The 69,956-nt window shown below is 46.3% G+C and overlaps 3 protein-coding genes across 12 annotated transcripts; 2 read left to right on the top strand and 1 right to left on the bottom strand.

Annotated features, from left to right (window-relative positions):
- Window positions 1-2,753: 2,753 nt before the first annotated feature.
- Window positions 2,754-11,319, top strand: ZNF692 (zinc finger protein 692). Of its 5 annotated transcripts, none has more exons than XM_033853732.2 (12): window positions 2,754-2,881; window positions 3,558-3,745; window positions 4,028-4,059; window positions 4,403-4,666; window positions 5,207-5,255; window positions 5,348-5,473; window positions 5,816-6,037; window positions 6,125-6,202; window positions 6,300-6,378; window positions 7,849-7,963; window positions 10,599-10,698; window positions 10,841-11,319. In XM_033853732.2, the coding sequence occupies exons 2-12, from the start codon at window positions 3,570-3,572 to the stop codon at window positions 11,136-11,138; spliced, it is 1,539 nt and encodes a 512-aa protein (XP_033709623.1). In that variant the 5' UTR covers window positions 2,754-2,881; window positions 3,558-3,569; the 3' UTR covers window positions 11,139-11,319. The 5 variants fall into 5 exon arrangements, with proteins under 5 accessions (XP_033709623.1, XP_073659039.1, XP_033709621.1 ...); XM_073802938.1 differs by having other exon boundaries at window positions 2,840-2,974; XM_033853730.2 differs by lacking the exon at window positions 2,754-2,881 and adding an exon at window positions 3,042-3,057.
- Window positions 11,320-11,815: 496 nt separating this feature from the next.
- Window positions 11,816-20,545, bottom strand: ZNF672 (zinc finger protein 672). 3 transcript variants are annotated; one of them, XM_004326275.4, is made up of 4 exons: window positions 20,314-20,545; window positions 16,506-16,661; window positions 15,687-15,790; window positions 11,816-14,384 (listed from the first exon to the last, which is right to left on the bottom strand). In XM_004326275.4, exon 4 carries the CDS (start codon window positions 14,144-14,146, stop codon window positions 12,746-12,748), a length of 1,401 nt encoding a protein of 466 aa, XP_004326323.3. In that variant the 5' UTR covers window positions 14,147-14,384; window positions 15,687-15,790; window positions 16,506-16,661; window positions 20,314-20,545; the 3' UTR covers window positions 11,816-12,745. The 3 variants fall into 3 exon arrangements, with proteins under 3 accessions (XP_004326323.3, XP_033709626.1, XP_073659042.1); XM_033853735.2 differs by having other exon boundaries at window positions 16,351-16,661; XM_073802941.1 differs by having other exon boundaries at window positions 15,687-16,661.
- Window positions 20,546-29,111: 8,566 nt separating this feature from the next.
- On the top strand, window positions 29,112-52,199 carry SH3BP5L (SH3 binding domain protein 5 like). Of its 4 annotated transcripts, none has more exons than XM_019937368.3 (7): window positions 29,112-29,263; window positions 29,970-30,584; window positions 35,607-35,669; window positions 35,839-35,967; window positions 37,457-37,618; window positions 39,089-39,262; window positions 39,829-52,199. In XM_019937368.3, the coding sequence occupies exons 2-7, from the start codon at window positions 30,402-30,404 to the stop codon at window positions 40,273-40,275; spliced, it is 1,158 nt and encodes a 385-aa protein (XP_019792927.2). In that variant the 5' UTR covers window positions 29,112-29,263; window positions 29,970-30,401; the 3' UTR covers window positions 40,276-52,199. The 4 variants fall into 4 exon arrangements, with proteins under 4 accessions (XP_019792927.2, XP_004326318.3, XP_019792928.2 ...); XM_004326270.4 differs by lacking the exon at window positions 29,112-29,263 and adding an exon at window positions 29,409-29,524; XM_019937369.3 differs by lacking the exon at window positions 29,112-29,263 and adding an exon at window positions 29,448-29,514.
- Window positions 52,200-69,956: the final 17,757 nt, after the last annotated feature.

Raw genomic sequence — 69,956 nt, forward strand, 5'->3', positions numbered from 1 at the left:
GAGGATTTCTTTGGAGAGGGTTACTGGAGGATTAAGGAGTTTAGAGCTTTATTATTTTGAACAGTATCAGACTGACAGAACCAAGAGTGTTCTTGGGTCTCAAATCAATAAAGAACTTTTTATTATCTAAGAGTAACCAAGAATTATGGAACCCGCTTGTGATTTCATCCATGGGACAGAGAAATTAGGATTTTGCAGATGTCTAGTAAGGGACCATGAAGGGAAAGAATAAAGTCTTTTTTTCTGTTTGTCCCCTGTGGAGTCCTGTTCTTTTGATTAATGAAAGATCTTCATTAATTAGTAAAGTATCTGGAATAAGGTGGGTGATCTTTCTTCCAAACTTATACTGGGCAGACAAATATCATGTTGAGTCATTGGTACCACAATGCAAGAGTATGATATCGGCAGGACATAGTGGCTTCATCCTAAAGGGTAGCTTATGATCGGACAGCATGTCATTTGGGCTGTTTAGGCCACAGAGGAGAAGCTTGGGATAGCCGACAATCATCATATACGAACAACAAACACACAAGCAAATAAGTTCCTAAACTGATTTCAGAGAACTATGAGTACTATGACGGAGAAGGAAGAAGACACAGTGGGGCAGAGAATGACAAAAAGGATCTGAGTAGGTGATCTTGGAGCTGAGATTTACGTAAGAAGGAAACAACACCATGAAGAGCTGGGGAGTGGATGATCCGGAGAGAAGGAACTCCCTCCAGCATGCTTGGTACATTTGAGAAATAGCAAAAAAGTGGGAATAGTAGGACGGAGTGGACAAAGTGAGGAAAGGTGGGGTGGCCGAGAAGCAGCCAAGGGCCAGACCACACAGGCCTTGAGGCCATAATAAGGGTTTGGGATTGTACTGGTAAACATGAAAGGTTTTAAGCAGGAGATTTGCTCCTTCCTGCTTTGTGAGGGTGAGAGTGGAAAGAAGCAGATCAATCTGGCAAACACTTTGCAGATGTGATTATTTTAGGATATTGAGTTGGAGAGATTATTTGGATTATCTAGGTCAGTCCAAATACCTTCACAAATGTCCCTATAAAAGAGAAGCAGAGGGAGATTTGATACAGACAAAAGAGGAGGTAGCAATGTGACCAGGGAGACAGAGATTGGAGTGATGTGGCCACAGGCCTGATAATGCCAGGTCATCATTAGAAGCTACAAGAGGCAAGGAAAGGATTTTCCCCTAGAACCTTTGCCGGAAATATGGCCCGGATGACAGCTTGATACGAACTTCCGGCCTCCATAACTATGAGTGAAAAAATGTCTGCTGTTTTTAGCCACCAAGTTTGTGGTGATGTTACAGCAACCACAGAAAACTAATACAGGTGACTTGGAGTAAGGTTTTAGCAGTATAGAGGGCCAGAAGTGATTGGATTCAAGATATATTTTTACAGATAGTATCAGCAGGACTAGCTGATGTATCAATATATGGTGTTGGTATTACAGAAGAGTCAAGGATCATTCCCAGGTTTTTGTTCTGAACAAGTGGGTGGATGATGGCAACATTTACTGAGATAGGAGAGGGGCAAGGATTGTTAAGTGTTATGTGTTAGCCACACTCATGTTTGAGAAAATATCAATTAGCTTTTGTCACTGCTCTCTATGTGCCAGGCACTGTTCTAGTTCTTAACTCAATTATCAGTGTAAAGTGGGCAGTTAGATATGAGTCTGGAGCTGAAAGAAGGCTAGGCTGGAAATATAAACTGGGAGTCATCAGTGTACTGTATTTAAAGCCATGGGGCCAAATACATCAAACAAGAAGAAATATAAGAGAGGACTTTGTCCAGGGCCAAAGCCCAAACCAGAGGACACTCAATCTGTTTTGCCTAGACAGTGGATAAAGATCCAGCAAAGGAAAGGAGGAGCCGATGAGGAGGGAGGAAAACCAGGAGTGTGTGAAGTGACAGAAGCCAACCTGTAGTGGAGGTTGGGGCGTTGCATGGAGGGAAATATCTACATTGTCAGATGTTGCTCTAGGGGTAGAGAGGCAGAGAACTGACCGCTGCCTTTAGCAAAGTGGCTATCCCAAGTGGCCTTGACAAGCGCCATTCCAGTGGCTCGGTGGAGAGAAAAGCTCCATGCGAGTCAACTGAAGAGGGAATGAAATGCGGAATAGTCCGCTGCAAATCTAGGCAACTTTTCGGATGACTTTTGACGGGAAACAGAGGGAATGGGCCGTAGGTGGTGGTTGCCTTGGGGGTCTGGAGAGGGCTCTAATTGGTTTTAAAGGTATCTGATTCTGGGGCTTCCCTGGTGATGCAGTGGTTGAGAGTCCGCCTGCCGATGCAAGGGGCGCGGGTTCGTGCCCCGGTCCGGGAGGGTGCCACGTGCAGCTCCGCGGCTGGGCCTGCGCGTCCGGAGCCTGTGCTCCGCAACGGGAGGGGCTGCAACGGTGGGAGGCCCGCGTACCGCAAAAAAAAAAAAAAAAAAAAAAGTGTCTGATTCTGCAGCACGTGTTTGCTTCTTGGTGGCAATTGGGTGGGGTGGGGGGAAACGAAGGTTAAGTACAAAGTAGGAACAACTGCAGAAGCCACGTCCCTGGGCAGGTTGAAGGGGCTGGGGTCGGCGCAAGGGAGGAGGGCTTCGCCCTACTTATTCCATTTCCCCATAACTTTGGTCACCAAGCACAAGCGGTTGCCGCGGAAGCGACCCGTCCACAGCCCCCGCAGGGCTCAGCAACGAAGCTGAACAATTCGTGTGGGAATCAAGGCTCCCAGCAGGCGTTGCGCTGGGCGGTTAGTGCGCAGGCGCGCGCAGCCAGCCTCCGACTCTCCCCTCCCCGGCAAGCCCCGGCCCCAGTTCCAAGCTGGAGCCACCGACGCGAAGGGGGACGGGTTCCTCTTAAAAGAGAAACGGAGGCGGCGCGCGCTAGGTGGGCCCCTGTCCTCCCGCCGCTCTCCGGGCCTGCGCGCGATGCTGGGGAGGCGCAGGCGCAGTCGGGATGAGGGCGGGTGGGGGCGCTCAGGTAAGGCTGGGGTGGGAGTGGGCCGCGGCGGGAGCTCTGGGCGGCCTGGGAGCTGCCTTAGGAATTGGCCCATCCGACGCAGTGTGAGTGTTCAGTGGGGCGGCCCGAGACGGAGTGGGCCCCAGACCCCCCCTTACCCGCCCTCCTGTCCCGGCTCCACCCACAACGACCCAACTATGAGGAGCTCTCCCAATGCACACGACCTCTCCTTCCCTCATCAACCAGTAAAGACCCATGCCCTTTTGAAGATGAAACTGTTACCTTACCCTCTGCCCCTTCCTAGTCGAAATTTCCTTACCCATAGCTCCAGTTCTTCACGTCAGTGGGCCCAGGATCAGGCCATTCTGACTTTGATGCAGTACCCCTGCCTCCCACCCCCAAGATACCCACCCCATAGCGCTAATTTACACGCCCTGTAATGGAAGCAGAGGCGGTTTGGACCCAGTGGCAGCGAATGCTATTGCAGTGGTTTAGTTCTGCTCCAATTCACCGTTGAGGAAACTGAGGCCCCAGCGGTGGGTGGAGCCGGGGCCTCTGGCCTCGGATCAGGTCGGCCCACACGCGTGTCTCCCCGACCCCGCAGGCCCTGGTACTCATGGCTGCCTCCCCTGCGGACGCGTCCCGCAGGCGGCGAGAGAAGCGGCGGCAGCTGGACGCGCGCCGCAGCAAGTGCCGCATCCGCCTGGGCGGCCACATGGAACAGTGGTGCCTCCTCAAGGAGCAGCTGGGCTTCTCCCTGCACTCGCAGCTGGCCAAGTTCCTGTTGGACCGGTTAGGGGCCGGGTCAAGGGTTCTGGCGGAGGGCACCCAGGCTGCAACACCCAGCACCCTACCCGCCCCCTTTCCCCCACATCAAGTGCTGGCCTGCTGCTCCTTCCCACTGGCAGATTTATCACTTCAGCAGTAAGGCCAGTGTGATTTGTGGCCTCCCAGGGTCTCCCCCCACCTCTTGGTCCAGGAGAATAGGGGACCCCGTAAGTGTGTGAATGCCCAGAGCTGAGGGCAGTTGGCCACATGGGCCCCCACCTGACCTGCCTCTTGTCCCCCTGGCAGGTACACTTCTTCAGGCTGCGTGCTTTGTGCAGGTGGGTAGGGAATGGCTAGGGGTAGAGGATTAGAAGCCAGAGAGAGAATAGGGGCAACAAGGAGTTGTGTGACCCAGAAACACCCTCCCTAAGGGGATTGGATAAGAGGGAGCCTTGAGTGAGTTTGGGAAGAGATGGGGGAGTTGGGGAGCCCGAGGAGGCAGCCTGTGGAGAAGGGAGCAATATCTCAGAACCCTGGGGTTTGGGCTCTGAAGAATGGTAAACTGGATTAGGGACCAGGGTTGCCCAGGGGGTGGGGGTACAGGGCTGTCTGAGTGTGGATCTCCAGGATGAGAGGAGAGGACCTCCCAGCTCACCCTGACTGTTGCCTTCACTGCTCTAGGTCCTGAGCCTGTGGCCCCCAAGGGTCTGCAGTATCTGGTGCTCCTGTCTCATGCTCACAGTCGAGAGTGCAGCCTGGTGCCTGGGCTGCGGGGACCTGGGGGCCGAGATGGGGGGCTTGTGTGGGAGTGCTCAGCCGGCCACACCTTCTCCTGGGGCCCCTCTTCAGGCCCCACATCTCCAGAGGAGCCCAATCCGGTCCGCCTTGCAAGTACTGGCCAGAGAAGCTGGTGCCCAGAAGCCAGGAGTGGGCCAGAGCCCGCAGGTAGGCTGGGGGAAAGAAGAATTATGGAGAAAAAGGAGGGAAAAGTGTTCTTGTCCCTGTAGCTCAGAACCCCATTCTTTAAAAATGATCCTTTCTCCATGGAAAAACTCTATGGTGACAAGGAAATACATCCTCAAATATACTTTTAGGTATGAAAAGCAAAATACAGAATTGGATGTATGGTATATTACCGTTGGTGGAAAAATAAGAGGAGAAGGGAAAATATTTGTATGTACTTATGAATGTATAGGATATTTCTGGAAGGGCATGTAGGAAACCAGGTTACCTGTAGGAGGAATGAGGTGGCTGGGGTATAGTATTGGAAAGGAGACTTTTCACATGGTTCAAAAAAAACCCCTTTTTTTTGAACCATGTGAATGTACCATCTCTAAAATAAAACAGCCGCTCCCACTCCAGTAGCCTCTGCCCCCTCTTCCTCCTTCCTAAGAGTCTTCCTACCACTTCAGACCTTAGAACTCCACCTGTCCTCATCCCTCCAATACAGGGTTCCTTCCCCTTTGACCCTACCTATGCCAACAGGTTTGGAATCTAAGCATGATGAGAGGACTGAGGAGGCCAGGTTGCCCAGGTGAGTTTGGGGTTGGGGGGGACAAGATAGACCTGGGTGGACAATGGGAGTGAGGGAGCACGACCTCATGCTTGCCTTCCTTGGACCTGCAGAGAGGTGGGACCCCCGCCAGAGGCCTTCCCATCCCTAGGAGAAGAAGACGGGGAAGAGGAAGATGAGGATGAAGAGGAGATGCTCAGTGATGCCAGCCCATGGACCTACAGCTCCTCCCCAGATGAGCAAGTTGGGGCTGAGGGAGGATGCTGAGCAGAGCAGGAGGAGGGAGGGGGTGACTGGCTGGGGAACCCAGAGCTTTGCAGACTTGAGGGAGGGGCTTGTTGGTGGAGAGGGCAGGGTAGGCTTTGGAAAAGGCAGAAAGAACTAGAGGCTTTGGATTGGGTGGAAAGGAAGTTAGGCTCTGGCGGAAAATGAAAGCTGAAAGTAGGTATGAACAGGGAGCCTGTGGTAGGGGTAGGGTTGTTCTGAGTTTGGGATCTTTGCAATTTAGGGGTTGGGGTTGGGCTGGGGCTGGCTGAGAATCCAGGGAGATAATGCCTTCCTCTTCTTCATTCTCCTTTCAGCAGTGAGCCAGATGCTCCCAGACCACCCCCTTCCCCTGTCACCCATGCACTTAAGGATGGGGAGATACCCCCGGCCCCTGCAGCTGTCCCAACTCCTCTTGCTTCGCCATCCTCATCAGCATCCTCATTGGGTTCTGGAGCTCCTCTGCCTGTGGAGGTCAGGATACAGCCAGAGCTCAGTGGGACCCCTCAAGCAGACCAGCAGACTGAGCCCCTGGCCAGGTAACCTGATGGCTGAGACAGAGGGCAGGGGCATCCTGGGACATGGCCCTCCCTCGAGGCCCTCTGCTCCCTCTTTGCTGCCCGTAGCCCTGGGAGTCAGGCTCAGTCTGCTCTGGCCTCGGCATGGGATGAGGACACTGCTCAGATCGGCCCCAAGAGAATTAGGTAGGACTGGGGGAAGTGGCTCTGGGTGGGGAAGGGAGCGGAGCGAGGTGGAGGAGAGCCTGCACAAGTCCTCATGCTTCCTATTCTCCTCCCCCAGGAAAGCTGCCAAAAGAGAGCTGCTGCCCTGTGACTTCCCTGGCTGCGGAAGGATCTTCTCAAACCGGCAGTATTTGAATGTGAGGATGTGAGGGGTACAGGTTGGGTTCTGTGTAGCCTCATGGGTGGAGGAGAAGGGCTGAAGGAAAAGCTGAGGCAAAGAAGCCTAGGGTGTGGGGGGAGTTCAGAGCCAGGGAGAGAAGAGTTGGGATGGACGTGCAGAGCTTGCCTATAGTTGATAATCACTAATCCAGATGACTAGTAGATAAGGCAGAAAACCAAGCCTCAGGTGCGCAGCTGCTGCCCACTACTGCTTGTTACACAGGCCCTCTGATGACCACATGCAGATGATGGTGGCATTCCTCAGGCTTTTGGGGTGCTAGTGACTATTCTAAGCACTTGATAGGTGTCAAGTCTTTTGATCTTCTCGGCATTCCTATGAAGTGGGTGCTGGTACTACTCCTGCTTTGCAGATGAGGAAACCAAGGAAAACAGAAATGTCAAGCATTGCCCAAGCCTTCTCATCTAGTGTGTCATGGTGCTCGGTTCCTCACTCCATCGGGCTGCCTCGCCCTGCTGTCTCATGTGGGTGGTCCTCATTCCAGGAGGATTAGGGGACAGACCTGTCCCCAGCCTCACTGCAGGAGAGGTTTGAGGCACAGAGAGAGAAGAGTCCCAGTCCCACACTCAGCCAGAGCTCTCACAGGGCTCTGAGGCTGGGAGAGGACCCAGACCCGAGGGATGGTGAAGCCTGGGTGGATGGGATTTGGGAGGGGGGAAGGTCCCCAAGTGGTGGTGAAGCTCTGGGCTTCTGAGAAGAACATTCAGCAGGGCTGGTCAGACATACTTGAGTCTATTAATGGAGGAGACTGAAGTAGCCCCCAGTAGCAGTTTAATTATGGGAAAATAGGATTATGGAGAAAGGGAAAGCGCATGCAACTTAGTGAGCCAGGATGTGAAATTAGACCAGATAAAAAGAGAAATATTTCCCAGAAATACTTGGGGAGTTAAGGTTGAAGAACACACTATCCTTAAAAGTATTCCAGGTTGAGAAGGAGTGTGTGTGTGTGTGTGTGTGTGTGTGTGTGTGTGTGCTTCCAAAGCAGATTTAGGAGAAAATGATATAATCCCATGGTGAGCTATTAATAAAAAGTAGGCCATCTGAGTGATATTGTTGTACATTGATTTTGATATCAAGGAGAATAATCATACCCATCAAAAAATGTGTTCCCATCCCTGGCAGATGGCAAATCCATAGTTAGGGAACCAAGAGTGTCACCAGAAGTGCACTTTTTTCAGGGACCTGGGCATTGCAAGGTGAGGTTGTGACAAAGAGGTGAGATAATGGAAGTTGAGGGCAGGATAGGGTGAGGGCAGAGTTTGGGGTCAGGAAGGGATGGGATTGGGGTGCTCATGTATAGGTGAGGACTGGCCAGGATGATATGAGCTGGCGGTGACAAGGAGAACTGTTGTGGGAGAGGGCAGAAGAGCCTGCCTGCTGGGTCAGCTCTGGTGGTTGCCCTGAGGAAACCATGTGCTTCCTCCCCTAGCACCACAAGAAGTACCAGCACATCCACCAAAAGTCCTTCTCCTGCCCAGAGCCGGCCTGTGGGAAGTCCTTCAACTTTAAGAAACACCTGAAGGAGCATGTGAAGCTGCACAGTGGTGAGTGGTGGAAGTGCCTCCTCACCTCCCCCTGTGGGTCCCTTCCCCTCCCTCTGTGAGTCCCTTCACCTCCCCCATGAGGCCAATCATCTCCTATCTGCAGGTCTTGTCACACTGCTCTGGGATAACTCTCACTCACACACTCATCCTGCACTCTCTGTGTGTTTAGATCCTCCCTGCTTGAAACTGTTCTAGGTGCTGGGCTACAGCAGTGAATAAAGCAGGCAGTACCCACCTAAGATGTCCACTCTAGTGAAGGGCTACAAAGAGCTGTGAAAGGTGCTTTGAGCAAAGACCTAAGTGAAGGGAGGAATGGAGGCTTCGCCACATCCACATGAGAGGCAGCACATGAGAGGACCCTAAACTGGCATCTGCGGGCCTGTTCCAGGAATGGAGAGGAGGCCAGGAGATTAGAAAGGAAGGAAGAGAGGTCAGATAGGTGGTAGGGGCCTTCAAGACCACCATCGGTTGGCAAATGTGATGGGCACCAGTGCGGTGGAGGGAGGGACAGAACTGATTTTAAAAGGAGCATTGTGGCTGCCATGTGGAGAATAGGGGATAGCAGGAATGTGCAGTGCACAGTGATAGTGACCTAGACAGTCAAGTTGATGAGAAGTGGCTGGAGACTGACAAGAGAGTGAAGATGGAGCCAGGGCTACTGTGGGAAGAACAGATTGTCCATGGGTAGGACTGTGGAGTCAGGGGTGACTTGGAGGGTTCCAGCCTGAGCCAACTGGGCAGAAGGTGATGTGGCTTCCTGAAAGTGAGGGAGAAGCAGGCCTCAGGAAAGGCACATGACATTTTATTTGGGACATGCTACTTAGGTATCCCAGAAAACGTGAATCTCGTGTTCAGGGGAGATGTTGGGCAAGAAAAAAGTGTTCATCATGAGCATATGGTGTTTAGAGCCATGGGTGGAGTGTTCCTACAGGGAGAGAGTGAACATAGGTAGAGAAGAGGTCTGATCAGGGCAGGTAGGAAGGGCAGCTACAGAGGTGCTGTTGAAGCAGGTGAAGAGAGCAGTATCTGAGGAGCCAAGTGGAGAAAGTGCTCCAGGGAGGAGGGAGGGGTGAGATGTGCCGGTGCTGCAGAGCTGAGTGAGATGAGGATGCGAACAGGCCACCAGGCAGGGCGATGGGAAGCCATCCTTGACCAGATGACAAAATGGCATGTGACAAGGGAGATGACAGCCAGAATGGACTGGGTTCAGAGCAGAGACGAGCTAAGGAAGTGTAGACAGCAAGTATGGACAACTCTTCGGAGTTCTACTGTGAAGACAAGCAGAGAAATAGGTGTAAGTTGGAGGGCTGTGAGCCTGACCACAGAGATGGGAATGATCCCACAGAGAGGAAAGGCTTGCTGATGCCAGGGTGGGTTGAGCAACCTTAAGTCGTTGAGGAGGGGTGTATCTGAGCACAGCTGGAGGGCAGCCACAGGGAAGCAGGGACTATTCACATATATGGGCACAGAAGCAAGTTGGCTGGTGGATTAGGTGGGGGGAGGATGTGGGCATTCTCTCCTGGCTCCTCTTCTTGGTGACTTATAAAACGAGGTCACTGCTGAGTGAGGTTGGTAGAAAGAGGAGGTCGTGTGGAAAATGCCCTTCTGAACTCTAGAAAGTGGGAGAGTGAACTGACCAAGGAGATGCAGAGGCATTGTGTGTGTGCGGCGGGGGTGAGGCTTGACACTTGTAGTTGTGTGTGGAAGGAGAGCTCAAAGTGGGGTGAGGGTGGGGTGTTGTAGGTTGTGTTTCCGCCCCCCTTGGCGTACGTGTGCCGGCCTGGATCAGGCCAAGGGTTGTGTTTGTCCTGAGTTGGGCTTTAACCGAGCAGGCACAGCTGAGGAAGAGAGGGACAGGTGAGTTGGTAGTGTGAGTGGAGGAAGGCTACAAAGATGCCCTGGAAATGAACTGGGCAAAGAGAGGGGAGGGGGACAGTGGGAAGGCAGTGGGCTGCTGGACCGGCAGCCTGGAACTGTGGGATAACTGTAACAGGACAAGGTAGGGGGCCCTGGCTGGAACTGGGATGTCTGAAATTGTGATTTCAAGGTGGTGCAGTGATGGGGCATGACCTGGGAATGGTGGCTGAGAAGGGCTGTGGGGGGCGGCCAGGTCAGTGAAGGTCAGGGAACAGGGGAGGGGAGTGCTGGACATGTAGAAAACAAACTGACAGCAGTGGTGATGGCTGAGGAGGGGGCCTGGAGCCAGAGCTGTGTGGAGTGCGGGAGCGTGATGGGGATGAAGGCTGTAGGGGTGTGTGCGTGTTCTGATGGCAGGGTATACAGAGCAGCAGTGGTTCAGAGGTCTACAGGATGCCATGAAAAGCAAGGCTACCTCCTCTGCTGCAGGAGGTGTAAGAGAAAAACCACAGCAGGCCTGTGAGAACTGCTGGAGACGGGCGATGGGCAGGTGCTGTTAGAGCTGGCAGGGGGGCAGGTTCAGGGAGAAAGGAGAGGGGATTGGCTCTTGACACCCACAGGGCGTCTGACAGGTCACACGGCACTGTTGGGGGGTGGTGGGAGGAGTGAGATATGCAGGCTGAATAGGGACAGTACTCCTTTGGGGGACAGTGGGGGTGGACCAAGGAAGGGCCTCAGCTTGGGGATGGATGCTGGGCTGTCCCCCATGTGCCCACAGATACCCGAGACTACATTTGTGAGTTCTGCGCCCGGTCTTTCCGCACCAGCAGCAACTTGGTCATCCACCGGCGCATCCACACTGGAGAGAAACCCCTGCAGTGAGTGTGGGGAAGAGAGCCCGGGGTGGGGGGAAATGGGGAGGTGCTGGCAGGACATCTGGGCAGTTGGGACCAGGAGGAACCCCTGGGGAAGTCAAGATGGGCTGAGGCCCGTTTCTTCCCCCTGCTGTCCCTGGCTCAGGTGTGAGATCTGCGGGTTCACCTGCCGCCAGAAGGCGTCCCTGAATTGGCATCGGCGCAAGCATGCAGAGACGGTGGCTGCCTTGCGATTCCCCTGTGAGTTCTGCGGCAAGCGCTTCGAGAAGCCAGACAGTGTCACAGCTCACCGCAGCAAAAGCCACCCCGCCTTGCTCCTGGCCCCACAAGAATTAGCTGGTCCATTGGAGTCCTGTTCCAGCATCCCTGCCCCTGCATCCCTGGGGACCGACGAGGGACCCAGGCCCTCTCTGGCTCCTCAGCCTCCCACACTGCTCCCTTAGCAGTGAGCACTCCCCAGAATTTGGGGAGCCAGGGACTGGAAAGGAGCAAGAAGGGCCAGATGACTGGTCCCTGGGGACTAGGGTGATGGGGAGTGCAGGGCAGGGGCAAGACTGTGCTCTAGGGGAGCCAGGCTACTTTAGTCTTCCTAAAGGACAGAATAAACCCAGTATTTTACATGGACGTGTGTGAGCAGAGCAGCAGAGCGAGTGTTTTGGCACCTGAGGTATAGGAATCTTGATTCCTTTGGAAGCAGGCTCTCCTGGAATGTGCCTGAGTGCACCCTGAGTGCAGGCCTTATTCTTCTCTCTGCAGACCCCCACCTGCACCCACCCTGAAGACCCAGCTTTCTTTCCCAATTCGCTTTGGCACTCCTTCCACTCTTGCATTCAAGCAAGGCACTAGGTAATTCCAGAGGGTTGGGCTGGAGTAGGATTAGAGGTATGTGTTCCTGGGCCACATCTGTACTCTCCACTAACCAAGAGAACCAAATGTATAGGGGCCCCTAAAGAGTCTTGCCTTCCAGTGCAAAAATGAGGGGCCTATATGTGCGAGATTGCTGAGCTAGCTTGGGAAGGGACCAGAGACCTTGGAATTTTGAAAGGGCCTGTCTCTTGCGTGACTCCTGAAGTCTGCAAATACAGCAGCCTCAGGTTTGACAAAGGGAGCTCTTGGCATCTGGAACTCAAATAATTCTTTATTTCACCACCTGCAAGCAAAAAAATCGCTGGCCAATTACAGGGAATTTTCATCCCTGCACTGTGGCCTCTGTGGAGCTCAGTTTCCTCATGGCTGCAAGCTTAATTTGTGTATAGCGTTCTTACTGCACTTGGCAGTGCCCAGCTTTGTGGACCCATGTGGTCTTGACTCAGGTCCCAGGGTTGATGTCCCCCACCTGGAGAACACTGTCCTGAGAGGCACCTTGATCTGAACACCAACAGGTCTGTCCCATGGGACAGGTGGGCAGCCACGCTGAGAGCTCCTGCCCACCTTTACATGGTGTGAAGCACTTCTCCGGGTGCTTCTGGCGTGGAGATATCTTTCAGTGAAGTGAGCTTTCCCACTATCTCTCTGCAAATTTCCCATCTCTCAGAAGCTGAGGGAGAAAGCAGCAGAGAGACTAACAGTCAAGTGAAAGGAAGAGGCAAGAAAACCACAGGGCCTGTGACTCCAGCCACATCTCTGGTCATTAACTGAAGAGGCAGTACACCAAAAGTATCTAGAAAGAAGAGGTAGAGGACACTCAGGCTGGAAAAAGGAGATGGGACAAGAGAAGACAGGATGCTGATGGGAAAACAGGAAACACCTGAGAGCACAGCAGCAGGGATGGGACACACCAATACTTGGGCGCTCTCCCACGTGTGGGGTCTGGGAGGTTCCCCCTGTACCTACACCTCAGAGGGGGAGAAGGACAGACAGAGAACAGGCAAAGAGCTGACAGAGGAAGCAGGTGTAGGGGTGCAGCGAGAGGCCAGGTGAAGTGCTACCAACAGAGATGGAGAAAGGTAATATGCCACGCTGTCTTTCCACAGAACTCCATCTGCGAGTTGTCCCACCCATCCCTATGGCACTAGGAAAGTGCTTATCAAGCCCACTCCGGAGAAGACTCTCAGCAAGTCTTTCTCAACTGAGACACAAAAAGCCCTGGCTTTTCCTGTCCTGCTTGCCCAGCAAAGATGAGGGCAGTGCCCGCCTTGGCCTCAGTGGCAGCGGCAGCTGTAGCTGCGGCGGCGCGAGCACGTGTGTGGGCCCGCTGGTGTTGCGACAGGGAGCGGCTGTGGCTGAAACACTTGCCACACTCCGCACATTCCGCCGGCCGCTCGCCCAGGTGCGTTTTGCGGTGCAGTGCCAGCTTGGAGCCCACGCTGAAGGCTTTGCCACACTCAGGGCACTTGTGGGGCTTGTGGCCGGCATGGTTGCGCCGGTGCACGTTGAGGTTGGACACGCACGTGAAGTGCTTGCCGCACAACTCACAGCGGTAGGGCTTCTCGCCTGTGTGTGTGCGCCTGTGCTTTGTGAGGTCCGAGCGGTCGCTGAAGCAGCGGCCACACTCGGTACAGGGGAAGGGCCTCTCGCCTGTGTGGATGCGCTGGTGCACCACAAGGTCGGAGCGCTGCCCGAAGCCCTTGCCACACGTGGTGCATGCGTGTGGCCGCTCTCCCTGGTGGCTGCGCCGATGGCGCAGCAGCGTGGAGCTCTCACTGAAGCGGCGCCCGCAGTCGCTGCAGGCGTAGGGCTTCTCGCCCGTGTGCGTGCGCTGATGGCGCACCAGGGTGGCGCTCTCCAAGAAGCCCTTGCCACACTCTGGGCATTTGAAAGGTTTCTCACCCGAGTGCGTCTGCAGGTGTCGCGTTAGTGTGGAGCTCTTGCCAAAGCTCTTGCCACACATACTACATTGGTGTGCGTCCGAAGTGCCTGGCTGCCGAAGTGTGGAGTCACCAGGGCTCCTGGCCGTGTGGACACGCAAATGGCTCCGAAGTCCCGCACCGTTGCGGAAGGCCCGCGGGCACTGAGTGCAGCGATGGAGCGTGTCAGCGGGCACGGCCGGTGTCCCCCACGGGTGTGCCCGTGCCTGGTGGAAGCGCAGTGCGCTCTGGCGGAAGGCACGAGGGCACAGCGGACAGCGGCGCGGCAGCTCAGGAGGGTGCCAGTGGCGCCTGTGCAGCAGCAGAGCCGGGAGGTGTGGGAAGCAGCGGCCGCAAGCTCGGCAGCGGCAGGAGCGGCTGCGCCGCCTGTGCGCGCTCTGGTGTAGGTCAAGGCGGCCGCTGTGATGGAAGCTCTGGCCACACTCATTGCAGATGTAGAGCGTCTGGCCCGCATGAGCGCGTCGGTGCGCACGGAGGTCTGCGGCCTGTGCGCAGCGCTCGCCGCACTCTAGACAGCGGAAGCGGCTGTCGCCACCATGGGCGCGCTCATGCCGCAGCAGCACCGAACTGTAGCGAAAGCTCTTTCCACACTCACTGCACCCATAAGGCCTGCCGGCTGCTGCCTCTGAGGCAGCAGCGAGCATGATGAGGGCCAGGCCGGGCGCCCTCAGGGTGCAGCGTGCCACTCACACTCTGGAGTCCACCTCCTCCAGCTGAGAGTTATTTTCAGTTTTCTTAAGGCCTAGAAAGGGAACGGTAGCAGAGGGAAGAGAGGGAGGCCCGGAAAACTGGTCCGCGGATTCCAGGGTTCCTTCTCTCACAGCAGGTGCTGTGGCTGTTTCAGAGGTGGGCTGCAGCTAGGTTTACCATGTGCCGTGAGCCCTGCAGGGAGAAGGTCACTGTGAGCCCCAGCAACATCTATGACAGCTACACCTTGGGGAATGGAGGGGCAAGCACAGGCTCCCTGTTTTCTGTACCTTCCCCAGCTAGACCATCTCTGGAGTTCCATTCTCCAAGAGGAGGCAAAGCCATGGGAGTCCTAGAAATATGGGGGGGGAGGGGTCCTTGTGCCACCAGGAAGGGCAGTAGGGACTCAAGAGGGGAGCCTTCCTCCAGTACACTGTTCGGGAGGGAAGGAAGGGTGTCCAGCTTGTTTTATGACCTTAGCCCAGGGACCTAGGCCTGGAGATGCACTAGGGAACGACCAAGGAGGGATGGGTCATGAGAAGTCCCCTGGGCCTAAACCACATCAACACCTTCCTCTGAAGACCCAGGGTTTCCTGAGTAACCAGTGTGAACCCAGCCAGGCCTGGGTTGGAAGCGGTGAAGCATAAACCTATCCAGCAGCAGCCTGGGCAAAAGGCTCAGGAACGGCTGGGATCTGGGCAAGGGAAGGTATCTGAGAAAACCCAAAGTATTGCTCCTTGGCTTTGGACAGCACCTGATACACAATCATACCACATCAGTACACAGCCTCAAAGTTCTGTGGCCTAGCCTTGAGAAAGCAACTCAGGACCCAGGAAAGGGGTAAAAGGAAGCATGGATAATTCACAAAGAATATTATCAAAAGTTGATGGCATTATCAAAGAAGTGATCTTCCCATTTCTAGGGAAGGCTGGGGAGAAGGAAGGGACATCCTTTCTAATTCTCAGGGCATTCAAGTTGTTTGCAAACATTCTGCAGACTCTCCTCATTGCCCCAGCTCCAGGGATCTGAGAACCTGGAGTAGCAAAGAAGCCCCTTCATGGGGATGGAATCTGCTCTGCTGTTTTCTTTATCTCAAGTGGTATCCCTGAATCCTTCTGACAAGTTGGTCCAGGTGGCTCTCTGTGAGCAGGGTCAGCATTTGTGCACAGAACCTCCTATGCCCTTTATTTAGAGCACAAATTGGGCTGCTCTCCTCACCTGACTGGCCTCACCACTGACTGTTCCCCTCAAGACCCATGGATCTGTCCCCAGTTCAGTTCAGTGGGACACGGGAGACAGGTATAGTCACTATAAGTTATAGGCCATGTCACCCAACAGATCAGTGAGAGTAAGCAAATAAAATAGTCATCAGTCACTTTCTTATTAGCAGATGGAAACTCAAATACCCAGAGCTGTGGTTCAAACACCCCATAGATGGGGTCCTCATCTTTTGGACGCAAATAGGGTCAATTGAAAAAAGCCTTTAAAACTACAGACCTGCAGGGGTGGGCTCTGAAGCTTCTGTTCCCCTCCTTCTTGGGAAGGAGTGGTGGATATAGCATGTTCTCTCCCTGTGCCTCTGGAGCAGGATGTGCTGTGCCCTGCAGGAAGGATAAAATAAGAGGGACAATGTGAATTTAAACTGAGCAAAGGGGACAGATGCAGGTAGAAGAGAAAGAAGGAAACATTTCTTGGAAGAGAGTATTTTTAAAATGGATATTTTCAAATATAAAAAACTAACAAGAATAGTACCACAAATCACTCACTCACCTTCAGCATCTATTTACATTTTGCTATTTCGTTTCATCTATGACACTCCCCCCACCCTACCCCAGCCCATACACTATTTTTTTTGGGGGGGGGGGTGTCTGGAGTATTTTAAATCCTAGACATCTTATTCAAAGAGGATGAGTTTTAAACAAAATCTGCAAGCAGGGGCAAGAGCCCCTCTGCAGACCTGAGAGCAGACTTTAGAGGGAGTTTCTTGGTTCTTCTAGAGACAGTTTTCAGCCCAGGCACTTGCTTGGGCTGCTAATTATAGCTGGTCAAATTCAAAAGAATGTTTGGCCTTGTGTGAATACAACCTTCTCTCAAGGGTCAGTGGTTGATCCCAAATGGCAAAGAGAGCAATGCTTATGTCCTAGTGAGTATTCCCCCTCACCTGAGTGTCTCTGGAGACCCTGGCACCTCTCAGGCCAAGTTTCTGGGATTACACCCTCTGCCAGGCTACTGCCTTCAAGGGCACATGCCCAAGGAAGGAAAGACAAATGCACAAATGAAAACACACACACATAAATGACATATAAACAAAGATACCATTTTGCCCCATCACAGACATGGAATAAGAGACCCTGGTCAAGGGTGCGGGTTTTGTGCTTGAGTGCCAGGGTGTATCCTTCAAGTCTCTCTTCTGTACCTCACCCCATGCTGGAGCTTGCCCTGGAAGGCAAGGGTCTATGCTTGGGAAGAAATCTGAAAGAAAAAAAAAATATTACTGTGCCAAAAGAAGAACAATTTCTAGACTGTCCTAACCATCATTTTCCTGATTGAGTTCTGAAGTTGCTATACCACCAAATTTCTTTGATTTTTGGAAAAAAATAAGTACAAGGGAGGCTTCGAAAGAGGGAAGGGGGTAATTACGTGTGAATTGATGAAAAGTCCTAATTGTTCAATACTTTAAAGTATTTTAGTACCTTTCAAGTATTTAATACTTACAAACTTATTATACATAATTAATAAAAGACAATTACTAAGAAGATAAGCTAATGGCAAAAATTAATATTCACAATAAATGTTTCGTATACCATGAAACTTTTTTCTTAATAGATATTGCAGGCATTTCATGCCATATCTAACTGTTCACAGGAGTGTTGGACTTAATCAGGATTTAGTACATTTACTAACAATCTACTGTGAGAGAAATGTAGTTCTTTTTCTTCTGAGTTGTGTTGTTCAGTCAGTATAAAGATTTTCCTCCCTGGTTATCTCTTCTGCCAGGCCAACATTTCTGGGGCAAGTGATCATCTCACAATTCCTCCATCTTGAAGCCAGAGTTGGATAAAACTGGTCTGGGCTGCAGGAGTGGGTCTGAGGGCTGTCTCAGCTGTGCTGTCTGCTACAGTGGCCACAAGCCACATGTGGCAACTGAAACTTGAAATGTGGCTGGTCCAAAGTGAGACGTGCTATAGGTCAAATACACTCCTAACTTCAAAGACTTAGTATGAAAAAAGAATACAAAATATCTCATTAATAATGTTTAATGTTGACAATATATTGAAATAATATTTTATATATATTGGGTTAAATGAAATATAGTTTTAAAATTTATTTCACCTGTTTTTAAGAAAAGTGATGATTACAAATGTGGCTCACATTTCTGTTCTATTAGATAGTGTTTGCCAAATGGCCTTTCCAAACCCTGGAACAATGTACAAAGGGAGGCTGACCCACCTCACAGTCCCTGAAGGGGACTGCATGGGAAGAGGTCACCAACTGCCCTGACCCTTAGAGCCTCAGTAACCAGAAGACAGCCACTCTCCTCATCTCCTAAGATGTGGGGCTCTGGCCATACCCTCCAGAGGGCCCATCTGCTCTTCAGGAAAGTGAATATCCGTACTGCCATCTAGGAGACCTGGTTGGGACTTGGGGTTATAACTCATGCAAAGCCTATCACTGCTGCTCTCCAGTTATTACTAGCATCAGTACGGAATGGCTCTCATATGTTTCTGTGTATGTACCCCTTTCATCCTCCCAGTAGTCCTTTGAGGTGGGTACTACTGGTTACCCCGTGTGACTTGAGGTTCCCCTGTGGTGCAAGCTCATCCAGAGCCACAAGGACGGCAGGTGGGTCCAGGGACAGGAAGGGGATGGCAGGCTGGGAGGCCCGTCTCGGGCTCTCCCCGATAGTCCCCAACCCTTCCTGGCCCTGGCCAGCTGGCAGCAGTGCAGCAGGAAGCCCCTGGCGGCCCCAGGGACCACCATGGGACCGGGGCTCACTCTGTGTACTCTGCGGTGGATTCCTTTGCGGTCCTGGTAGAGGAAAGGAAACGGTCAGCCTAAGAAGTGGTTTGGGGAGCAGTAGCTGCATTCGGGAGAGAAGATTCTTCTGCTGGCCTCTCCATATATACTTAACCCCCACCCTGGTCCCAGTCCTAAAGTCTGTTGCCCAGCCCTAATGACAATGTAGTCTCCAGGACTCTGAGACACCCCTAGAGGCTGCTGAAATTTACATCCATCTAGAAGCAAATAACCCACTTCTCACTGTTGGGAGGAGGAGGGGGGAGGAACTGGATGGACGGAATCGTTTCCCTGACCCTCTGGAGCCTGCTTTGGGGCCTTTCCACTTGTAGTTCTTTCTACCTGAAAGCCCTTTCTCCTCCTTCATTCAGGGCTCTGCTCCAATAATCCCTCCTCAGAGAAGCCCTATTAGCACCTTCACTCCTCCAAAACAGTGATTCCCAATCTACTCTGGAAAGGTTTCGGTCTCTTTTCTAGGTGAGCATGGGGTATGAAATCCAGAGCACCAGAATGGCCAGTGCTCACTTCCCTTTTTCCCATAACAGAAACAAGGTCCAGTACTTTAAAAGACATTGCCCCTTCCGGCTTCGGATCCAGTCTGACATGTTTAAGGAGTTGGTGGAAACAGGAATGACAGCTCCCTCCCCATTCTAAGTACCCAAGCCCGATCATGATCCAAACAGATTCTTTTGCAAGGTTTTTTCACAAAGATTTTCCTGTGAAATCTGGGAAGTGTGGAGAATGTATGTATGTTAACAGGGAGAGAACATAGTAGGATAGATTATTCTCTATGTTCCTTTCACACATGGGCAAGACTACAGCCCAGAAGAGCCAGGGGAGCCCAGAACTGGGATGAGGAAGGGACTATATGGTACTTTTGCACTCTTCCTATAGGCCTAGCAAGAAGTTGGGCACACATAAGGCATCTAATACTTTTTTTAAATGATGTATTAATCTGGAATACAATTCTTTCAAACGTTAGGTTCCTGGAGGAGAGGGTGTCTCTCTAGTCATCTTATCCTCCACAGCCCTATCTACTGCATATACTGCAAATACTCTGGCTTGGTTTACTAAGTCCTTAACTGCAACCTGTGTAGGAGACCGGAGAGGCAAGTGTCCAAATTCTGGGTCTTCCATTACCAGCTGTGTGACCTTGGACAGGGGACGTGGGGTGTCTAACACTCCTGCCTGAGAAAACTCAGTAAAGGAAGCTGCGATCATGTTTCCTATGAAAAGAGGGAAGGTGTTAAGTCTGAGAACTGCAGTTGCCGAGTTTTTAGGATTTACTCTCCCCAGGTAAATTTTATGGAACCCTGAAAAAGAGGTCTGACTCTTACCACCTAAGCATCCTAAACGTTCTGCAAGACCTTTTTAAAGTCTTTTCCCCCCGACCCACCCCCCCAAAAGAACACTACTTAACAGGATTAGAGCAGTGTGGGGCTTTCGTAGATCCTCCCCACACACCGGCAGCTTCGAGAGTAAGTAGTGACATTGGTTACTCATTTTAAGACTTGGTGCCTAGTACTTAACGGGAGCTGAGCACAACTATTCGAGGAATGAGGAACGCCCCACAGGAGCAGGTCGCCTTCCCTGGCCCTCCCGCAGCGCAGCCAATCCCGGGTTCATCAGTCAGTTTTCGTCACGAGTTACTGGTCAGATTCTCCTTGCACGAAACTTCCCACCCCGGGCCCACCCCAGCTCTTCACACTTGGCGCCAGCCCACGCGAAGGACAAGACAGGGCACCAAAAACGTAGTGGAGAGTAGGGGGCGTTTAACATCGACCGAGCCCAGAGGCTGCCGCTGCCCTTTTAAACTGACTCAGCCTGGCGATGTCCGCATCGTGGGGCCGCCAGCCACGAAGGTCACCAAGGGAGGACTGGCGAGGACATACGGAGGGCAAGGCCTGGGAGGAGCAGGCCGCGAGGCAGCAGCGGGCGTGCGCCGGCCAATCGCTTGCTCCGCTGCGGCACCGCGTCACTCGTTGCCGGGGCGTCGTTCTCGACGGCTGCAAACCCTAGTCGCCCGGAGCGGAGGGAAGAAGCCGGGCGCAAGTTGGGGACCACTGCCCGGCGCTAACCCTCCCTCCCGGCCCTTCGGTCCCCTCACCGGTCGCCGACTGGATCCTCGGACACCGCGCGGCTCGCACTCAGCTGGCTCGCCGACCCCAGCCTGCCGCACTGCGGGACTGGGGCGGGGAAGGGAGGGAAGGAGCTGGCGGAGCGCGGGGCCGCCGAGTGGGGGGAGCTGGGAGGCGCCTCGGGATTGGGGGTCACGCTCCAGCCCCGCTCTCCCGGGTTGGCCAGTGGTGTGCCTCATGAGGGCCGCGTCACCGGTTGCTGGGAGGACTAGGAGACGTAAGAAGGCTCCACTAAAGGTTCAGCCTCGCCTGCCCAAGCCAGAAATCCCAGTAAGGGGGCGGAGCTAAAAGGCGGAGCCTAGGGAGACTCCGGTCCCGCCTCCCTCCCTTGTCGAGGCCCCGCCTTCTTCCCAGGCTTAACCAGTCCCTGCCTCCTCCTTTGTCCACGTCCCCTCCCAGGGTCTCTTCCACCCGAATCAGAGGAAAAGTCGCTGACCCACGTGCACCGCCTCAGCATCCAGTGGCTGGGTCCAGATGCCCTGTATGGTCTTCCTGCGGCTCACAGGCGCCCGCTGGGTCGCCAAAGGGGGTCCCCGCGGGTGCTACAGCCGGGGATACGGGTGCCCGACTCTGTGTGGCCTTGGGGGCCACCCGCCCGAACAGTCCCGGCAGTAAGTTAGTGACTTCTTACATTGAGACCAGACTTCATACCTATTATATTAATCCTCGCCACAGCTCTGCCAAGGAGGCACCCACAAATTAATGACCTATCCAGGGTCGCACTGCCAGGGTTGGGGGTACTCCTGGCCTGCTTGCCAATTGTCTCTACAAGATCTTACTGGCTGAGCTCTCTGTGCAATGTCGTGTTCCACTGAGATGTGCTGTTAGTGTTGGTTTCCGGAAACGCTTTGGGGAATGTGACTATCCCCTCTTCAGGGCTGCCTATCAGACTCTGGATGATGGCTCTCAGGACCATTGTTTACCATTTCTAATCTTCCTTTCAAGGTCACTTAGTACCACACATCCTGCCACTCATCCAGAGCTTCGACCCCTCTTCTCTGCTCAGGGGTTCCCTAAATCAGTGTACACTTAGATCCCTCAGACCTTCCCCTTGCTTTTTTATAAACTAAACAAACCCATGCATAAGCACACATATTAAGAAATGGAATATTTCCAGAACCCCAGAAAACCCTTCGGCGCACTTCTTGTCTCTACTCCCACAGAAAGGGTAACCATAATCCTGACACCATAAATTAGTTTGGGCTAATTTATAGTTTTGACTTTATATACACGGAATCATACTATATGTACTCTTTTTGAGTCTGATACTTTTGCTTAACTTTACATATGTAAGGTTTATTCATATTGTTGAGTGTGGTTGTAGTTAGTTCATTTTTGTTGCTGTATAGTATTCCATTGTGTGACTATACCATACTTTACCTGTTTTACTGAATAAATACAGCTGATGGACATTTGGGTTGTTTCTAGTTTGGGGCTTGTATTAGTTTCCTAGGGCTGTTGTAACAAAGTACTACAAACTGAGTGACTTAAGCAACAGAAGTTTATTTTCTCACAGTTCTGGAGTCTAGAAGTCTGAGCTCAAGTGTCAGCAGAGTTGGTTCTTTTGGAAGGATATGAGGAAGAATCTAATCCATGCCTCTCCTCCTAGCTTGTGGTGGTTTTGGAATGCAATTGAACTCTGCTTTGAAATCCACACATTCTTAACAGTTTAGTCAAATGCCATCTCCATAAACCTGGAGATGCCTATGCTAGAATGTGCTTTTCTCCCCCATAGTTTAAGGGAGGGGCTTTGCCCCACTCATAAACAATGCCCTGAAGCATGAGCACAGTACCTGCTCATCACAGATACTCAATGAATGTCTGCTGATCCATGTATAGCATCACGGTGTAAGGAGTACAAGTCTGGCAGCAGGAGGCAAGTAAGTGGAAAACAGACACAGGATGCAGGCCTAGGGTGATGACAGCCTGAACCAGAAAGGAATGGAGGTGGGAGATGTAGATACATTTTAAGGTAGCATTGTGTAGAGCAGTGGTCCCCAACCTTTTTGGCACCAGGGAACTGTTTCGTGGAAGACAGTTTTTCCACAGACCAGGGTGGGGGGTGGGGGACAGTTTCGGGGTGATTAAAGAGCATTACATTTATCGTGCACATTATTTCTATTATTATTACATTGTAATATATAATGAAATAATTATACAACTCACCATAATGCAGAATCAGTGGGAGCCCTGAGCTTGTTTTCCTGCAACTAGATGGTCCCATCTGGGGGCAATGGGAGACAGTGACACCCGAAGTGTGTTGCTTATGTCCAGCCTACTCCGTAATCTCATTTTGGTCGCTGTCACTGCAGAAAACCCTATCTTCACAAAGATAGGATGTGGCCTATCTTCACAAAGATAGGATGCTGGAAATGGAATCAGGCTTTTCAGTGCTTTTGTGGCAATCTCAGGATATTCGGCCTTGACTTGAATCCAGAATGTATGGAGATTTGAAGTTGTCTCAAACATACTTTTAAGGGCACTGTCATTTGCGATCTCAAGCAGTTTATCCTCTTCTAGCATGAAGTCGATTCACCTGGCTTATTCACAAATGGGTCGAGGATCCATTCCTTCCCAGTTCGGGGATCTTTTGTGGTTGGGAAGTAATGCACAAACTCTTTTGAAAGCTGAGATAGGTGATCATGCACCAGCTGGGAGGAAGAAGGCCCTGGCTCAGTCTCTTTCAAAATCTCTGCTGATGTTTAAATGTCAAAAATCCCAATGTTCACTCATTGCCCCCTTAATTCCAGTTTGGCTTTGAATGCAGCCACTTTATCTGCTGACTTGAACACAGTTGTCGTTCTCCCCTGAAGTGACAGATTGAGTTCACTGAGCAGGTTGAATATGTCACACAAGTAAGCAAGTTTTGCAACCCATTCTGTGTCACTGAAATGTGCTGCCAGTGGTGACCGTTTTTCTGAAAATCTCTGGAGCAGCTCTCGTAACTCAAAAACTCTGGCCAGTGATCTACCTTTAGAAGCCATCTCACTTCTGTGTATAAGAGAAGACGTGTGTGCTCTGCGTCCATCTCCTCACAGAGCTACATGAAGAGACGTGAGTTAAGGGCATGTACTTTAATGTGGTTGATGATTTTAATCACATCCTGAAAAACGTTGTTAAGTCCAGGTGACATTTTTCAGCTAGCCAGCATTTTTCTATGGATGACACAGTGCGTAGACTCACATTCAGAAGCGACCTCTTTGACCCAGGTAGTGAAACCAGAAAGCCATCCAGTCATGGCAGCTGCTCCGTCCATGCATATACCAACACAAAATGACCAATTCAGTTTTCCTGATATGTAATCATTCAAAGACTTGAATAGTTCTGCAGCTGTGGTGTTGGTTAGCAACAGAAGTGCACATAACATATCCTGATGCACATCCTCCTGAAAAATATATTGCACAAAAACAAGCATTATTGCCTTGTTGTCAACGTCAGTAGACCTGTCAACCTGGATTGGGTACCACGGTGACTCATTACCCCTAACAATTGTGCCTCAATATCCCCTGCTATTTCATCAATTCGTCTAGTTATGGTGCTAGCCAAAAGAGGAACACGTGCCACCTTTCGAACTGCAGGGTCTCCTAAAAGTTCACAACAAATGTCCTTAGCAGCAGGCAGGATCAACTCTTCCCCGATAGTAAAAGACTTCTCAGCTTTAGCAATGCAGTTAGCCACTAAGAATGATGCTCTCAGTGTAGACACATTTGATGAAGTGGTGGCCTTCAATAATTGCTTCTGTTCTTCGTGTTCACATTTTTTTCTCTTGAAAAACCCCAAAGGCTTGTCTTTTAATGCAGGGTGCTTGGTCTTCATTTGGCAAAGCAGTTTTGAAGGTTTCATGGCTTCGCTGCATAGCCAGTCGCCACATATTATACAAAGCGGGCTTGGAGAATGTGAATCACCTGTTGCAATGAACTCATAATTTAAGTAGGACTCCTGGTATTTTCTTTTAAATGCAGCTTTCTTTTTGTTGGCGTCTTAGAGTCTTCTGCTGTCCCATCATTGGGTCTTTCCCCCTTTTCAAAGAAGCTCTCCAGCGACATTTGTTTTTTACTCATCTTGGCTAGGGTTAGCTTGTGGGCTTACCAAAACATGACTGAGACAAGTGTACAGTGTGGGAAAGAGGCGCGGATGGAAGTGGTAAATAAAATAATGGGCGGGCCATGCGCGGACTAAAATGTGTCCTATTCTGACTTAAAGTCTGCCAGCAGATGCAGCTGTACAATTGAAGTACATCAACTCACTTGCCACTATAAAGCCTGCCACCAGATGCAGCTTAATTGTCACTTGCCACTCACTGGTAGGGTTTTGATATGAGTCTGCAAGCAATTGACTTTTTATGGTCTCTGTGCAGTCAAACCTCTCTGTTAATGATAATCTGTATTTGCAGCCATCCCCCAGCGCTAGCATCACTCCCTCAGCTCCACCTCAAATCATCAGGCATTAGATTCTCATAAGGAGCACGCAACTTATATCCCTCACATGCGCAGTTCACAGTAGGGTTCGCGGTCCTATAAAAATCTAATGCTACCGCTGATCTGACAGAAGGCGGAGCTCAGGTGGTAATGCAAGCGATGCGGAGCACAGATGAAGCTTTGCTTGCTTGCCTGCCACTCACCTCCTGCCATTTGGCCCAGTTCCTAACAGGCACGGACCAGTACCGGTCCGTGGCCTGGGGTTTGGGGACCCCTGGTGTAGAGGAGACTGGTTGAGGATAATTCCAAAGCTTTTCAAGCCATATAAATGGACTAATTGGGATATTTCTGGACTCACTGTTCGGTATTGATGTCATGCATTTAAGTGACATTGGCCAGTCCCAGAGGAGTGACTAGGATGGTGATAGATACATCACATAACTGAATGGGCTGAGAATATTTAACCTGGAAAAGAGAAATTTGTACATGATGACTGTACACAAGGTTTGACACACATGTGAAAGAGGGCTCGATTACAGAACTTTCTTTTGTGTAGCTATGGAGGGGAGAACTCAAACCATGAAGAGAAAATACAAGAAGGTGTATTTTTGTTTCTTATGGGAGTCATTATAGACGGGAATGATAATTGGAACAGTAATAATGAGTGTAGTGAGAGAAAGTTAGAAGGTCAAGAATAAAGTTATGGGCATATTTGACAACTTGAAAATATTGGATCCCAATGGTTGTCTTTCTCCACAAATCTACATCAATAAATAACTCCCAACATGGTTCCATAAATACTCAAGACATTTATGGAGGGCCTACTATATGCCAGGTAGTGTTCCAGGCATCGGCGAATACAGCTATGAACTGCCATATGAATTTCCCTAAAATAAGCTCTGGCTGTGTCATACTCCTGCTCAAAAACTGTCAAAGGTTTTTATTAACCACTAAATGAAGTTTACTCTCCTGATACGATATTAAGTCCCTTTTTCACCTGTTCCAACCTGCCTTTCCAGTCTGTTCTCTCCAACTCTCCACTAAACTGGATCAAGTTATTTAACCTCTAGTTCCTTAATTGTAAAATGGAGGTGCAATATACCTCAGTTTGTTGTCATGAGGATCAAATGAATAGATATAAACTGCTCAGAACAGTGCCTGTACAAGATAAGCACTGCATAAGTGTTTGCTTTTTTTATTGTCAAATGACATGAGCAAGCCAGGGAAAATAATTTACTTCTGGAAAACCCAGTAGATTTAACAAGGGTAGAAATAATTCTGGCATTTGAGTAAAGGCTGTCCCTTTTATCAACCTTTATTGGTAGACTCTATTTCTGGGAGCAGCAAGTATTCAATCAGATTTTTTTAAAAAACAGCTTTGCTGAGGTATAACTGACATACAAAATTTCAGATATTGAAATGTAAAGTTTGAAAACTTCTGACAAATGTATACACAAATCAAATCTTCCTAACAATCAAGATAGAAAATACATCCCACAAGTTTCTGTGTGCTACTTTGTAATCTCTCCTACCACTCCCCTAGGCAACTACTGATCTGCTTTCTATCACTATACACTAGTCAACTAATATGTTTAATGAGCAACTGATGGTGGTATTTATTAAATATTTGACTGATAGTAGGAAAAAACCCATAAAAGGTAGTTTCTACTGGTAGAAAAAAACAAACTAATAAAGGTAGCTTTTAAACATGAAGATAACAGAGTTTTTGTATGAAGAAATTAAGTTACTAATAAAAGAGATGAGTTGTGATGCTACCTAGTAATTGGTGATGTTACTAACATCTTTATATGGCTTTCATATTTTTATATTTCATTCATTCGTCAACAGGGGTTGGTTGGTTGTTTATTTGTGTCAGGGACTGGAAGGCAGTACACTTGTGGTGGGGAGAACATTGATATTGTGCTGTCCAATATATTAGTCACCAGCCATGTATGGCTATCTTAACTTAAAATTTTAGTTCCTCAGTTGCACTAGCCACATTTTAAGCTCTCAAGCACCCCTCACATGGCTAGTGGCTACCATATTGAACAGTGTGGTTACAGAAATTAGCATCATTGCTCAAAGTTCTATTCTACAGAGCTAATTTAGAAGATTCTTGAGGTATATTATCTACAGGGGAGGTGAGGAAGGTCTAAGCTGAAGCAATGGCAATGAAATGGAGAGGAGGGATCTCTCTGAGATACTTAATGTGATGCAGAGTGAAGACGGGGATTCATTTAGGATGTCTTCTAGGTTTCTCCTTGGAGTAAATAGGTTGATGATTAGAACCATTCACCAACAAAGTAAATATAGAAGCAGCAGCAGGATTTGGGAAAAGGGGATGAAATCCGATTTGTACACAATGAGTGAGAGGCAGCCATGGACTGGCCATTGGTCTGAGAAGCTTTGGGATCTCAGAATGTGATCTGTGGGGATTCTGGGTGGAGACAGAGGTCCAAGGAAGGAGCAGTAGCCATGGGTAGGAGTCAGAGCCATGCACTTGGTTGAGGGCTTTCAGAGAAATTAGGCTGCATGAGGTAAGAGACTAGCATCAGGGCTTGGGAAGCACTGACATTTAGGGCAGGGTTTTCAAACTGTGAGTGGCTCATGAAATCAACAGAATAGGTCTCCACCAGCATTAAAAATAACAGTATAGCAAATATTAATACGGTTTGCATATTGAGTAAAGATATTTTCCTGAAACTTTTGTTATGAATATATTTACATACATATATGTATACTAGGTTGCAAGGTAAAACATATTTCTGAGTTGTGATTAGTTTGAATATTGCCAATTTATAAAATGAGCACCACAGACTATAAGTTACATGCTGCTAGTTCCTGGCATGTAGCAGACACTCAGTAAACACACTGTATGAAGGAATTAACCAACAGGTCAGAGAAGTAAGAGGAAACCCAGGACAAGGGTGACTCAGAAGCTAACCTCTTGCTACCTGAAACATTATCCAAACTCAGCAGAAAAACCGCTGGGGATATTACAGTCTATACATGATGAGATCACTTTTGCTCTTGGTGAGTGAGAGTTAACCCTGGGGGAGGCCAGTGGAGACATCAGGGAGGCTACTGAACCTCAGGATGTGATCTAGGAGCAGTCTGGGCATTACATGTATTTAAGATGTTTTCCCACCAAATGCAACAGATATGTGACAATTTGAAGCTCATGCCTGCTAAGGAATGAATGCACAGGCAAAAGACGCTGTGGGACAAAATATAAGGATAATAGATATTGTAGTAGTGCTGAACAGGAAAGGTTTAGAAAATTCAGGTTAGGGTACACAGAAGATGGTAGGTTAAATAGAACCATTACAGTGAAACTCCAGTTTTGCAAAATTCATGAGACTGGTAGATAACAAATAAGTAGTTTCTGATTTCTGTATGTAATTTTCATGGTTTTTGTACGGCACCTTAATAACAAAAAGGAATGTGATATGTCTGAGGCATCATTATCCATCAGATCTGTCTACTTAGAACTGTTAGGGTCTCGCTGATTCACTGGAGAAAAATCACTTCTGGAATTTAAAAAATAAAATTTCCAATTTTGTTGAAAAACATCTTTTAAATCATAATATATTAAACATCTTTTAAATCATAATATATTAAAAAATATATTTGGCTCTACTTCTTTAAAAAATTTTTTTTGTTTTTTTTCCCTGATGTGGTTATTCATGGGGCAAGGGGATGTAGGGAGGAGTTCCAAAGGGAAGAAGGAAAAATTCAGTCCATTTGACTTGTTCACCTCAGAGGAAGTTAGGTCTTTTGCAAAAATAAAACATCCATCCTGAAGCCTTCCCCTTAGGCCTCTCCTGGCGACACTCAGAAGTGATGACTTTAGGTCAGGTCCTTTCATTGATACACAAAGCCATGTAAACAAACTCCTCCTCCTCGCGGGCTTCTGAGCAGCGTGCACGAGAGCACTGAGTTCAGACTAACGAAACTTCTAAACAGTGTTCATGGGGTAATCAGTGACCCCACTGCAATGACGTTCAGTGGGACAGGGCCTGGCTCGGGAAGGGGCTGGCGAAGTGCAGCGCTGGGGCCATGGGGGGGACGCCGGCAGGAGAAATTTACCTATCAGAGCTGCCGTTTACACCCCGTTACGAACTAAGGGCACCGCTGACTTCACTTGAGTGAGGACAGTCATTCCTGGAAAACTACCCCTCGTCCCAGCAGCAGAGTCCGCTCGCGCCTGCCTTGAACGACGAAGACTGCTACGGCCGGAAACTCACAAGCCCACAAGCCCACTTCCGACTTCCGGGGCAAGGCCGGAAGTGACTTTGGGTGTAACCAGAACCCAGCGCCGTAAAGTAAGATGGCAGCAATCTCTTTGAGACGATTGTCCAATCTCCGTTTTATTTCTAGCACTTCCTTATTCACCAGAGATTCTCGACTTCCATTACCCACCCTAGTTTTTCTCAGCACAACCCTCTCATATTTCAATGTCATTTATCAGTGGTGGAGGATGGGCCGGAGGCAACGTAAGGTGAGCGTCAGCGCCGTGAGGCACCATTTCGTACGGAAACCGAAGGCTGGGCGGGGATGAGTGCTGGGGATATCCAGATGTGGCCTGGTTAGCGGGCGAGCGTGAGGGGGAGGGGCGAGAGGGCAGGAGGGCGTTGCTACAGGATGATGTATTTCCGTTTCCTCGCGGCCTTGTTGTACTTGGTTGGACAGGCTTGTTGCGGGAGGGCGGGGGAAGATTGTTCGCAGTGGAGAAGGTCCGCGCAAGGGAAGGTAAACTGAGGTAATGCCGAGAAGAGGGGCGCCTTTGCGCCCGGCTGCGTAGGAGGTCTGGGGCTAGGGTCCTTGGGATTTAGGAAGAGCGGGGTTGGAGATGGGAGGCTCGGATAGTCCACAGGGTTAGAGAGAGAAGAGGAGGTGGGGTGGGGCTGGGGGTTACAAGGTGATTTGCAAAGCTGGGTGGGGGTGGAATGGGGCGGCCAGAACAGAAGCGGGGAGGGTTGGAGGAGACGGTGGAGAGGATGAGAGTGCGGAGGGAAGTCTGGAAGGCGCTGGTGGGGGAGGGGCTGGGGCCGAGAGCCTGGAACGCGGGAAGGAAGTTGAGGGGGTTGGTCGGAATGTGGGGGTGTGGGAGGAAGGGGGCCGGGTTCTTCGGAGGCTGAGGGGTTGGAAGGGGCTGGTGGCCGACGTTCGAATGCTGACCATGTACTTGGCCTTTGTTTCCCCAGCAACTCCCCAGAGACTCTCATCCAGCAGCCTCTGCTCAGGCCCAGCCTTCTCTCCAGTTGCCACCACAGCCTGGAGGCGCCTGCCTCCACCCTCCCGAATGGTGCTCCTCCTCGCAGGCCTCGGCCCAGGATCCAGGCCCCCTTTGCCTCCTGTCTCGGAGCTGTTGCTCCGGGTCTCTTCTGGTGGACTCCCCGTGACGGGGAGGGAAGGACTTTTGCACATACAAGGCTATAGCTCTTGGGACCCCACCGGCAACTTGAATCTCGGCGTCTAACCGAGTGTGAGGTTCTTCCTGTGCCCTCTTTTTCCACCCTTTGAGAAGAGAAACCCTTCTTCTTGCCACCCAGAGCCCAGGAAGCCCCAAGCTGGGGCTCTGGTCCCAGCATGTCAGTCCTCTTTTTTGTATAGGGCTGTGCCCTCTCCCCATCAGCATGGCTGAACTCAGGCAGGTTCCAGGGGGACGGGAGACCCCACAGGGGGAGCTTCGGCATGAGGTTGTAGAGGATGAAGTCCCACGGAGCCCAGTTGCAGAGGAGCCTGGAGGAGGTGGAAGCAACAGCAGTGAAGCCAAATTGTCCCCAAGAGAAGAAGAAGAACTGGATCCTAGAATACAGGTCAGAAGACTGAGCTGGGGGAGAGATAGGGAGATTAGATTCCAGCTTTTCTGAAGAGCTGTCAGATAAATGAGGGGTTAGACTTACTCTTTTCCCAGTGCACGGGCAGGAAAGGAAAACAAGTTTGTCAACAAATCATTGCAGTATAGTGTGACAAGTGAGAAAAGAGTTGTGTGCGGTGTGACTACAGAGAAAGGCCCGGCCTGGGTGCCTGGGGTGTGTTGCTGAAGGCTTCACTGATGAAGTGAAGTGACAAATTGGCAATAGATGCAGGAAGCACACTTTAGGTCAGTAGAGAGTAGAACTGTTGTTTCTTTTCCAAATAAACAAAGGGGCTGTTGGCTCAGAGATGTAGCATGAGTGGGATGTGAGAGAAGATGGCTTTGAGATCGGGAGGCAGTTTTGAATCTTTTCCTCTCTCCTGCTTTCTCATCAGTGCCTCCCAGGGACATTCATGTTTGTGAGAGGTGAGACCTTTCATGTCTTATAAAGGTGGCATCAGGCTTAGGCCTGTAAGGAAATCTGATGTGTTCAGAACGTTGTATCAATTGTGGTCAGTCCTTAATAATACAGATTTCTGGCTCTGAGGATGCTGGGTCAGTCAAATGAATGGAAGAGCTGATTTGTTGCCTTGGAGCATTTACAGGCTACTTGGTAGAAGGGCAGAACTTTGTGAAGGAGACCTCAGAGCAGTGGGGGAGGAGGATAGGCGCCATGTGTAGTAGATGCATGGCCAAATGAGGCTGGATCTCAGTGTTTCTGGGCAGTGGCAGGGAAGGGCTTCCTGGAGAAGCTGTTTGGACAGGTGAGGGCCAGGGTGCTCCTGTGTGTTTGGGGCCTGAGTCTGCCATTTGGTATGGTAGCATCTCCAGGATTCTGATGTGGAGGTGACTCACACCTCTGTAGGTGAGCAAGAGCATCCCGGGGCTCTCATTCCTGGGCTTCTCTGTCAACAAACCTTTATTAGATTACTTCAGTGAGTCACGGAGATTTCAAAGCTCATCCTAGCATCTTCCTGCTCTCTCTTGGTGGGGTTTCCCAGGATGTGTGTGGAGAAACCGTGTCTGTGCTTATAGTGGAGCAGTAATGAGCCATTTGTTTACTGACATGAGTTAGTAATTTATTTCTGCTGTGTTTCATGGGCACTGTATTGAGAACAGCTCAATTTCTCCTGCTAGTTCTTTATAGATTTGTTGTCCACTGAGGAAACAAGTTGTGAAAAAAGCATTGGGCTGAGATTCAAGCAGCCTCTGGCCGGATGATTTGTGATTTTCATGTAAGTTATGTAACCTTTCCAAGCCTCAGTTTCTTCATCTGTAAAGTAAAGGGTTGGTCTAGCCGATTTGCTTAACTCATTTCTGCTCTGCTCTGACATAGTGCTATGATTCTTTTCTTTCACAAACTCTTTTGCCTGTCTTTGATGAAAGTTCATAGGTTGTGCTTTGAGAAAGAGACCTCTGTCTGTTTGTCAGGGAGGAGGGCCTGGTTGTCGTCCTTCATACACCCCTCTGCAACATTCCTTGCCCCCTTCAAGAGGAGAATCCACTGCAGTTTCTTTGCTCAGTCGCTCCTGTGTATTTTTCCGTTGCTTACACAGGCAAAGGTGGTAGTATGAAAAGGCAGCTTTCATGTTGTGCTGTCCAGTAAAGTAGCCACTAGTTGCTTGTGGATACTTAAATCAACTAGGAATAAATAAAAATGAAAAATGCAGTTCCCCAGGTGCTGTTGGCAGTTGCAGATGTAGAACATTTCCGTCATCACAGACGGTTCTGTTGTATGAGCTCTGTGAGGGTTGGAGACGACTGAGCAGCAGTAAGATTCACCTCGCCTTCAGTGAGCTTGCAGTGTTACTGGAGCAAGAGGGGCAGGCGGACCTTAGTCTCTCTTGCTAAACTGGAGGGCACATTGTGGAATGTTGTGGGCTACGTAGGGAGGCAAGGTCATGTTGTAGAGGCCTCCCTCGCTGATGAAGCTGGGCCAGTGCTCTGACCTCAGCAGGCATTCAGCATCTTCTTGCCACGTGGGAGAGGCAGCTTGGTGTGAGGGGTACCTTTCATGGAGGAGGCCGGTGGCATTCAGACCTTCTGGGCTTGGGCTCTTCTGGACGAGAAAGACATTGGGGTATGTGTCTTTTGAGTTTCTTTTTAGTGTTGACAGTGTACAAGATCATGTTATCCTGATACTGTATTTCAGCACTTTGAATGGATCAGTGCATTCAGTCCATCAGAGCCTACCAGGGAACTTTAAAAGCACCCATTCCTGAGCTGTGCCCAGATATGTGAATTCTCCTTCTGGGTGGGGCGAGAAGTGCTTCTAATTGTGGCCTGTGAGAGTCCACTGATCCAAGGATATCCCAAAGGTGGAGACCCTATTCAGGTATTTTCTCAACTACCAGAAATGGTCCCTTAGGGCAAGGCTCTTTCTGATGTGGGGGGTGGGGAGTCTTGGCAGGCAGGCAGCTTGTGCCTCCTTGTCTGGTGGGATCCTTCTGGAAGTTGGAGGGAAGCCAGGTAGAGGCCAGCTCTAGGCCTGCGTGGAGTGTGCTGCCCCCCAGGGAAGTCCACTGGATGTGTCTCTGTGTCTTGACCTCAGCATACTTCTCTGAGGCCTCCAGGCTGGTCCTCAGCTTTCTGAGAGAGACAGAGTCCCAGTGGCAGGAAGGAATAAAGGAGGGTTGTACTAGGATGGGCCTGGGTCTCCTCTCCTATGACTTTTCTTAGCCCCCTTTATGATGGCACATTCTTTCCTCAGGTAAGTAGATGTGTGCACTCACCTGCTTCTCCTCAGAGTGACTCTGCAATCTCTGCGTCGTCTGATGTGTCGGTTTAGCTTTCTCTGGGCAGTCATTTTTACCTTATTTCTGAGTCTTTGGGTCATGTATCACCCTGGCCCTGCTGATGACTGTGGGCTTGAGTGTTTTTCTTTTTAATTGAGATATAGTTGATTTATCATCTTATGTAAGTTCCAGGTGTACAACATAGTGATTCACAGTTTATGAGATTATACTCCATTTTGGGCTTGAGTGTTTTAATGGCTTGCACAAGTTGGGCAGGAACATCTGTAGCCCAAGCGCCCGTGCCTTTGACTCAGTGGCCTGGCATCGTTGGAATGCGCCCGGTGTGCTCTGAGGAGGCTGCCCTCCCTGCTGGCTGCAGGCTCACTGATGGATGACGTACGCTGACTCAGACTTCATCCTCCTTGAATTCCATTTCAGCCGGGTGCCAGGAGTCCCCTGGTGGAGCAGGCCAAATGGAATGTGTTGCCAACGGCCCAAAACAGAGCCCTGGCTGCTTGTTGGCTTCCTGCTCTGCTTTGCCCTGGGTCTGCCTCAGCCGGGCTGCCCCCATCCCCCACCCCCTTGCCCACCTTGCCCTCCAGCCTGCTCTGCTCCCCAGTCTCTTTGTCCTGCTAGAAAGAGCTTTGTGACTCCGCGGGGCAGACCTCAGAGTCAACAGGAGGCCTTTTTTTAAATTGCTGGAGGTGCTTCGTGGATATGAGTTTCTGTATAGAAAGACATGCCTGCTTCTGTGGGCCAATAGCCAGAGCCTTTCACATGCCTGGATTTGTTATATGTTTCTTTCTTTGTGTTCTACCTTACACTGTAATTAGAGCACACAACTTGGTTTCTTAGATTCTTACTTGCTGACTCAAGTTTTTTAGGGCTGGAGATGGGGTATAGAAATGGACTAAAGGGGGATCACACACTGGGTTGTTGGAAGGGCCAAATGAGGTGTGAGAGCAGTGATGGCAGTGTCACTCACTACCAAGTGCAGGTTGTGTCTGGGCCATGGGCAGTAAGCAGACACCATGCTGGCTACTGCTGGCCTGTCCAGGGGCTGCAGGGCTCCTGGAGGAGGATCCTGTAGCCGAGCATCAGGCATCTCTCTGGGTATTGCTCCTCCTCAGGAGTGTCATTGGCTCACTGGACCCCAGGAACTTGACCAAGGGGAGGGGAGGATACTCAAGGCCAGCACCCTCCCTGCTCTCTGCCACTGAAAGGCCTGGGTGGCTTGCTGCTTTTGCCAGCCCTGGGACCAGTGAGGCGTTCAAGCCAGCGTGTCTGGTGACTTCTTCCTGAGCCTCTCTCTCTCTCCCTCCCTCCCACAGGATCTACCTGGGGTCCTGTCACCACTGCCCAAGCAGGCCTAGAGGCCTCTTGAACCATGCATTCTTCTCTAATCTTGACCTTAATTGTCCACGAAGCCCTAATGATTTTGCATCCTATATTTCCTTGGGGTCTGCCCTCTCCTCTCCCACCTGGAGAACTACAGACAGCCTCCACTTTTGTCTCCCTGGCCCCTCCAAGCTTTCCCTACATTGCCCATCTCTGCCTTCCTAGACCACCAGGTGGCATTAGTCTCTGAGGGGTTCCCCCTGCCATTGGGAGAAGCCCTAGTATCCTGTCCCTGTGCCACAGCCCCTCTGGCTTCTCACCCAATAATCTGCCTTCCCTGGGCACCTGCTCTCCTTTTGATTCCCAGCCCCTACCATGCCCACCCCTCACGTGGCTCCTCATGCCACTGAGGGCCTGTTGCTTACTTATTGGGCCGGAGCTGCCACCTCTTTGTGTTCTGAATCCTCAGGTCTCATGGTGCTGAACTGTGATAAGTGTGTAGTAAAAGTATGCTGAGTGAATGGCCCAGCGGGTGTGTTCTCTCTGGGACAGAGACCGTTAGCCCTGAAGGAGACTCCTTCTGGCTGGAGTACGAGGAGGAGGTGGTGCAGTCTGATGGAGAGAGCACAGGCTTGTTGCCACTTTGCTGTGTGCATAGGAGTTTTCCATACTCTGAACCTCAATTTTCTCATCTTTAAAATGGGGGTTTAGAGGTGGAATTGTGAGGATTACAGGAGGCTATATATTACTCTGTCTCTGACAGGAGGCATTTGACAATGACCTCCTGCTGCATTTCTTCACTTCCCTGGTTGGCTGGGCTTTCCCTCTGTGTACTGTGCTCCTGCCCTGCCTGGTTCATGTGAGGCTGCTTACTTCCACTGCTCTAACTTTCTGCCCCTCTCTGGCAGGAGGAGCTGGAGCATCTGAACCAGGCCAGTGAGGAGATCAACCAGGTGGAGCTGCAGCTGGATGTGAGTGTTGCTCCTTTTCCACACACTCCTGGGCTGGTTCCAAAGGTGTTTTCATCATTTTCCCTCCTCTTTCAGTACAGTGGCAGGGGAAGAGGCATGTATGGAAAACAAGAGGGGCTGGGACCCACACGCATGCCTCCCTCTGCCCATGTCCCTATCCTTTTGCCAGGAAGCCAGGACCACCTACCGGAGGATCCTGCAGGAGTCAGCAAGGAAGCTCAACACGCAGGGCTCCCACTTGGGGAGCTGCATCGAGAAGGCCCGGCCCTACTATGAGGCTCGGCGGCTGGCTAAGGAGGTATGACCCACATTCTGAGGTAGGGGCCGCATGCAGAGCCTGGCCCTGTACTCTTCTGTCTCTGTATGGGGTGTGAGATAGATCACCATTCTTTTCCTCTTCTGTTCCCCTTGGTTCATGTCTCTCTTTTCTTTGTTTGCTCCTCCACCCCATTACCCATTTCCTTCTTTTTAGATTTTTCTTTGCACAAATAATGTGGGCTCACTATTGGAAGGCTGTAATTGTAACCTGTAACTATAAAACAAGGTAGGAGAAGAAAACCGATATTTCCCCAAATCCAACCATGTGCATGTTTCATGATTTTTGTACCTGGGATTTGTTTAGTCAAGTATGGTAAGGTGACAGACACAGAGACAGCTGCCTTCAAAGAAGAATTTATGACTTAACAGTTCCTAAGAGAAAAGGACCTGCCACATCATGCAGGGCTACATGGGGAAGTACCTGAGTGGGTGAGGAGGCAGAAAATGTGAGGGGAAAGCTTGGCTTAGAGCTTTTATTGTAGAGCCTTTATTGTGGTTTTTATGGGAAGGAATGGGTAGGGCAGGGTAGGCAACTTTGAGCCAATTTAAGATTGGCTAGTTTGAATAATTGAGGCAGGTTCTGGGCTATAGGGGTGGTCTCTAGTTTTCTGGTCCTGGCCCTTCAGTGATTTAGGGCAGGGGAAATACTGGCCTGCTGTGTGATAGATGGGCTTTGGATTGGTTGATTTGCATATGAAGAGTGTGCTCACATTCCTAGGAGTGTGTCTGTAGGAATTAGCCAGCCCTAGGAGAGCCAGCAAGGCCTCCAAGATATCAAAGCATCATAAAACATAGAAAATAAAAAATGTGATTAATATAGCACAAATAATTCCTTAAATTTTTTTTGTATATATCCTGCCAATATGGGATCACATATGTACAATTTTTATTCCTTTATTATATTAGGACATGTTTCCATGTCAAGAAATACCCATACTTGCCATTATTTTTAAGGGCTTCTTAATATTTCTTTATATTAGATGTACTGTTATTCGTTTAACCAGTTCTCTGTAACTGAAAACTTAGGTTTGTTTCCAGTTTTTTGTTTGGTAAATATGGTTGTGATGATATCTCCAAGCACTTGTCTGGTTATTTCATTCAGTTTACCTGCTGGACTGGAGTTGATGGTCTCAACCATCAACTAACCACCTTCCAACTAAAGGTAGTGGATTTTTCTTTGTTCTCCCTAGGGCAGAAGGCCAGCAGCCTTCGAGAGCGCTGGATTTACACACTCACCCTCCACTGCAGTATCCTTCTTTTTCTACATATATTTCTTCTCTGAGCTATATCCTTGCAACGTATTCTTCATAGAATTTTACTTCCTCAGCATTTATTCTTAGTGCAGTTTGGGAAGTGAAGCCAACATTGCAGTGGGCCTTCCTCCTTCTCTTGTCCTTGCCCAGGGCGGGTCTCCATGGGCAGCCAGGGGTCCTTTGAGGCTCCCTATCCTGATGGTCCTTTCCCTCCAGGCCCAGCAGGAGACACAGAAGGCAGCACTGCGGTATGAGCGGGCTGTGAGCATGCACAACGCTGCCCGGGAGATGGTGTTTGTGGCTGAGCAGGGCGTCATGGCTGACAAGAACCGGCTGGACCCCACGTGGCAGGAGATGCTCAACCACGCCACCTGCAAGGTGAGCCAGGCAGTGCCAGTAGGTCCCTCCTGCCAGTTCCTGTACTTCCTTTCCTTTCCCTGCATCCTGTCACCTTCCTTAATCCTTTCTCTCCTGCACTCCAGACTTCCCTCCGTTTTGATTCTGTTTCAGGCAAAATCTGGTCCTTGCTCTCTGCCCTGTTTGGCCTCCAGTGTATCCCATATACACTTCCTTCTGACTTAGAATGTCTTTCTGGGTTCTTCTTGAACCTTTGCCTCCAGATGTGGGACTAACCCAAATAGTTCATTCCTGCTGATTGCTCTGGATTCAACACTCTTTTGTTATGTTTAGCTGTGACCCCTTGCTTCTATTTGCTGAATGTTCTCCCTTTCTTGCTTTTGAGCTCTGCCAGTGTACCTTGGTTTTTGAAGTACGATTTGTGTATTATTTCCAAGCTACTCTATGGCTACCAGGGAGTGGGAGGACCCCTGGCATCAGCTCTAGTCTGCCACCTTCACCTTGTAAAGGGCAAGTGTCTTAGTCTATTAGGGCTGTTACAATAAAATAACAGACTGGGTGGTTTAAACAACAGATGTTTATTTTTCACAGTTCTGGAGGCTAGGAAGTTCAAGATCAAGGCATAGGCAGATTTGGTGTCTGCAGTGGGCCTGCTTCCTGGTTCCCAGATGGCCAGCTGTCTTTTCACTGTGTTCTCACATGGCCGAAGGGGCTAGGGAGCTCTCCAAGGCCTCTTTTATAAGGAAACTAATTCCATTTGTGAGAGCTCCCACCTCTTGACCTAATCATCTCTCAGAGGGCCCACCTTCAGGGTTAGGATTTCAACATAAGAATTTTGGGGGGGTAGAAACATTTAGTCTGTAGCAGTACGTGTCAGCTCCTGAGGAGTAGTCATGTCTTGAGGTTCTTTGTGTGCTCCTTAGTCCAGGCCCATGGCCTCACGCAGAGCAGGAGCTCCACTTCCACTCTGGAACTCACACAGAGGAGAGCATGATACCGAGGGAGGGGTTGTTGAAACTGTGTGTAGGCGGGGTCAGCCCCTTGGTCCTGGTAGATGAGGTGGCTGGAGCCCTTGCCTGCTACCTGCTCAGGCACAGAAACCTGGAGAACTCAGTGCAGAGCTGTGGCTCCCCACAGTGAGGCTCCTCCCTTCCCCCAGCCCTAGCCCCCAGCACTGAGGGCTCTCTGAGGACCATGGCTGTGGCAGATGTGCTCACAGGTGGACATTCCCTACACGCTCACAAGTGGTCCAGAGGGCCCCGGCACCTCTTGGTAGCAACGAACCTGAGAGGCGGTTGGTACAGGTAACAATAGGCAGGTACAAGGACTCACTGTTCTCTTTTGTGTCTTGGGAGCTCAGTGCTCTCTCCAGGCTCTGCAGTGGGGGATCTCCCCCAGGGTAACATTTGGAGTGGCAGCCTGAGCAGGCTATAGGGGCAGGAGGGTGGGACCGAGTTCAGTGATGTGTGCCCTCCATCCCACCTGGGCCAGGTGAATGAGGCCGAGGAGGAGCGGCTTCGTGGTGAGCGGGAACACCAGCGGGTGACGCGGCTGTGCCAGCAGGCTGAGGCTCGGGTTCAGGCCCTGCAGAAGACCCTCCGGCGGGCCATTGGCAAGAGCCGCCCCTACTTCGAGCTCAAGGCCCAGTTCAGCCAGATCCTGGAGGTAGCTGAGTGGGAGAGGGGGAGGGTGAGTGGACGGAGGATGGGGGAGGGGGCAGGCATAGAAAGGGAGGGCAGGTAGAGGGGACACCAATCTGCTTTTCTGGGCCATCCACCAGGCCAGTGCAGAGGAACCGGTGTGCTCAGAATGACCCCGCAGGAGTGGGAGGTGGGGTTAGGAAGTGAGTGCTGGCAGAGAAGGGAGGTGAAGGAGAAAAGGTGAGAATTGGGGGAGACCGGGGAGAATGGGGCAAAGGAATCGGCCAGATAGGGAAAGGCAACAATGGGGAGAGGGGGAAGAGCGGGTGGGAATGAAGACCTGGGAGGAAGGCCCCGGAAGGTCAGGCAGGAGCAGGGAAGGTTGCTGGGGAAGGAGGACCCCAGGAGGAGGAGGAGTGGAGAGAGGCTGGGTGGAGCACTGCAGATTAGTGGTTGGTGGTGAGCAGAGCCGAGGGCCTGGGACGGGAGACCCCAGCGCAGAATGCTGAGTGGGCCTGACAGGACTTGGCAGCTCCAGGGACCTCGGATAGTTGCCCAGAGGGTCACCTGACTCTGACCCTCCCTCTGCAGGAGCACAAGGCCAAGGTGACAGAGCTGGAGCAGCAGGTAGCCCAGGCCAAGACCCGCTACTCAGTCGCCCTGCGCAACCTGGAGCAGATCAGCGAGCAGATTCATGCGCGGCGCCGGGGCCAGCTCCCTCACCCCGCGGGCCAGCTGCGCTCTTCCCCAGTGGGGGCCGAGGCCGGGCCTGATGGTGGCGAGGATGGGGACAGCGGGATCATCGAGGGGGCCGAGGGCGGGGGGCTGGAGGAGGGTGTCAGCCTGGGGCCTGGCCCTGCCCCCGACACGGACACGCTGAGCCTGCTGAGCCTGCGCACTGTGGCTTCAGACCTGCAGAAGTGCGACTCCGTGGAGCACCTGCGGGGCCTCTCGGACCACGCCAGTCTGGATGGCCAGGAGCTGGGTCCCCGGAGTGGGGGTCGTAGCGGCCGCCACCAGCGCAGTATCAGCCTGTAGCCCTGTGCTCAGGGTGGCTGGTGCAGTCTTAACCACCACTGGCCCATGGAGGGCCCTGCAGGCTCCTAGCTCCCTCTCCTCGGGCCCTCGCTTCCCCCAGAGAGGTCAGGTTGGCTGTGTCTTGAGTCTGTCCTGTCTTCCTCACCCTGCCCTGCCCCCGACAGGTGGCAGCTCTCTTTGCCTTACCCTTTCAGAAGGCTTGTCTTTGGCTCTCACATCTCCCTTCCGCCTGCTGGCCCCTCACAGTCTGATACTGTTTGCTGCCCTCTTTTTGACTTCTTCCATCTGTCTGGTTTTTCCCCTCAGGGAAATTTGTCTAGAAGGCACAGGGACACCATCAGAGAAGGTGGGTGCTGGACCTGGGTCCTGGCATCTTGGCCCCCCCAAGCTTGAGTGAATGGACGGGTGCCCCTCCCACCTACCCATCTCCCGAGTGGTCCCGAGTGGCAGGGATGCTGCCGAGCCCTCCTAGCAGCCCAGCGCCCCAGTCCTCTGTCCCAGCCTGCCTGTGTGTAACATGTAAGATGCACTGTGGGACTGTGTGACTCTGGAAGACACCACCCATCCCTTTAGTGCTCCCTCCTCATGACCTAAGCCACTTTGCTATGTGTGCCTCAAAGCAGGACTTGAGGGATACTGGTGTCAGGGAAGGTGAAACCCAATCTCATCATTGATAAAGGGGGCACCACCAACTCCAAACAGACTCCCGTGTGTGTGGTGTTTCCCCAGCTTGGCTGGGTCCTTAACATTGCCAAGGTGCTAGTGAGTCCATGTTGGGGGATGGAGATGTAGTGAGGTCCTGATGGCTGAAGGCCTTGCCATTCCTGCTGTGGAGTTAGGTTAATTTACTTTTTCTGGGTAGAGGATGCTGAACCAAATCTCAGCATCCTCCTGCAGGGTAGAGTTGGGGAACTTGGTGCTCAATTGCTCTCCCTCGCTCTTCCCCAAACCAAACAGTACCTAGTCCATGATCCCTTGGGGGGTGCTCAGGTTTGGCTGCAGAGCCTCCACTGATATGGGGAAGGTTTGGCCTGGGGTGAGGGAACCCGCCCTCCATAGGGAGCTGCTTCAGGTGTCTGGTGGTACTCCTGTGCTGCGTGGGGCGGGGGAAAGGTAGGGAAGCCACACTGGATCTAGGTGCCTTGGGAGCACCAATCCTCCTGTCCCACCCCAGGAGGGCTGAGAGCTGGACTCTGGACAGGAGAACTTGTGCCTAGGCCTGTGTGCTGCTGCCGTTGACTGGGGGAGGAGCAGGGCTTCGAATAGAAGGTGTCTCCCTGTCCCAGGGTTGAGGCAGTTTGGTCATGATGAGAACTGCCAGGTTTGAGGTGGCCATGGGGGGAGGGAAGAAGGGGGAGGACGTGGGCGTGCGTGCGTGCATGCATGTGCCTGTGTGTATGGGGGAAAAGGGTCTGCCCCTGATTTTATTTAAATAAAATAGTTTATGTAACAGTAATGTTTATTGTCCCTTTCAGGGAGGGAAGAGGAGAAAGGGGTGAGGATGGAGAGTGGGAAGGAACAGGGTGAAGCGGGATGCTCTTTTGATGGGGTAGTCAGAGGTCTCTTGGGGGGTGAAGGTTGAGATGGATCAAACCCAGGCAATGAGAGGAGGGAAGGCTTATGGCCACAGGGCTGGGGTGAATGCGCACCAAGTCGGTGGTGCCCTGCAACCCCCTACCCTTCCAGCTTACCCGCCAAGGAGGGCTCTGCAGGGTGGAGTGGGTGTTGTCAGCCACTGGTGGTGCAGACAAGATGATGGTGCCAATCCTGGATGTGAGCATGAAGAAAGGGGAGGGACAAGTAGCCTTGTGGGATTTAGCAAATATACAGGATGCCCAGCTAAACTTGAATTTCAGATAAACGATGTTTTTGGCCCCTGCAGTGTTAAGGACATACTTAGATACTAAGTTGTTTGTCATCTATCTGAAATTAAAATTTAACATAGATAAAAGGTGACTCCCAAGTCAGGGCTTGACCTGTTGGTGGGTCAGGAGGGGTTTGAATACATTTGGACCCACTGCCTGTGAAACATCTGGTGGAATCAGGTTGGGGAAGAGATGAGAACTTCAGGAGCTGAGGAAGTGGAGAGTGAAGGCTCTCGACCAAACCTCACCAGGGGTGCACCTATATTTATAGCCAGGTGAGGAGGGAGTCAGCTAAGGGATGGAGAAGGTGCTGCCAGGGAGGAGGAGGGGGAGACCCACTGGAAACCTGGTGGGAAAAGGGTGTCCTGAAGATCTTTAAGGGGCAAGGTGAAGGCCAGGAGTTGAAGGGACAGGAGGGCAGAAGAGTGACCCTGGTGACCTCAGGTGGTAGATGGGCCATTAGGAGCCTTTGTACCCTTTGACCAGACTGTCCAGGTGTGAGACTGCCTTTCCTGACCTGGCTTATTAATTGAGAAATAAGCAAAGTGTGATAAGGCACATGGGTGCCAAAATACTTCCTTTATCACTGGAAAAGCTGCTGTGACTGTATGTGTGGTCTGTGTCCTTGGGCAAGTGGCCTTTCTGAGATGATTCGCCAGGGTCATACTTCCCTACCCAGTCTGTGGCAGTGTGGAACATGTAAGGCTCCTGGTGCAAAGGAACCCTAGAAAAGAAGGGCAGGCTGTGCCCACCCAGTTTCTCCATGCAGAATCACCTACCAGAAAAGGCAATAGTGGAGAGAGAACGTGAGGGTTGGCGCTAATGGCTAACCATGGCAAATGTGCCCCCTAGCCCTATCGTAACAATAGTGGATTGCACTCACCCAGTGTATCTCACATGCCAGGCATATGCATCGATCCATTTAGTACCCATAACAATATTATGGGGTAGGTAGCACCACAGTTGCTTTTTTCCAGGTAAGAATACAGGCATAGTAGGGGTGCCCATTCTGCCCTTAGCCTTGTAGGAGGTAATGGAGGCAGTTGGACTCTAGAGTCTAAACACTTCAGCCCTTGAGTGAAGCCCCTCACAGGAGCTAGAGGTGAGAAAGTAGAGGGAGTGTGTGTAGTCAGCTCTTAGGAAGTTTTACTGGGAAGGGGAGCTGAGAAATAACAGGATGGTCAAGGAATTTTAAAGTAAGCAAGAGATGGTCAAGTTATGGGGGATGTGGAGTCTCTTCTCCCCATGTCATATGTCCTAGTGGTAATGACTTCTTTTGAGCTATGTCCCCCTCAAGTGAGCAGCTGGGCCTCAGTCTCCCTGGCACCCAGCTCACGCCCAGCACCTAATAGATGCTCAGAAAACGCTTTTGCATCTCCCTTCTCCCTGCGCCGATCCAAATCTCTACCAGATTATAGGTTGTCCCTGACCTATGATAGTTTGACTTGATGTTTTGACTTTACAATGATGAGAAAGCAGTACACATTCAGTAGAAACCGTACTTCACATTTTGAATTTTGATCTTTTCCTTGGCTAGTGATATGAGGTACAATACTCTGATGCTGAGCAGCGACAGCAAGCTGTAGCTCCCAGTCAGCCACACGATCATGAGGGTAAACGACTGATGCACTTAGGACCATTCTATACTCATACAGCCATTCTGTTTTTCAGTTTTCAGTACAGTATTCAATAAACTATGAGATATTCAACACTTTATTATAAAACAAGCTTTGTGTTAGATGTTTTTGCCCAACAGTAGGTTAATGTAAGTGTTCTGAGCACATTTAAGGTAGCTTAGGCGAAGCTATGATGTTCAGTAGGTTAGGTGTATTAAGTGCATTTAAAAAAAATATTTATTTAGACGCGCTGGGTCTTAGTTGTGGCACACGGGATCTTTGTTGCGGCTTGCAGGATCTTTAGTTGCGGCATGTGAACTCTTAGTTGCAGCAGGTGGGATCTAGTTCTGTGACCAGGGATTGAACCCAGGCCCCCTGCATTGGGAGCATGGAGTTGTAGCCACTGGACCACCAGGGAAGTCCCCTAAGTGCATTTTTGACTTAGGGTATTTTCAACTTACAATGGGTTTGTCAGGATGTACCCCCATTGTAAATCTAGGAAGATCTGTACTTTGTTAGTACTGCAGTTAGGAGATAAGATCTGTATCCACAGTCCTAGGAACTCCATGTCTCCAAGTGGGGAGTTCCCAAGTTTCTCTATGCTTCAATTTTATGACCTGTATGATGAGAAAATCTACATGTGCGTAGCACAATGCCAGGTTGATAGCCACAATGATGCATGTTAGCAGTTCTCTGAAGCTTCAGAAGGCAGTGAAGTTCATGAAAGGAGGCCTCGTCCCATCTTGTGCTAAACAAGGAGGCTGTTTATAAAGACCCCACTGAGGGCTGGGTTTCCCTCTTTGGATATGATTTTGGAAGTCTTCCTGACTCTGCCTTGTGCGTGGAGGGGAGATGGGCTTCTAGTGCTGTCATGGTCCTGCTCTGTCGGCAGGGGGCAGCAACCACCAGAAAGCAGGCGAAGTGAGATCTGGGTCTCCAGCTCTGTGGGCTTTACTGTGTTAGTCCTGCAGGACTACGAGGTTCACCTCTTGGACACTGGGCAGCAGGGCCTGGGAGCATGGTGGGGTACGGGTTAGGGTCCATACTCCAGAGTTGAACCCTGTCTGTCCCGACACAGACAGGGGCTTCTTGCCTCCCTGCATGTCACTGGAACCATCAGCTGTGTGAAAGCTGGGCCAGGTCTGCTGGGGCTGGTGTCATTTGAGACCAGATGTTCTGTGCCTGTGGTGTGCCCTGTCTCTTCAGAGCTCACCTTTATTGTCCTCGCTAGTATCCTATCGCTTTCCCTTCCTCACCCTCCTTCCATTTTCCCCTCTTGGGAAATCCCATTGGCTTCTCCCTACCACCACTCCTGAGCCCCAGACTACCACCCTGTGCCATAGCCTGAACGAAGGACACCAGGGGACCATTTCACTGGCTGGCGAAAATATGTGTGGTTTATTAAGAAATATTTACCAGGATCTTTCAGATTGCAAAACACCGTGGTAGGGCTTGCTAGGAAGACCAGAAAATATAATACCGTGGGTGGGACATCCAGGTAAGGAGCACGGGGGTGCACATAGCTAATGGGTGATGCAGGGCAGTAAAAAAATAGATAACTAAAGAGGGACGCAATCAAGAGGGCTCTGGGAGGTTATTTGAGCTGGGAATACTCTCTGAAGCTCTGAACCAGCCCCTGGCCTTAAGCTAGAGAGGTGGTAGCAGGAATCCCAGTTCCTCTCCTGCCCCCGCCCCCCGTGACCCCCACCTCCAAGTCCTCCTGTCCCCATGCTTCACTCTTCTGAAATCTGGCATGAGTTCTTCTAGCCAAAGCCTGTGTCTGCCCGATCTTGGTGTTCTCAGGGCCTGGCATGTGGCACTCTCCACCAAACATCTGCCCACAGACTTGCTTTCACTTGTGCTACTCTTGACACAAGTTTCCCCCCTGCTTAACCTGTTAGACTTCTGCCTGTGGCTTGAGGCCCAGCTCATGTGGAATTTTGACCAAAGGCCTTTCTGGTTCCCCAGCTCTCCAGCCAGGTCTGAATTAATCCCACCACCCAAGTTCCCCAAGGCTCATTTGACTTATTGTGGGGCTGGCCCAATGTCACCCTTGGGGTCTTCCCTGACTCCATCTTACTCAACACCTAACATGGTACAATAGACATTGTGACTATATGTCACTTAATACAGTGACTCTATGTCATGTATGCATGTATGGTCTAAAGTGGGACACTTGAGGGAATTCCCTGGTGGTCCAGTGGTTAGGACTCTGAGCTTCCACTGCAGGGGGTATAGGTTTGATCCTTGGTTGGGGAACTAAGATCTTGCAAGCTGCGTGGCCAAAAAAAAAAAAAGTACACTTGAGTGTGAAAGGGGACAGATGTAACTCAGGACTGAAACGCACTGACCACACTATCCAGAGGGCTGTCATTGACCTGCCTCTGCCACAAGGGGGTTGTGTGCACATTGGATGAGCCACTCAGCTCCTCTGGGCTTTGGTGTTCCAGTCTGCAAGAAGTGGGGCTGAACTGGGTAGATAACCTCTGAATGTTATCTAAAACACTAAAATTATATGGCCAGTGGAGGAGGTTGGGGCCTGTCAGGTGTTTTGGTGGAGAATGTGAGATAGTGGATGTGTTTGGGGTCAGAGCATGAGCACACCAAGGCTAGGGTTGATTAGGGCCCAGCCCAGAGGCAGTGGAGGGCTGCTGGACATTACTGCTTTGGGCATGAGGTGATGACTGTCCACTGTGGTCAAGGAATTTGGAATGCTGGGCAGTGGTTTCTCCCTCCTGATGGCAGGCAGGTGGTGGTCACGACACAGCAGGGATATACCAGCTTATTCATCAGCATAGCTGGGAAGAGGTGGTGGCAAAATGAGTTTCTCTCCCATTTAGGACAGAGGAACATTTTGATCTAGGCTGGAATGAAGATCAGGGCCGTGGAGTTTGGCAAAAGAAGACAAACCCTTCCTTAGTTGCTGCTTCATCTCACATGCCTTGTGTGCCACCATGTTCCTTTTCCCCTCTCCTTATGATTTCCATGATAACATGCAGAAGGGATGGGTCCTCTCCACATCCAACAGGAGGGAATTTCAGTCATGCCTTCTCCAGAGGTGATGCAGGAATTCTTACAAGTGTTGGGGGGACTGGGGGAGGAGTGAGGGAGTAGTGGAAGCTCCTGGCATGAAGGGCTTCCTGGCAGGAGGCTCTTAGGGCCTGCTGCTATTTAGGGGAGAATGAGAGGCCCTCACTTAACATCACCTCTCTCTCCTCCTTCTAACCTCAGTGTTGCCGCTGTGGTTTCAGCCTCACACACTCCTCAGAGAGAGAGGCCAGGATCCCACCTGCCCCTGCACCCCAGGGTGGGAGTGTGAATTCCCACTCTCCTCCCATTTGGCCTTCCTCCAGCTGATCCTTACCCAACCTCTGTTTCCATGTTGCACAGGATTTCCAAAGCCTTGAATCACAAGCTATTGCTTCTCTCTCAAACGGTTGCACTTAGCAGAGGGACTGTGGCTACCCAGTAGGAAGGGACCTGTCAATAACAAGAAAGTCATGAGGCCTTAGAGGAAAGCTATGTCTTCACAGAACCAACAAAAACCAAACTCAAGGTTAAAAAGAGAAAAAAAAGTGCAGCCAGGTATTTAGTTAACCAGCCATCTTAGGTATACTATTCATTTTTGCTCTGAATTGAATTATTTTTTTTTTAAATCTATTTTAAAGACACATCCAGAGAGTATGTGACAGGCAAAAAGGCAGAATCTGAAAGACAGGAAAATTGATCTGGACACATACATGGAAAGGGATAAGAGGAAACACTGCAACTAGAGAAATCACAGGAATTGGAGAAAGTGAAAGAAGTGTAGTAGAAGAGAGTAAGAGAGATGTAAAGATAGCTGTGTGCACTCAGCTGGGGGAGGGACCACAAGGATAAGAAGAGGAAATCGGGCTTCCCTGGTGGCGCAGTGGTTGAGAGTCCACCTACCGATGCAGGGGACGCGGGTTCGTGCCCTGGTGCGGGAAGATCCCACGTTCTGCGGAGCGGGTGGGCCCGTGAGAGGCCCGAGTACTGCAAAAAAAAAAAAAAAAAAAAAAAAAAGAGGAAATCACCCCCAGGTGACTGAGCTAGTAGCAAAGTTGGTGCTTAGAGGTGCCTGGATATTAATCGAGCCAAGTCAGATTTATAGCCCTCCCTTATCTTGACCTGTCTTAAGGTTCATAGGGGTGGGACCATTCCTGGCGCTGCCTACCTTCTGTAGCCGTCTGCTGGCCAGAGGTTTGTGGCTCTGACGTCAGGGAAATTACTGATAAATCTTGTCTTAGACATGCACCACCCTCCATTGGCTCCAAAAGTGTTTGATATCAGTAATAGAAAACCAGATCCTGTGAGTTGTTAAAAAGCAAAATTCAACTGAGTAAATTTTAAAGACCTTATTCAATGATTCATGAATCATCATTCATGAATCATGATTCAGGCATCATCCCATGTAGCAGATGGAAAGGAGCTCCAAGGAGCTGTACAAATGAAAGACTTTTATAGGCAGAAGGGAGCAGGAACAAGGGAGACATATTAGCAAAAAATGGACTGGTTGTGACAAGGTCACCTTCCTTTAGGGGCTGCAGAGGTCTATCAGGCGGATTACTTCACTAGTGCTGACCAGGTAATTCCTGGTTGGTTTGAAAGTCCATTCCTGGGAGAGGCCAAAACTACTTTAAGTCCTTGGGGTTTAGCATAAGTGACTATATTTTGGGCCTGTTGTCTTGCTTTTAATAGAGTGAATTCAAGACATAGGCCGGGCCCATGGAAGACATAGGGGAGAGGGGGGCGCCATCCTAGGAAATTCTTGAATTCTTTCTTGGAAGTAGCTATCCTATTACCAGGTAGCAGAGGACCAAGGGGAATGTGCCTTAGGACAAGCCCAAGGGCCTCTTGGCAGCTCTGAACCATTAATTCTGTGAGGATCTGTGTGCCTGGAACCCAGCCAAAGCTGAATAAGCCTCTCTAATCAAAATCTTGTTGTTTTCTTGAGGACTTGTGGGTTCTGAGAATTTTGTGCTTCTTTGTGGGATATACCCTTTCAGTTATGAGCATGAAAATCTCAGTGCAATGAGGACAGAAGAAATATTTGCTTCTCACCCATCCTTCATCTTAAACATGGCTCAATAGGGAAGCATTGCCCAGAGAATCTGGCCCAGAGAAGATTCTTCTAGAACACTGGTTCCTAAAGTATATCCTTCAGACCAGCAATATAAACATCACCTGAAACTTGTTATAAATGCACATTCTCAGGCCACACCACCTTACACTAACCCCACCACTCCAGAGGTACTGGATCAGAAATTCTGGGATGGCACCAAGGACCTGCTTAACAAGCCCTCCAGGTGATTCTGATGCTCACTGGAGTCTGAGAATAGGCAGGTATAGGGGATGTGGGAAATGGACACGGGGCGCCTAAGACTTGCACTTCATTCACTTTTTATTTGCCAAAGTGAGTTACTTGGCCTAACTTCAAAGGAGTGGGAAGTGCAATTTACAATGTGCCCTGGAAGAGGGAGTTCTGGGTATTTTAGGCCATAGATAGCGTTAAATAGCGAAAATTAAACCAAGTAAATTTTCAAGATCTAATTGGCTTTATTGAACAAGTCATGAATCAGGCATCATCTCATCTAGCAAGTAGAAAGGAGCTCCAAGATTGGAAGAACTAATATTGTTAAAATGACCATCCTACCTAAAGCAATCTACAACTTTAATGCGATTCCTATCAAATTACCCATGACATTTTTCACAGAACTAGAACAAATAATCCTAAAATTTACATGGAACCGTAAAAGACCCAGAATTGCCAAAGCAATCCTAAAGAAAAGAACAAAGCAGGAAGCATAACCCTCCCAGATTCCAGACAATACTACAAAGCTACAGTAATCAAAACAGTGTGGTATTGGCACAAAAACAGACATATGGAACAGTGGAACACAACAGAGAGCCCAGAAATAAACCCGCACATCTATGGACAATTAATCTTTGACAAAGAAAGCAAGAATACGCAATGGAGAAAAGACAGTCTCTTCAGCAAGAGGTGTTGGGAAAGCTGGACAGCGACATGTAAATCAATGATGTTTGAACACACCCTCTCACCATACACAAAAATAAACTCAAAATGGGTTAAAGACTTAAATATAAGACATGACACCATGAAACTCCTAGAAGAGAACATAGGCAAAACATTCTCTGACATCAATCGTAGCAATGTTTTCTTAGGTCAGTCTAAGAAAACTTCTATCGCTACTTCCAAGGCGATAGAAATAAAAGCAAAAATAAATAAATGGGACGTAATAAAACATAAGCTTTTGCATAGCAAAGGAAACCATAAACAAAAGGAAAAGACGACCTACAGGCTGGGAGAAAATATTTGCAAACAGCGAGACTGGCAAGGGCTTAATTTCCAAAATATACAAACAGCTCACATAACTCAATAACAAAAAAAAACAACCCAGTCAAAAAATGGGCAGAACACCTAAACAGACATTTCTCCAAGAAGACATACAGATGGCCAATAGGCACATGAAAAGATGTTCAACATCACTAATTATTAGAGAAATGCAAATCAAAACTACGATGAGGTACCACCTCACACCAGTCAAAATGGCCATCATTAAAAAGTCTACAAATAATAAATGCTGGAGAGGGTGTGGAGAAAAGGGAATCCTCCTACACTGTTGGTGGGAATGGGAATTGGTGCAGCCACTTTGGAAAAAAGTATGGAGGTTCCTCAAAAAACTAAAAATAGAGTTGCCATCTCATCCAGCAATCCCACTCCTGGGCATATACCCAGACAAAACTATAATTCAAAAAGATACATGCACCACAATGTTCATAGCAGCTGTATTTACAATAGCCAAGACATGGAAGCAACCTAAGTGTCCACTGACAGATGAATGGATAAAGAAGATGTGGTGTATATATACATATATATATATATATATATATATATATATATATGTATATATACACACACACACACACACACACACACACACACACAATGGAATACTACTCAACCATAAAAAAGAATGAAATAATGTCATTTGCAGCAACCTAGAGATTATCATACTAAGTGAAGTAAGTCAGAAAAAGAAAGACAAATACCATATATCACTTATGTGTGGAATCATGACACAAATGAACTTATCTACAAAGCAGAAACAGACTCATAGACATAGAACAGAACAGACTTATGGTTGCCAAGGGGGAGGGGGTTTGGGAAGGGATGGATTCGGAGTTTTGGATTAGCAGATGCAAACTATCATATATATATATATATATAATATATATAATATATATATAATATATATATGATAAATATATATATATAATTGAATCACTTTGCCGTATGCCAGAAACTAACACATTGTAAATCAACTATACTTCAATGAAATATATTTTAAAAAACATTACAAAATTTAAAAAGAATGGAGCTCCAAGGAGCCGTACAAAATGGAAAGCTTTTATAGACAGAAGGGGGAAGTGATAAGAAAGAGCAGAGTACGTCTTCCTTTTGGAGATGGAAAGGGTGTGTGTGGCAGATCACCTCTTTGGTGCTGATCAGAAAATTCCAAACTGACTGGTTAAGACTACATTCCTGGGGAAGGTTGAAACTGCAATTAGGTTAGGTATTAAGCCATGGTTTGGTGATGTGGGCTTAGCACAAGTGACTCCATTTTAGGCCTATTTTTTTTTAACTGTAGGAAAAAACAGTAGCCTTGAACATTATCAGGGGAGGTGGCAGAAGCTTGGCTTTGCTCTTTCTATTTTCATAATGCATTTCTGAAAAATAGGGCCTTTGGAGCATAAGCACAGTGTCATTATAATTTCGTGGTTTTATCTATTAGGCCAAATTAAAGCTTCCCCAATTACCTCATGAATGCCCCATTTACAGTGGGTGGTCTTCAGGGTCCAAACATTGCACTGGGGATGTTAAGTGGCTTTAGTGTGGTCTGTGTCTCTGAGGTTGTCATTTCCACGGATCAAGTGGGGACATTATTAACACACTGTGGAAAAAAATTTTCCACAGTATTTTATGGCAAGACAAGAAAAATTTAAACAACAAATTTTCTCTGCCCTTTGGCCTCTTCTCTCCTCTCTCTGTGCATTGTGTATCTGCGTTATGCATCAACCAAACCTCTCCCATTGGCAGAAATACCTGCTCAACCCTAAAGAGCAACATTCTCCTAGCATCAACAAGACAACTGCTTAAAAGATAAACCACCTTCTTGATTTTGTAAGGGGTCACATGACCCACTACTTCATACTTGCAGATTTGGATTGTGTAAACTGTCGATAATACGTCATTTGATATACAGCCCTCTGTCTCAAAAAACTTATATAAATGTGCTTTGACTTCTATTGGGCAGAGCAGTTCTCAGAGCTTTCTGAGATGCTGTTCCTAGGTTATAATCCTCAATTCGGCTCAAATAAAACTTTCCATTTCTTTCGTAAACTGATTAAGTTTTTGTCGACAACACAGATTCTGACTTAGTGGGTCTGGGGCCAGAGTGTCTGTGTCACACTTGGAAGAGTGAGGCCTTAAGTCCTTTCCAGAGCCCTATTGCAATGCATGCAACAAAATTCCTGCTAGCAAGGAGCTTCCACCTAGCTGTGCACCATACTACATGGTTTATGTTATTAAAAAGACCAAGGCCTGGGGAATATATCTGTGGACAAAGAATGTCACCTGCCATTTCAGTAAACAAAATATGTTGTGGACATAAAGTCATCAGCCACTGCAGCTGCCCTGAAGATACACCCTGAGGGGAACTGGAGGAAAACAGAACAGTTAAAGTGCATATCAAAGGAATAATTTCAATGAGCACAGACTTTTGCATCTTCCCATATACAGAAAAGCAGTAAAATAATTAACTTGAGATGTCTGTTTTTTGTAATTAGCAGTAATATTTTGATGTCCGACTACATTTTTTTTTTTTTCAGCAAAAACTCCTATATATCCTGGCTCTTTCCTTACCTCTTTGGAACAGTTCCTCAGAGCTGTCTGAGAGGCTATATCTGGGGCTTAAAGTCCTCAGTAAGTCTGCCAAATAAATCATAATTCTCAGCTTTTAGGTTGTGCATTTTTTTCAGTCAACATATTGATTTTGGTTTTTGTGATATTGTGATTTATAAAATATATAGATATACATTGGTCTTCCTCCTGTTCCTGGCACAGAGCCCCTAAAACTCTCGGAATTTCCTAAATGATAAGAGCTATAAACGTGTCTTTCATATTGATGAGGTGACTTTTGGAAAGCCTCTAGGTAACTCAAGGCTGGGGGCCGGTTGCCAGGGGAACCAACCATGTGATTAAAGAGTTGGAACTTTTAGTCCACCCCCACCCCCAGTCTTCTAGGAGAAGAGAGGGACTAGAGATTGATTGAGTTCAATCATCAGTGGCAAACCATGTCTATGTAAAGAATCCTCCATAAAAACCAAACAATGTTTGGAGAGCTTCCACGTTGGTGAACATGTGGAATTTTGGGGAGAATGGAGATTCCAGAGAGCATGGAAGCCTGCACCCCTTCCCACATACCTTGCCCTATGCATCTCTTCCATTGGCATTTCCTGAGTTATATCCTTTTCTAATCCAGTAAGTAAAATATTTATGTGTTCTGTGAGCTACTCTAGCATATTAATCAAGCCCAAGGAGGGGCCATGGAAACCCATCTATAGCTGATAGGTCAAAAGCATGGGTGACAACTTGGACTTAGGATTGGTGTCTAAAAAGGAGGTGGGGGCAGTTTTGTAGGACTGAGCCCTTAACCTGTGGGACCTGGTGCTATCTTCAGGTAGATCGTGTCAGAATTGAGTTAATTCCTTAGTGATGTTGGAGAAAATACATATCAGAGAGACTTCCCTGGTGGTCCAGTGGTTAAGACTCCATGCTCCCAATGCAGGGTGCCCGGGTTCAATCCCTGGTCATGGAACTAGATCCCTCATGCTGCAACGAAGATCCCTCATGTGGCAACACAGATTCCACATACTGAAACTAAGACCTGGTGCAGCTAAATAAATAAATATTTTTTTAAAAAAAGAAAGAAAATACATATCAGAGGTTTGTTCCTCTAGAAATTATATTTTGATTTAGAAGAAGCCTAAAATTTTTCAAAATAAACTGATATATTAATAAAATTCTTAGAACCATATTGATTCATTAGATAACTAAAAAAAAAAAAACCCCAATTTCTTGAATATATAGCAATATACTATTATTAAGATCCCTATCCTAGAAGACTTCTAATTTCAACTCAGACATGTAGAGAACTTGGAGTTCTTACAGTCCTATCCATACACCAAGAAAAAGCTGGACAAACTGAAAATCAATGACTTTTCTTGGACTCATCAGAGAACTGAGTTTCAGAGAAAATTGCCAACCCCAAATCTGGAGAGACAGGCAAATCAGAGGACATAGCCAAGATCTGTTAACCTGGAAGGCACTGGAGCCATAACCTGGTAGAAACACTTATATGGTATTTTTGATGAATTGCCTGAGTTTGAGTGTGGATCAGTGTGAGATTGAGAAACTCCTGGAGCCACAATCTCAGGGGACCCCTTACTCTTGCGGGCTTCACCTCCAGAAATCCCAAGAGGTTTGCCCAGGGTATTCTACATAACAGACTACTATCCAGGGAAAACACATTACCAGAGCTTATTCCACCAGGGGAAGGGCATTTTTCCAACCCCAGCCCTTTCTAGTTTTCCTATCTCACCTAAGGAGGGAGGGTTTTGAAGCTATAAAAGAAGAAACATTTGTGAAGGTCACAGGCTCACTAAAAGATTAAAATTTAATTGGAAGATTATAGAATGCTCCTCCTCCCCACACCTTGCTACCACACCAATGTGCTCCAATATACTATTCGTGAATTACAGTTAAAAGAGCTACAAGACAAAGGCTGTCTCTGAGGAGGAATACTTAGGGAAGCCCAAAGTAATAAAGGTCACAAAAACAAGGAAACTAGTGGAATTTGAAGCCTCTAGTATCTATAAATTTAGAATGCATTAAACAAAGCCCAACTCCAAAGCTCAAATCCTAGTCAGGTTAATTCAAGTCCTCATACTAAAGGATTTACCTCAGTTCCTATTACTGGATAAAACATTTTAAGATTTCTACAAAATGTTACATATCATGCAAAAAGGTAAAAAAAGAAAAAAACAGTCTAAAGGGAAAAAATAAGCATCAGACCAGACTCATATGTTGAAATTATCAGAGAATTTAAAATAACTATTATTAACACATTAAGGGCTCTAGTGCAAAAGGTAGACATCATGCGAGAAGAGATGGATAATGCAGAAAAAAGAGGGAAACTTAAGAAAAGATAAAAAAGAAAGGCTAGATGTAACAGAAAATCCAGGAGAAAGAATAAAAAGGGAGAGTGATGTAACAGAAATAAAGAATGGCTCCTCCGTAGTCTTGACAGGGCTGAGGGAATATGGTCTTCCTAAATTGAAATGCAACAAGAAAAAAGAATTGAAAAACATCCAGAACACCCAAGAACTGTGGGACCATTTAAAAGCATTTAACATATGAATATTTGGAATACCAGAAGAAAGAAGAGAAGGAGACTGGTGCAAAATAAGTACTTGAAGTAATAAGGGCCAAGAACTTTCCAAAATCAATGGCAGACATTAAATCATAATTCCAAGAATCTCAGCATCAAACAGAATAAATACCCAAAATAACTACACTTAGGTATTATATTCAAATTGCAGAAAATCAAAGAGGGGAAAATCTTGAAAGAAGTCAGGAAAAAAGAAAACAAAAGCCAAACCAACCTACCTTGACTACAGAATTACAGCAGGCTTCTAATCAGAAACCATGCACGCAAGAAGAGAGTGAAGTGAAATATTTAAAGTTTTGAAAGAAAAAAAACCTGTAGAATTCTATATCAACAAAATTATTTTTCAAAAGTGAAGGATAGATGAAGACTTTCTCAGACAACTGAAAACTGAGGTGATTCACCAGCAGACATGTTAAAAACATTTTCTCAAGGTAGAAAGAAAATGATAAAGGATAATGAAGGATAATGAAACTTGGATCTATATGAAGAAAACAAGAACACTGCAAGAGAAATAAATTAAAAGAAATCTTTTCTTGTAATTTATCTAAAATAAAACAATTTGTTTAAAGTTATAAAATAACAACAATATATTGGATGATTAAGCATATGGATAACTGTCATCCATGTTCTTGCACTATGTATAAAGTGGAATAATGTCATTTGAATGTAGATTTAAATTATTTAAAAATGTATATTGTAAGTTCTACAGCTAATTTTTTTTAAATTTATTTTTGGCTACGTTGGGTCTTCATTGCTGTGCACAGGCTTTCTTTAGTTGCAGTGAGCGGGGAGCTACTTTTCATTGCAGTGCATGGGCTTCTCATTGCAGTAGCTTCTCTTGTTGTGGAGCATGGGCTCTAGATGCACGGGCTTCAGTAGTTGTAGCATGTGGACTCAGTAGTTGTGGCTCACAGGCTCTAGAGTGCAGGCACAGTAGTTTTGGTACATGGGCTTAGTTGCTCTGCAGCATGTGGGATCTTCCCAGGCCAGTGCTCAAACTCATGTCCCCTGCATTGGCAGGTGGATTCTTAACCACTGCACCACCAGGGAAGCCCCAACAGCTAATTTTTTAAGGAAGTAGAAATGAGAGAGAAGAGATCAAATAGAATTATTTCAAATGCTCAATTTACACCAGAGAGGGCAGATAAAGAAACCTCTAGCAATGAATAGAAAAAAGTTACAAACATGGTTGATATTAATTTAAATATGTCAATAATTACTTTAAATGTGAATTATCTTAGTATGCCAATTAAAAGACAAAATTATCTTTTGGATAAAAAAAAAAAAGACCCAAATATGTACTAACAAGAAACTCTTTTTAATATAAAGACCCTGATGACTTACAAAGTTAAAAGTAAAAGAGGGAGAAAGATATAGGAGGCTAACACTAATCAAATGAAAGCTGGAGTAGTTATATTAATTTTAGACAAAGAGAATTTAGAACAATGAAAATTATCAAGAATAAAAAGGAGTACTATTATTAATAATGATAATGGGGTCAGTTCTCCAAGAAGACAGCAGTTTTAAACATGTATGTTACAAAAGAGTGTCAAAATGTGTGAAATGAAAACTGATAGAACTAAAAGAAATAGACAAATTCACTTTTATAGTTGAGATTCCAACACCTGCTGTCAGTAAGTGACCAATCAAGCAGGCAGGAAATCAATAAAGATATATTTGACCTGAATAGAACTATGAAGTAACTAGATCTAAGTGGCATTTTTTGAATACTCCATCCAACAACATGTCAAACTTGGGTGGAATATTCACTGAAAAAGACCACTTCTGGGTCATAAAAATTACCTTTCCAGCAACTCCACTACTGGGTATATAGCCAAAATAATTGAAAGCAGGATCTTGAAGAGATATTTGCACATCTGTTTTCAAAACAGCACTCTTCACAATAGCCAAGAGGTAGAAGCAACACAAATGTCCATTGACAGATGAATGGATAAACAAAATGTGGTATATACAATACATTCAATGGAATATTATTCAGCCTTAAAAAGGACATTCCGGCACATGATACAACATGGATTAACTCAGAACATTATGCTGAGTGAAATAAGCCAGTCACAAAAGACAAATACTGTCTTATATGAGGTACCTTATGTGAGTAGACAAATTTATAGAATCAGAAAGTAGAATGGTAGTTTCCAGGAGATGGAGAGAGGAGAAAATAGGGAGTTGTTATTGAATAGGTATAGAGTTTCAGATTGCAAGATGAAAAAGTTCGGAGATTTGTTGCATAGCAATGTGAATATGCTTAACAAAACTGTACTTTACACTTAGAAATGGTTAAGATGGTAACTTTTATGTTATGCACATTTTCATACTAACAAATTTGAAAGGGTAGAAATCAAAGTATAGTTTCAGACCACAATTTGTAATTATCAGTAATGAATAACAGGAAGCTGGAAAATCTTCATATATTTGAAAATGAAACAAAGAACTTTTATCTATAAGGGCAGAGAATCTGAAGAAGAATATATGTATATATATTCTGAATTGCTGTGCTGTACACCTGAAACTAACACCATATTGTAAATCAACTATACTTCAATTAAAAATTATCATTTCAAAAAAACAAATAATCAATATATTAAGAAGTCTAAAGATAAATCAAAAATGTTTTTGAAATAAATGAAAATAAAATTTATCAAGTTTTGTGAGATGCAGTGAAAGTAATACATGGAGGGAAATTTATAGCATTTAATGTATATATTAGAAAAAAATCTAAAATCAATAACTTAAGGTTTTCCCTTAAGAAACCAAAACAGACAAGCAATAACCTAAAGCAAGCAGAACAAAGGAATAATAAACTATAAAATTAAAAATGGGAAACCAGTAGAAAACAAAATCAAAGGAAACCAAACCTGGTTCTTTGAAAAGATCAGTAACATTGATAAACCAGGCTAACCAAGAAAAAAAGGGAGGAGACACAAATTACCAGTATCAAATGTTCATTACTGATGATCCCATGGACATTGGAGCGATAATAAAGTGATACTATGGAAAACTCCATGCTCACAAATTAGATGATTTTAATGAAAAGAACCAGTTTCTTGGAAGATACAAATTGCTAAAACTCACAAAGGAGAAATAGATAAGCTGAATAGTTCTATATATATTAAAGAAATGGAACAAGTAATTATTAAACTTCCAAAAAAGAAAACACCAGACCCAGATGGTTTCACTGGTGAATTCTAACAAACATTTGAGAAAGAATATATAACAATTCTCCACAGTCACTTCCAGAAAATAGAAGCAGTGGGAACACTTCCAAACACATTCTATGAGGCCAGCTTTATCCTAATACTAAAACCAAATAAAGACATCACAAGAAAGGAAAACAACAGACCAATATCTCTCATAAACATAAATTCAAAATATCCTCAATAAAATAGTAACCTATCAAATCAAACAAGGTAGTTATATACCACAACCAGGTGAGATTTATTCTCAACCAGAAAATAAACAACTCAATTTAAAAATGGGCAAAAGATCTGAACAGACAGTTCACTGAGAAAGATGGCAATTATTTGAACATATGAAAAAGTGCTTAAGATCATATGTCCTTAGGGAGCTGCAAATTAGAACAACAATAAGATACCACTACACACTTATTAGAATAGCTAAAATGCAAATAACTGATACTACCAACTAATGGAAAGGATGTGGGGCAAAAGGAACTCTCACTGTTAATGAGAATGCAAAATGGTACAGCTTCTTTGAAGACAGTTTGTCACTTTCTTACAAAACTAAACGTAATCTTACCATATGACCCACGATCATGCTCCTAGGCATTTACACAACAGATTTGAAATTTTATGTCCACACAGGAACTTGCATGTGAATGTTTATAGCAGATTTATTCATAATCACCAAAAGTGGGAAGCAAGCAAAATGACTTTTAATAGGAATGTATAAACAAACCGGTACATCCATACAGTGGAATATTTTTCAGTGATAAAAAGAAATGAGCTACCATGCCAGGAAAATAAATGTATAAATCTTAAATGCATATTGCTAAGTGAAAGAAGCCATCCAGAAAAAGCTAAATAACAAAAATTTCCAACTGTATGACATTCTGGGAAAGGCAAAATTGAGAGACCTTCAACAGATTAGAGGTTGCGAGGGATCTGAGGGAGGAAGGAAGGGTTGAATAGGTAAAGCATAGGAAAATTTTTAGGCTGGTGAACTTCTGTGTAATATTGTAATGGTGAATAAAAAACAGTAAGCATTTGTCAAAACCCATAAAACTATAGTACAAAGAGCAAACCTTAATGTATAAAAAATTTTAAAAATAATTTAGGAGATGAGGAGAACCCCTAAAAGAAATTAAGATTCTTACAAAGTAATCTAAATTTATTATAAATGTATGAGGCAACATCACTGAAGGGGGTGAAGGAATAAGGTGCTGACCTAGATAAGTAACTTCAGAAACAGGTGGAGTCTGTAAGCCTAAGGCAAAAGGAACTGTTCACAAGCACTCTACTCTAGTTGATAAAGCGATTTTTTATAGGGATAACAATTCCAATACTGCTATACATGTTTATATTAGAACTGAACAATTAAGAAAAAGGATGGCCAATGGTGGGAGTCCTGTTGTTGGACTAGGAGCTTACAGATAAGAAAGGGAAAGAGGCTAGTATGATCTACGTGTTAATGGAGTAGAATTTGAGACATCGGTGTGAACTCATGTTTAGCTTAATATAGGTACTGACAGTTACGTATAGAAATATTTATGGATATATGTATATACATGTGTTAGTACACACACATGTATCTCCTTGTTTTGTTAGCTGAGAGAGTCTAGTAGCAATGACATGCCAGTATTAAAGCAGAATCACTCACTGGTGAGACTCTAGATCTTGGCATGTTCCTTCTGATGCATGAGATATCCTTGCGGTATAAGATGTAGAAAATGACACATACATCAGCACAAGACTCCTGGCTACATCCTCTCTTCTGACCCAGCTTCCCCAGAAAATTCTCCATCCTTAAAGCAAACTGAAAGCCTTTCATGTGTACCTCACTCCCATCCCCATTGCTTTACAAGAGAAACAGCTGCCTAGATAACTTGGCACCAGCTTACAGAGGGATTCTGGGATGATAAAATGAGAAAAGCCCTTTCACCAACTCACGCAGCACCAGCTCAGGCAGGAAAAGGAAACTGCTCAGTGGGAGCTTCTTTTCACATTTTAGCTGAAGCATCCACTCTAGCAGATATCACCGAGCAAAGAACTTAGAAGTCTTAGTGCAAGAAAACTTCTCATGGCTTGTAAGTGACATCTTTTAACTTCTACCAATTAAAGATAAATAAAACCTGAGGGTCAAATATCTGCAGAGAACCCTGTCATAAACATTCTGCAAGGAGGCTCCAAACTGTTGATTTTTTGTTGGTATTATTTTCCTGCTAGGTAGTGCTCTAAGTGGTTAGAGGGAAATTTAACATCTCCACTGTCAATGTGGAAGACATCCAGGAAAAATATGGGAAAAATTAGAATTTATGAGGACATTTGGGGAAAGCACCACATTTGCTGAATCCCATGTATTTGGTATGTTGTGTGTTCATTTTCATTTATCTTAACTATTTTCTAATTTCTCTTTTGATTCTTCTTTGACCCATTGATTATTTAGGAGTTTGTTGTTTAATTTCCATGTATTAGTGAGTATCCCAAATTTCTTTCTGTTATTGATTTCTAATTTCATTTCATTGTGGTCAGAGAACACACCTTGTATTATTTTTAGTTCTTTAAATTTATTGAGGTTTGTTTTATGGTCTGGCATATGGTCTATCCTAGAAAATGTTCCAGTGCACTAGAGCAGAATATATATTCTGCTGTTGGTGGTGGAGTGTTCTATAGAAGCCTATTAGGTCTAGTTGGTTTATAATGCTGTTTAAGTCTTTTATTTCCTTGTTGATCTGTCTAGTTTTTCTATCCATTATTGAAAGTGGGGTTCAAGTAGAAGTTTCCAACTATTATTGTTGAATCATCTATTTTTACTTCATTTCTGCCATGTTTTTGGTGCTCTGTTGTTAGGTGCATACGTGTTAATAATTTTTATATCTTTCTGATGGATTGACCCTTTTATCACTATAAAATGTTCCTCTGTATCCATGGTAATACATCTTGCCTTAAAACCTACTTTGTCTCTTATTAGTGTAGCCACTTCAGCTTTCTTTTGATTTCTGTTTGCATGATATATCATTTTCCATCCTTTTACTTTCAGTCTCTTTGTATTTTTGAATTTAAAGTATGTCTCCTCTAGACAGCATATTGCTGGATCTGTTTTTTAAATTGAGGCTGATGATCTCTGCCTTTTGATTGTATTATTCAATCCAATCATTTAATTTTATTATTGATATAGTTGAATTTATATCTGCCATTTTACTTTTTGTTCTCCATATGTCTCATATCTTCTTTGTTCTTCTATTCTTTTTTACTACTTTATTTTGCATTAAGTGAATATTTTCCAATGTAGTATTTTATTTAATGAATTTTTCACTACATATTTTTCTGAATTATTTCCTAAGTTGTTGTTATAAGGCTTCTTATGTACATCTTAATTTATCAGAATCAGCTTTGTATTTGTGCTAACTTCTATTGATCATAAAAACATTACTCCTATGGAAAAACAAATACCGTATGCTAACACATATATATGGAATCTAAAAAAAATTTTAAAAGTGGCTCTGAAGAACCTAGGGGCAGGACAGGAATAAAGACGCAGATGTAGAGAATGGACTTGCAGACACGGGGAGGGGGAAGGGTAAGATGGGATGAAGTGAGAGAGTGGCATGGACTTATATATACTAACAAATGTAAAATAGCTAGCTAGTGGGAAGCAGCTGCATAGCACAGGGAGATCAGCTTAGTGCTTTGTGACCACCTAGAGGGGTGGGATAGGGAGGGTGGGAGGGAGACACAAGAGGGAGTGGATATGGGGGTATATGTATATGTATAACTGATTCACTTTGTTATAAAGCAGAAACTAACACACCATTGTAAAGCAATTATACTCCAATAAATGTTTAAAAAAACACAAAAAACATTACTCCTATGTAGTTCTATTGTGTTTTACCCTCATTTTTAGGAACTACTGTTATATGTATCATATTGACAAGTGTTAGAAACATAAAAATACATTTATATAATTTTTACTTTGTATAACTTCATATCCTTTAAAAAAGGGAAGAAATGAGAACAAGTACATATTTATGTTTTATCATTTGTTTCTCTTGATTTGTTCTTGTAGATTTGAATAGCCATCTTATTACATTTAGATATGTTATAGGCACAATAATACATTATATACATATTGGTTTTGTTTTTATCTTTTTTTAGAAAGGAAGTTTAATTAATTAATTAATTTATTTATTTATTTATTTTTGGCTGCGTTGGGTCTTCGTTGCTTCACAGACTTTCTCTAGTTGTGTTGAGCAGGGGCTACTCTGTTGTGCATGGACTACTCATTGCAGTGACTTCTCTTGTTGTGGAGCACGGGCTCTAGGTGCTTGGGCTTCAGTAGTTGTGGCATGTGGGCTCTTGAGTGCAGGCTCAGTAGTTGTGGTGCATGGGCTTAGTTGTTCTGCGGCATGTGGGATATTCCCAGACCAGGGCTCGAACCTATGTTCCCTGCATTGGCAGGCGGATTCTTATCAATTGAGCCACCAGGGAAGTCCTACATATTGTTTTATACCATTGCTTTTTAAATTACTTCAGAGAAAGAAAGGAAAATAAATATGCCTTTATACTTTAATAATTACATAATTACACTTACCACTGTCGTTTGTTTTTTTTGTTTTTTTGTTTTTTTGTTTTTTGTTTTGGATGGATTTCATTAACTGTCTGGCATCATTCACTTCCATCCTGAAGATATTTCAGTATTTCTTGTAAGGCTGGTCTGCTAGCAACAAATTCCTTCTGTTTTTGTTTATCTGGGGATGTCTTTATTTTGCCTTCATTTTTTTTTTTTTTTTTTTGCGGTACACGGGCCTCTCACTGTTGTGGCCTCTCCCGTTGCGGAGCACAGGCTCCGGACACGCAGGCTCAGTGGCCATGGCTCACGGGCCCAGCTGCTCCGCGGCATGTGGGATCCTCCCGGACCGGGGCACGAACCAGTGTCCCCTGCATTGGCAGGCTGACTCTCAACCACTGCGCCACCAGGGAAGCCCTTGCCTTCATTTTTGAAAAATAGCTTTATTGAATATAAAATTCTTAGTTGACAGTTGTGTTTTTTTTCTTTGAGCATTCAAATATGTTATCTCACTGCCTTCAGGCTTCTATTGCTTCTGATGAGAAGTCAGCTGGTAATCTTATTGGGGTTCCCTTGTAAGTGACAAGCAGCTTTTCTCTTGCTACTTTCAAGATTTTTTCTTTATCATAGTTTTTCAGCTTTTTTTAAAATTTAATTTTTAATTTAATTTTTTACTACTATATGTCTGTTTATGGATCTCTCTGTGTTTATCCTACTTAGAGTTTATTAGCTTCCTGTATGTGTAGATACATTTTCAAAAATAAATTCAGGAAATTCTGGGACTTCCCTGGAGGTCTAGTTGTTAAGACTCTGTGCTTCCACTGCAGGGGGCATGGCTTCGATCCCTGGTTTGGGAACTAGGATCCCACATGCCACGTGACCAACCAACCAACCAACCAACCAACCAATAAATAAATAAATTCAGAAGTTTTCAGCCATTATTGCTTTGAATATTTTTTCTGCTTCGTCCTTTCTTTTCTCTTCTCTAGCTGCTCCCATTATGTGCATGCCTGTGTGCTTAATGATGACGCACATTTCTCTGCTACAGCCTTCATTTTTCTTTATTTTAAAATTGTCTCTGATATGCAGATTGCATAATCTCTATTGATCTATCTTCAATTTGCTTTCAACTTTGGCCAGTTCAAATTTACTATTGAACCCCTCTTGTGAATTTTTTCTTTATTGGAGTATAATTTCTTTACAATGTTGAGTTAGTTTCTGCTGTACAATGAAGTGAATCAGCTATATGTGTATGTATATCCCCTCCTTCTTGGACCTCTCTCCCACCCCCCTATCCCACCCATCTAGGTTGTCACAGAGCACCGAGCTGAGCTTCCAGTGATTATAGCATATTCCCACTGTCTACCTATTTTATGCATGGTAGTGTATATATGTCAATCCTAATCTCCCAATTTATCCCACGCTCCCATTACCCCCCTGTGTCCACATGTCTGTTCTCTACATCTACATCTCTATTCCTGCCCTGCAAATAGTTTCATCTGTACAATTTTTCTAGAGTCCACATATATGCTTAAATATGAGATACTTGTTTTTCTCTTTGTGGCTTCACTCTGTATGACAGAGTGAAGGTCCATCCACATGTCTTACAAATGACCCAATTTCACTCCTTTTTAAGGCTGAGTAATATTTCATTGTATATATGTACAACATCTTCTTTATCCATTCATTTGTCATTGGACATTAGGTTGTTTCCTCGTCCTGGCTACTGTAAATAGTGCTGCAATGAACACTGGGGTACATGTGTCCTTTTGAATTATGGTTTTCTCAGGGTATATGCCCAGTAGTGGGATTGCTGGGTCATATGGTAGTTCTATTTTTAGTTTTTTAAGGAACCTCCATACTGTTCTCCATAGTGACTGTATCAATTTACATTCCCCTCAACAGTGCAAGAGTGTTCTCTTTTCTCCACAGCCTCTCCAGCCTTTATTGTTTGTAGATTTTTGATGATGGTCAGTGTGAGGTGATACCTCATTGTAGTTTTGGGTCTTTAATCCATTTTGAGTTTATTTTTGTGTATGGTGTTAGGTAATGTTCTAATTTCATTCTTTTACATGTAGCTGTCCAGTTTCCCCAGCACCACTTATTGAAGAGTCTGTCTTTTCTCCATTGTATATGTTCTTGCCTACTTTGTCACAAATTAGGTGACAATATGTGTGTGGGTTTATCTCTGGGCTTTATATCCTGTAACCATTGATCTATATTTCTGTTTTTGTGCCAGTACCATACAATCTTGATTACTGTAGCTTTGTAATATAGTTTGAAGATGGGGTGCCTGATTCCTTCAGCTCTGTTTTTCTTTCTCAAGATTGCTTTGGCTGTTCAGGGTCTTTTGTGTTTCCATATAAGTTTTAAAAATTTTTTGTTCTAGTTCTGTGAAAAATGTCATTGGTAATTTGATAGGGATTGCATTGAATGTGTAGATTGCTTTGGGTAGTATAGTCATTTTCACAATATCAGTTCTTCCAATCCAAGAGCATGGTATAACTCTACATCTGTTTGTGTCCTCTTTGATTTCTTTCATCAGTATCTTATAGTTTTCTGTATACAGTTCTTTTGCCTCCTTAGGTAGGTTTATTCCTAGGTATTTTATTCTTTGTGTTGCAATGGTAAATGGGATTGTTTCCTTAATTTTTCTTTCTGGTCTTTCATTGTTATTGTATAGGAATGCAAGAGATTTCTGTGTATTAATTTTGTATCCTGCAACTTTACTAAATTCATTGATTAGCTCTAGTAGTTTTCTGGTAGTGTCTTTACGATATTCTATGTACAGTATCATGTCATCTGCAAACAGTGACAGTTTTACTTCTTCCTTGCCAATTTGGATTCCTTTCATTTCTTTTTCATCTCTGATTGCCATGGCTACGACTCCCAAAACTATGTTGTTTAATAGCAGCAAGAGCAGACATCCTTGTCTTGTTCCTGATCTTAGAAGAAATGCTTTCAGTTTTTCACCATTGAGAATAGTTTGCTGTGGGTTTGTCATATATGGCCTATATTATGTTGAAGTAGGTTCCCTCTCTGCCCATTTTCTGGAGAGTTTTTAATCATAAATCGGTGTTGAATTTTGGCAAAAGCTTTTTATGCATCTATTGAGATGATCATATGGGTTTTATTTTTCAGTTTGTTGAGATGGTGTATTACATTGATTGATTTGCATATCTTGAAGAATCCTTGCATTCCTGGGACAAATCCCACTTGATAATGGTGTATGATCCTTTTAATGTGTTGTTGGATTCTGTTTGCTAGTATTTTGTTGAGGATTTTTGTGTCTATGTTCATCAGTGTTATTGTCCTGTAATTTTCTCTTTTTGTGGGTGGTGTCTTTGGTTTTGGTATCACAGTGTTCATGGCCTTGTAGAATAAGTTTGGCAGTGTTCCACTCTCTGCAAGTTTTTGGAAGAGTTTGAGAATGATAGGTGTTAGCTCTTCTCTAAATGTTTGTTAGAATTCGCCTGTGAAACCATCTGGTCCTGGACTTTTGTTTGTTGGAAGATTTTTAATCACAATTTCCGTTTCATTACTTGTGATTGGTCTGTTCATATTTTATATTTTTTCCTGGTTCAGTCTTGGGAGGTTGTACTTTTTTGATAATTTGTCCATTTCTTCCATGTTGTCCATTTTATTGGCATATAGTTGCTTGTAGTAGTCTCTTATGATCCTTTGTGTTTCTGCAGTTTCAGTCATAACTTTTCCTTTTTCACTTCTAATTTTATTAATTTGACTCCTCTCCCTTTTTCTCTTGATGATTGTTTCTAAAGGTTTATCAGTTTTGTTTATTTTCTCAGAGAACCAGCTTTTAGTTTTATTGATCTTTGCTATTGTTTTCTTTGTTTCCATTTCATTTATTTCTGCTGTGATCTTTATGATTTCCTCCCTTCTGCTAATTTTGGGTTTTGTTTGTTTTTCTTTCCCTAGTTGCTTTAGGTGGAAGTTTAGGTTGTTTATTTGAGATTTTTCTTGTTTCTTGAGGTAGGATTATATTGCTATAAACGTCCCTCTTAGAACTGTTTTGCTGCATCCCATAGGTTTTGGGTTGTCAAGTTTTCATTGTCATTTGTTTCTATGTATTTTTAAAATTTCCTCTTTGATTTCTTCAGTGATATCTTGGTTATTTAGTGGCACACTGTTTAGCCTCCATGTATTTGTGTTTTTTACAGTTTTTTTTTCCCTGTAATTGATATATAGTCTCATAGTGTTGTGGTCAAAAAGATACTTGATGTGATTTCAATTTTCTTAAATTTTCCAAGGCTTGATTTGTGACCCAAGATGTGGCCTATCCTGGAGAATATTCTGTGTGCACTTGAGAAGAAAGCAGTATTCTGCTGCTTTCGGATAGAATGTCCTGTAAATCAGGGGTCTTTATTTTAAAGTCTACCTTGCCTGATATGAGCACTGCTATACTTGCTTTCTTTTGATTCCCAATTGCATGGAATATCTTTTTCCATCCCTACACTTTCAGTTTCTATGTGTCCCTAGGTCTGAAATGCATCTCTTGTAGACAGCATATGTATGGGTCTTGTTTTTGTATCCATTCAGCTAGTTTGTGTCTTTTTGTTGGAGCACTTAATCCATTTACATTCAAGGTTATTATTGATATGTATGTTCCTATTACCATTTTCTTAAATGCTTTGGGTTTGTTTTCTTAGGTCTTTTTCTTCTCTTGTGTTTCCTGCCTAGAGAAGTTTGTTTAGCATTTGTTGTAAAGCTGGTTTTGTGGTGCTGAATTCTCTTAGCTTTTGCTTTCCTATAAAGTTTTTGATTTCTCCATCAAATCTGAGATCTTGCTGGGTTGAGTAATCTTGGTTGTAGGTTTTCCCCTTTCATCACTTTAAGTATGTCCTGCCACTCCTTTCTGGCCTGCAGAATTTCTGCTGAAACATCAGCTGATAACCTTTTGGGGATTCCTTTGTAGGTTATTTGTTGCTTTTCTCTTGCTGCTTTTAATATTTTTTCTTTGTATTTACTTTTTGTGAGTTTGATTAACATGTGTCTTGGTGTGTTTCTCCTTGGCTTTATCCTGTATGGGACTCTCTGCACTTCCTGGACTTGGGTGGCTATTTCCCCTTGTTAGGGAAGTTTTCAACTCTAATCTCTTCAAATATTTTCTCAGGCCCTTTCTCTTTCTCTTCTTCTTCTGGGACCCCTATAATTCAAATGTTGGTGCATTTTATGTTGTCCCAGTGGTCTCTGAGACTGTCCTCATTTCTTTTCATTCTTTTTTCCTTATTCTGCTCCTTGGCAATTATTTCCACCATTCTGTCTTCCAGCTCACTTATTCGTTCTTCTGCCTCAGTTATTCTGCTATTGATTCCTTCTAGTGTGTTTTTCATTTCAGTTATTGTGTTGTTCATCTCTGTTTGTTTGTTCTTTAGTTCTTCTAGATCTTTGTTAAACATTTCTTGTATCTTCCCAATCTGTGCCTCTATTCTATTTCTGAGACCTTGGATCATGTTTACTATCATTACTCTGAATTCTTTTTCAGGTAGATTGCCTATTTCCTCTTCATCTCGTGTGATTTTACCTTGCTGCTTCATCTGCAACATCTTTCTCTGTCATTTCATTTTTTGTAACCTACTGTGTTTACAGTCTCCTTTCCACAGGCTGCAGGGTTGTGGTTCCTCTTGCTTCTGTTATCTGCCCCTTGGTGAATGAGGTTGGTCCAGGGGCTTGTGTAGGCTTGCTGGTGTCAGGGACTGGTGTCTGCACTCTGGTGGTTAGAGCTGAGTCATTTTCCTCTGATTGTCAGGGCCACGTCAGGTGATGTGTTTTGGGGTGACTGTGAGTTTAGTACAACTCTAGGCAGCCTGTCTGCTGATGGGAGGTTCTGTGTTCCTGTCTTGCTAGTTGTTTGGTGTGAGGTATCCAGCACAGAAACCTTCAGGCAGTTGGGTGGAGCCAGGCCTTGGTGTTGACCTCCGGGAGCACACACACTGATTAATGTTCCCTGGGCCTAGGAATTTTCTGACGTTCTAGCCTCCTGGACTTGGTGCTTCCACACTGGAGGCCTAGGCCTGACCCCTGCCTGGGGAACCAAGAGCCTGAAAGCTGCACATTGTGGCCAGAGAAAAATGAAAGAAAAGAAAAGAAGAAGAAAAAAAGAAAAGAAAAAAGAACTGAAAAGAAAACAAACAGAGAAACAAAACCGAAGACAAATAGCAAAAACCAAAGCAAACAAACAGCAGCAACAACACAACACACACAGAGAGAAAAAAAATGAGAACAAACAAACAAACAAAAGAATTAAAAAATAAGAATGGTCAATATGGACTAAACTAACAAAACAAAAAATGAAAAATAACACAAAAACAGAATGCAAACAAAAACAAGCAAAGAACTCATAAAATATACACATAAAAACCATTAAAAGAAGAAAAAATAAAACAAAAAAACACAAAACAACGAAAAATAAAGTAAAAATAGAAAAATAAAAAATATATATTAAAAATAATAAATATATAAAAAATAAATATAAAAAATATTAAAAGCAACAACGCCAGCAACTGAACAAAATGAGACAAACAAAAAAATAATAGTAATAAGAATATTTTTCTGGGCCTCTTTGGTCAGTGTCCTTTTTCCCACAGTGAGCTAGAGCCAATCCCTGCCTCACCAGGAGGCTTTCCAATACCTTTAGGGTGGTCTCTGGCCTTACTGTGGGCACTGTGGGACCAGCTCAGACTCTGACCTGACCTGACTCCCACGTGTACTTGCCCCTAAATTCCACTGCTGCAAAGGCTAGACCGGTCTCAATTGTGGGAACATTCATTGTCTATTCTGGTATTTCACAGATGCAGGATTTACCAAGCTGATCTCAGGGATTTAATTTGCTGCTCGTGCAGCTGCACGGAAATATTTCCATTCCT

This window comes from Tursiops truncatus, chromosome 3, assembly GCF_011762595.2.
Source record: "Tursiops truncatus isolate mTurTru1 chromosome 3, mTurTru1.mat.Y, whole genome shotgun sequence".
Lineage (NCBI taxonomy): Eukaryota > Metazoa > Chordata > Mammalia > Artiodactyla > Delphinidae > Tursiops > Tursiops truncatus.

Bases quoted from the DNA above. Each gene is read 5' to 3' on its own strand.
- ZNF692 (XM_073802938.1), top strand. From the start codon at position 2,951: ATGAGGGCGGGTGGGGGCGCTCAG. The intron at 4,667-5,206 runs GTAGGCTGGGGG...CTATGCCAACAG, and splicing joins GAGTGGGCCAGAGCCCGCAG to GTTTGGAATCTAAGCATGAT. The intron at 10,699-10,840 runs GTGAGTGTGGGG...TCCCTGGCTCAG, and splicing joins ACTGGAGAGAAACCCCTGCA to GTGTGAGATCTGCGGGTTCA.
- ZNF672 (XM_004326275.4), bottom strand. From the start codon at position 14,146: ATGCTCGCTGCTGCCTCAGAGGCAGCAGCCGGCAGGCCTTATGGGTGC.
- SH3BP5L (XM_019937368.3), top strand. From the start codon at position 30,402: ATGGCTGAACTCAGGCAGGTTCCAGGGGGACGGGAGACCCCACAGGGG. The intron at 30,585-35,606 runs GTCAGAAGACTG...CCTCTCTGGCAG, and splicing joins AACTGGATCCTAGAATACAG to GAGGAGCTGGAGCATCTGAA. The intron at 39,263-39,828 runs GTAGCTGAGTGG...CTCCCTCTGCAG, and splicing joins AGTTCAGCCAGATCCTGGAG to GAGCACAAGGCCAAGGTGAC.